Source organism: Callorhinus ursinus, unplaced genomic scaffold, assembly GCF_003265705.2.
Source record: "Callorhinus ursinus isolate GAN/ISIS: 27379988/994484 unplaced genomic scaffold, GSC_fseal_2.0 scaffold3, whole genome shotgun sequence".
Taxonomy (NCBI): domain Eukaryota; kingdom Metazoa; phylum Chordata; class Mammalia; order Carnivora; family Otariidae; genus Callorhinus; species Callorhinus ursinus.
The window spans coordinates 26,190,200-26,262,288 of record NW_027397065.1 but is presented as its reverse complement, the minus strand read 5'-3'; the positions used below and the strand labels follow the sequence as shown (position 1 = coordinate 26,262,288).

General features: G+C 41.6%; 1 protein-coding gene across 2 annotated transcripts; it reads left to right on the top strand.

Moving 5' to 3' along the window:
- Positions 1 to 21,225: 21,225 nt before the first annotated feature.
- On the top strand, positions 21,226 to 63,779 carry NREP (neuronal regeneration related protein). Of its 2 annotated transcripts, XM_073889097.1 has the most exons (5): positions 21,350 to 21,508; positions 21,705 to 21,746; positions 23,046 to 23,110; positions 43,309 to 43,386; positions 47,722 to 49,462. In XM_073889097.1, the coding sequence occupies exons 3-5, from the start codon at positions 23,108 to 23,110 to the stop codon at positions 47,845 to 47,847; spliced, it is 207 nt and encodes a 68-aa protein (XP_073745198.1). In that variant the 5' UTR covers positions 21,350 to 21,508; positions 21,705 to 21,746; positions 23,046 to 23,107; the 3' UTR covers positions 47,848 to 49,462. The 2 variants fall into 2 exon arrangements, with proteins under 2 accessions (XP_073745188.1, XP_073745198.1); XM_073889087.1 differs by lacking the exons at positions 21,350 to 21,508; positions 23,046 to 23,110; positions 47,722 to 49,462 and adding exons at positions 21,226 to 21,323; positions 63,197 to 63,779.
- The last annotated feature ends 8,310 nt before the right edge of the window (positions 63,780 to 72,089 follow it).

Below are 72,089 nucleotides of genomic sequence, written 5' to 3'. Positions count from 1 at the left end.
AACAATAACAATTATTATTTCTTATAGCTTCTTTGAGTCGGGATAGAGTGGAGATGGCTTGCCTCTGCCACACAATGTATGGGAATCATCAAAGGCTTGTTTGTCCACATTTTTAGGAGTTGAAGCTGAGGCTGTTGGTTAGAATATATACACATGGCCTTTCCATACTGCATGGGCTTCCTCACATACAGAGGTGTGGTTTCAAGGGCAGCCATCCTGAGAGAAAGCAAGAGCCAAGTTGAAGCCACATTGCCGCCTTTGACCTAGCTTCTGAAGTCCTGCAGCATGCCTTCCACCCATTTATTGGTTGAGGCACTTATGAGGCACCCCGAGGTTCAGGGAGAAGGGTCATAGACTCTGTCCTTGATGGAGATGCGTCAGTGTCACATTGTAAAAAAGAAAACAAAAAACAAAAACACAAGGGTTGGGGGATACACTGGTGTGGCCTTCTTGGCAAAGAAAAGGTTCCTACAGGAAGCGAGAGTGAGGAAGTGAAAAGCTTTCCGTCACTGATGTCCCTTAGCTCCTGCTTTTCCCGAGTGAGTTCCATGAATGACCTGTTTTATATGCTGTCTCCCTAGTCTCTACCACTCAGAAGACTTGAAATCCAGCCTCCTTCCATGATTTACACACACAAAGAAGTACACTCCCCACCAAACACACACTCACAAAGAAAAATACTCATTAAAGTCTTTTCTGTGTAGCTGACTTGACTGAGGTTTGCAGCAATGGATAGGATTTACACGGTGGCCAAACAAATCACTTAAAAATAGAATATTGGAAACCCCTAATTTGAAAAGCTCAAGGGACCCTTTCCTGTGTTCCCGGGCTTTCCTCTCTCCCTGTTTCCCGGTGTTCTTGTCTGCCTCTTCTCTCTGTTGGGAGTAAAAACTTCAGATACCTTCTATTTTCTTAAAGAAGTGATTCACCTGGGCTGCACTGAATCTCCATACCCCGCACTCAGCAGATGGACTCTGTTTGTCCGAACGAAGCCCCACTAATGTATTCTGCTCAACCACACAGGCCGCCTAAATCTCAGCCTCACCCTGTCTCCCTCCTCCACTTCTTGCTGCAAGGGGAAGGAGCAGGGAAGAGATGCAGTCTTCGGGCCGTATGAATTATCCCCTCTTTCCACCACTGTCTTCTCCGGGGAAAAGGCGGAAGTGGCTACATTCAGTTGTGGTTTTAAATACCATACACCCCCCTCCCCATTGCACTAGCGTGCACGGAACTGCAGCTGGCACCATCCACTGAAGTTTTCCATCTCTGGTTTCCAAAACATTCAGGGAAAGTTTCAGTCTCAGACGTAATAAATATGCCTAAGAACAGAGCTTCCAGGGCAAAAATCACCATCCAATCGAGAGAGCCTCCAAGTCTCCATTAAAATCTAAATAAACCAAGTAGGTAAACCCCGCTTTTGTCCTCTCTCCTGTAGCCCAATTCCAAAGCCCATCCTTAAATCCTATGAGTTTTCAGAACTAGATTGACTCAGGAGGGGCCTTTATGGAAACATCTAAGTATGATGGAGATGCTCTCTGTATAGTCCCTGAATAGGCAGATTCAGGGAGAATATTGCTTCCCAGACGGCAGCTATAATACAAATTGTAACTATTTTCGCCACGGTCCGGTCCTCACTGCTTCCCCAGTCCTCTCAGCAAGTCTGCGCCGGCTCACTGCTCTCCACTCCCGTGGCCCTACCGAGGGGGGGCGCCCCGGGATCCCACACACCTGACCGCAGCTGGATGGATTATGGTGGCCGCCAGCCAATCTGATGGTTTCTGTAGGACAATGGGACAGGGCTAAAAGACAGTAGCTAGAGTAGTCTGAGCAAAGCCGAACAAGCCTCTCAGCTGAGGCAGAAGCACAAAGTAGATGCTGAGAGATTCGACATGGACGCGATCTATTTGGCTTCCAGAACTGGAGAAAGGAATCTAGTTCCCCAAAGCCAACTGGTTCCTGCTTCCAGGCCCTTGAGAGGCCCTCTTGCCCCCAGGCTGGCTGAGAGATTCCTAGTGATGAAACAAGGGGACTCCGTTTCTTCAACCACTTTGCAACCAAGCTAACAGAGATGATTCTACACCGAATGGGAGAAAGAAAATGGAAAGATATTTCTTTTTTCATTAATTTACCTACCTACTATTTTCTGAGCATATATGCTGTAAGCAGTGAAGAATTTTAAATCAAGGAGTTTCTCTACAGTGTAATTGATGTTCCTCCCTGATATTCTAGGACCATTAAAAGGATAAAACATACCTTAATACTGAATGAGATATTGCCATTGTGAACTTATCCTAGATAATCAAAGAATTTTCTCAAGAAATAATATGCCATTGAAGTATCTGTGAAGGTATTTTGCATTTATTAACACTTGAATGGTGAGCTTTATTTGAGGGGGCTTCATCACAGGGCTTTGCAAAATGCTAAAGAATATGCTACTTATCAGGTTTTTTTCAAGAGATCTCTATCTGCTCCTTAGGATGAGTGTCACAGCAAAACAAACAAGCAAACAAATAAAAACATACTTGTAAGGCATTTCTAAGAAATGTGTGCCCATTTCGAGAAAAGGGGTCAAATGCACTAACAAATTAGGAAATGTAATGGATTGTGGAAAAAGCCTAAATCACGATGAAATAAGTAAGGAGTTGGACTCTGCATGCGTAATTCTTTACATAAGGCATTCATAGCACTGACTGATGATGAGCCATGTAATACACAAACAGGATATGGTTCAGAGGAAAGGAAATATGCTCCACACTCAACTATTAAGCAAGCTACTTAAACTCGTTGAGCCTGTTTCCTCATTTGTAGTATGAGGATAACAGCACCATTTACTGCAATAGGATGTTGTGAGGCTTTAACGGTATAGTGTACCTGCAGCACTTGGCCCGTGTATTGTCGTGCTCAGTAAATCTCCTCCGACTCGTTCCATAGTACTTATTGTTTTCTTCATTATTACAAACGTATCTGGAAATGCTGGTGCAATTTTCCTGGTATATGAAGAGCCTGATGTGCTGGCTGGAGACTAGAACACAACTTGCTTCTGCTCACCAAGACCGCTCTAATTTCGTGTGTGTGTGTGTGTGTGTGTGTGTGTGTGTGTGTGAGTGTGTGTGAGTGAGTGTGTGTGTGTGTGTGAGAGAGAGAGAAAGAGAGAGAGAAATGGGTCTCTACTAAATCCTCTGGTTTCTGCCATCAGGCTTCAGTTTCTTTGGCTTTCTTTGGCTTTACTTACTTTGACTCGCCAGCAAAACAAAGAAGCTATTTTGATATTTTGCTGTTTAACCTGTAAAATTACCAATCAGATTCCTGGACCTCCCCTACCTATCCTATTTATCTCAATCATCAGCTATTTCACATGAGCCATCACACAGGCAATCAGATGACAATTGGGCTAGATGGGAAAAAGTGACCCAACCTGCTGAAAGAATATCATCGGAACCTTGCCATACTTTAATTATGCTCCAGACAAATTTTTCTTTTTTTTTTTTTTTCTCCACACCTACAACTCTGGAGCTTTGGCAGTTTTAATCATATACTTTGCCATCAAAGTTTTTATTTTTTCTTTCTTAGAGAAACTCAAAGTAATATAAAGATTTATTTATTTATTTATTTGACAGCAAGCGAGAGAGAGCGAATGCAAGCATAAGCAGGGGGAGTGGCAGGCAGAGGGAAAGGGAGGAGCAGGCTCCCTGAGGAGCAAGGATCCCGGGACCCTGAGATCATGACCTGAGCCGAAGGCAGACACTTAACCAACTGAGCCACCCAAACACCCCATTTCTTAGTTAACATATAACCATATTGAAGCATCCCTGCCTTTATTCCTAAGTGCCCCAGCTCTCTCACGTTCTCCCTGTTCCATCGAGAAATTTATGTGTTTCCATGCACCTAGTCCACAATTCAAGTTGTACAATTGGTCATACAGTTAGAAGTGAGCTACCCAGTTCCCTCTCCAATCATTTTTTTTTGTGATAAATATATATTTTAAAAAACAACACAAAATGTAGCATACATAAACATTCTCGTCTAGGATTCCTTAAGAAAGTTAAGCTCTTGTACCTGCAGGTATCCATGGCATGTAATAAAGTAATGTTTCTCCTAGGCATCAGGAACAGTATTATGTACTCGGGAAAATTTAGGAAATAATTATAAGTAATTCTGTCTGTGCTGTGGTTCAGATGAGGAACTCTAGTTGAGAAATGCCTTCACTTACTACTCCAGCCTGGACGTTACACACAGGCATAGTATAGTCCCCTCTCCTCCTAGTCATCCTCATCTTTTTCCTTTTTCTTCCTCTGTTACTTTTTTATCAAGGTTAAACATAAATCAAAGTGTGTAGAGTGTATCAGTCTTAAGTGTACAGTGGGAAGAATTTTATATATGTATACAGTTGTAACCACTATGCAGATCAATGTATAGAGCATTTCCATCACTTTAGAACGCCCCCCATGTCACCAGAGACAACCCTAGTCTAACTTCTATCATTACACTTAGTTTTGCCTGTTTTGAAACTTCATATACATGAAACCATATCTGTATCTCCCTTCTTTCCTTCAACAAGTTGGAAAGATTTTCCATGTTGTTGTATTTCTGTTTATTTTTATTGCTGAGTATTACATTAATATATCACTGTTTATTTACTCGTTCTCCTGTTGATGGACATCTGGATTGTTTTTAATTTGGGGTTATTTTGATTAAAGCTGCCATGGACAGACTTAGGCATATCTTTTAGTGGATATAGGTATTCCTTTCTCTTGGGTATCTATTTGTGTGCGGACTGGGTCATGAGGTCATCTTTTGTTTAGCTTTGGGAAACACTGCCAAACAGTTTTCCCAAATGGTTATTCCAATTTTGCTCATTCTTTTTAACAGCTGCATAGTATTAAGTGGATTTTTCCATGATTTGTTTAACTAGCCCACTAATAATAGACATGTAGGTTGTTTCCAAACATTTGCTATCACAAAATATGTCCCAAATATTATCTTTTACAGAGATCACTTTGTACATATACAAGTTTATCTTTAGGAAAAAGTATAAGAAGTAAAATTGCTGGACTGAGAGATATGTGCATTTTTAACTTTAGTAGATATGAATAAATGGTCTCCAAAGCGTTTCAACTAGCATGTGCACCTCCTGGCAATATTTAACACTGTTTCACTTCATACTTGCAGCCACAGTAAATCAGCATATGTTTTGAACTTGTTTGTCCAATAGGTATAAATCATGTTTCCTTGTAGTTTTAATTTGAAAGTCTCTTATTACAAGCGATACTGAGTATCTTCCCAAAAATTTAAAAGCATTCATATTTCCTTTTCTGAAATTTCTCTTTTAACATTACCTAATCCATTATTCTTTTGCATTGTTGGTCCTTTATTGATTTAGGGGAGCTCTTTTGATAATAAAAAAGTTAGACCTTTGTCTGTGGTATGAGAATATTTTCCCTCAGATTGTTGCTTGTTTTCTATCTCTGTTAATAACTGAGAGAATAATTTGGGCTATTTCCTTGATACCAGGTTTCCAAAGCATATTTTACAAAGCCCTGGTCTTCTCTTTCTTTCACAACCCACATGATGTGTCTTGATCATTATTAATCAATAAAAATAATTTATACTGTAAATTTACTCTCCGGATTATTAAAAATAATCTTGCCCTAAGGCACGCTCCAGAGAATTAAAAGGAACCCTCCATATAAAAAAGTGACAGATACACAGAATGTAAGTATGGTTGCCATCTTAGTTTTTTCAAGAAAGCAAAAGGCAAGTTGCATTCTTAGTAATATTCTGGGTTAGAGTCGTTTGTTCAGCTTTGAAAAGTTTTGTATGTGCTAATCAGATGGCTCACACTACCCTAGGGCAGTCGACAAGTCACAGAGAGATGGGCAGGCACTTCACACTGCTCCTAACTTAGAGTATCCCATAAAATGCCTTCAAAATGAGGATTGGTATAGAGAGGGACCTAAGGTGTTATCACTCAGATGCTTAAAGCTATTGATCTCATTCTTCAGGAAGATTTCTCCTCATCTACTGACCTCTTATAAAAACCATCTTAACAATAGAGAACAAACTGAGGGTTGATGGAAGGAGGTGGGTGGGGAATGGGCTAGATGGGTGATGGACATTAAGGAGGGCACTTGTGATGAGCACTGGGTGTTGTATGTAACTGATGAACCCCTGAATTCTCCTGAAACCAATTTTGCACTGTATGTTAACTAAGTAGAATTTAAATAAAACTTTGGAGAAAAATTTTAAAAAAATCATAATGTTATAGCGTGACATTTACTCACTTTCTCCTTTATCAGATTCTTTGCAGCCGGGGACCATTTATCATTTGTATCAGTTTTCCAGTGGTGCCATAACAAATTATCATAAATTTAGCAGTCAAAATGACACCCATTTTTTTTTTTTTAATCTCAGAGTTCTGCAGGTCAGAAGTCCAGGTATCACAGCTTAGCTGAATCCTCTGTTTAGAGTCTTGCATGACAGAAATCAAGGTGTCAGCAGTGGGGCTTCCTTTCTGGAAGCTCTGGGGGTGAATCCATCTTCCAGCTGTTCAGGTGGTTGGCAGATTCACTTCTTTGAGATCATAGAGTTGAGGTCCTTGTTTCCTTGCTGGATGTTAGCCAGGAGCTTCTCTCAGTTCCTTGAGGCCACCTGCACTCCTGTCTTATTGCCCCTCCAGCTTCAAGCCCACCACAGTGCATTGACTTGTCACATTTTGAATCTCTCAGAATGCCCCCTTCTGTGGCTGCTCTTTTTGCTGCAGCTGGAAGAGATTCTCTGCTTTTACAGGCCCATGTGATTAGGTGGGCACAACTGAGAAATCCAGGATAATCTTCCTCTTTTAGGGTCTATAACTTTAATTACATTTGCCAAGTCCCTTTTACCATGTAAGGTCATATATTCAGAGATGGTGGGGATAGGACAGAGACATCTTTGGAAGACAATCTGTCTGTCGGTTTATTCTTCCCCCCCCGCTCTCATCCACAGCTCTAGCACAATACTGGACATGGAACATAAGGAAAACTAACTGAATAGTGGTTAGTTGAGTGATGTTTTTAGAGCTCTTCATCTTGAGGCTTCAGTCTAAATTCTGGGAATATATATTGAATCAAGAATTTTTCAGGTGCTTATAAACTCCCGGAAGAATAGAGTAGAAAAAAAACACAAGGGGCTTTTCATCACCTTTTCCCTACAACCTGGGGTGAAGGACCTGCCTGGTCCAGGAGTGTGGTTCTGTGTCTTTTGGTCTAAGCTCATCTTCAGGATTGCCCTAAGCACTTGGAAGTTGTGCCATGCAAGGCTCTGTGATGACAGAAGCCAAATTTGGACTAACCAGCGTTTTTAGAAAAACAGAAAAGAATATTAAGCACTCTGTAGAAAGCAACATATTTTTGAACAAAGAAATATCCCATTATGGTAGAGGAAGAATGTTAGATCATTTGAACCCTTATCTTTGGTTCTGGGTCTTCTTGGTACAGAAGGAAAGAGACATCTTGGCATGAGAACTTTGATCACAATCTACCCAGAGGCAAATTCTTACTGATCTTGGTTGGACAACTGAAAAAAAAACAGATTCTCACCCTTCCCCAACAAATGTCACTGAAGATCTTCTCAGTGTTAAATATTCTTATTGGAATAACTAGTCATTTCCTAATTTCTTGAGCAAAGAGCTTTTGACTGATATATCAGTTCCCACTTCTTGATTTGAATGAAATAAAAATAATGTATCGCTACTTGTTTTTTGCATCACTCAAGGACTAATGAATAACCTCCAAATACCATTTATTACATTTGTTTTAGAGAATTAGATATTTACTAGAGTCTGTATATATGTTTATAATTCTGTCTCCCCTACTAGGCTGCACCTTCCTTGAACAAAGGATTAATCTTTAATCCAAGAACGTAGTACAGTGCTGGGCATATGGTAGCTCTCTAAATTGTTTTTAAAATAAATAAAGGCTCAGAGAATCGAGTGAAAGTTATGTGCACTGTAATTTGCCTACCTTACTGTCTGTTGTAACCTGCAACTGAGGACATATAGATGATGTATGAACATAATAGTTAAAGTGTGATTATATATAATAAAATTCTGGAGTTATCAATACTCTGTTGACTTTAGTTGAATACGGATGAACATGGAACCTAAAATAGATCATTTGAATATCGTCATTCTGCTATTTAAGAGAAACTAAGCAGCAGTTACCATTAGTAACAAGGTAACATTACCTAATCTAGACTGTCATGCTATGAAATTCAGCATCATTTATGTTAAATCTCTAGATTAATAATATGTAGCAAGGAAAATTCATGAAACGAACCTTTCAGGAAAATAACATCTTTCAGGTGCTGAATCTAAGGGGATTCCAGTTATGTTCTTTAGGGGAAACGTACCGCCCCCTGGTCAAAGGCTGCGATTACAGTTCCCATAGAGAACCAGAGGCATCTGTGTTCCCATGTTTGGTGAGAAGCTGGAAGAGATGACTTGATTGCATAATACTGAGGCTTTTCACCTTTCCTTGATGTGGGGCCAGACTAAGTAGGCTCTCCCTCTATCCATCACCTCTGATTGTTTGTCAGGAGTGCAAAAGAGAGACCCTTGACCAAACAAAGTGTGCTCAAGATGATAATTTTCCAAGTCATCACAGTTTGAGGGCAACTAAAGAAATGCATTTAAGCAGGAGAGTCAATTTGTCAATTTTCACACAATAATTCCATTCCAAGCTTTAAAGTCATAGGATTTTTACAACATTAGAACCAGAAAGGATTTGGAGAATGTTCTAGTCCAACCTCCTTGTCTTATAGATCTTGGAATATCTTATAATTCTACTTCCTCTGAAACTTTTCCTGATGATGGCATTTTACGGTGGCATTCATAACTAAGCTATCGTAACAGCAGATAGACATTTTTATTTTTTTATTTATTTTTTATTTTTTTAAAGATTTTATTTGACAGAGAGAGACACAGCGAGAGAGGGAACACAAGCAGGGGGAGTGGGAGAGGGAGAAGCAGGCTTCCCGCTGAGCAGGGAGCCTGATGTGGGGCTCGATCCCAGGACCCAGAGATCATGACCTGAGCCAAAGGCAGACACTTAAGGACTGAGCCACCCAGGCGCCCTGCAGGTAGACATTTTTAAATCATTCTGTAATCACAGTTCTTTTGCTTCAGTTATTTAAATAAAACTGAAGTCATGCATCATGTTCTTAGGGACTTTAGTGTAATTTTTGGTTTACATTAGCAGGATAGGGAAATAAATTTTGATGGCACAATAAAACCCTGCCTTTAAATTTTCCATTGACAGATAGACATATATAAAGAACATATGTATTCAATTGTGTGTGTGTGTGTGTGTGTGTGTATAAAACATATATGTGTAAGAGTATGAAGCTTCTGGTCAGTCAGTCCTGCTTTCAAATCCCGTCTCTGTCATTTAGTAACTGTGTGTGAGCATGTGTGAGCCCAGGCAAATTATTTACTCAGTAATCCCATATCTGTTAAAATGTATTAAAATCTGTTCAAATGAGCTAAAGAATGTCTAACTCAAAGAATTTTGTGAAGTTTAAGGGAGATTATGCAGGTGAATGTGCTTAACAGAGTGCCCCTAAGAACACAGCTTTGTAGCTGCTCCTCATGACTTGCATCCACCCCTCATGTATCTTTACCTACCGCTTAAATGCAGTCTGCATCATTTCCCTATTTCTAAATGAAGTATTGGTGCTATTCTCCTAACAGCTATAGGAAAAGAAAAAAAAAAAAAAGGACATTAACATGGATGAGAGATTCAAGTTTGAAGACTTTTTGTTCTTCAGGTGAAACCAAAATTTTCTCTGTTGAAATTCCTTTCCTAGGACAAAAATGGTTCTGTGCATGAACTCTGGAAAATACTTTGAAAGAACTCATTCAAGTCAAGCTCTAGCACTTGTTTCTCTTGCTTGCCCAGGGAGGGGGATTGGGAATAATTCATTATCTTTTCTTCCTGACATCCAGTCGGGTTAGCATCAACTCTGTTTCAACTCAGACACCAAATCAAACTTGAGTTTTGGTGCGGTTAAGGATTAAAAAAATCATTTTAAAGCCTCAAATAAATTCTAAAGTTAAGAGCTGCCTTTATAAACTAAAGAGAGAAACCACAGTTTCCTTATAAAACTCTCCACAGATTCTGTGCATCTTAGAAATTGATTATTGATGATTTATTAAACATTTAGTAAAACTTCACTATCTTGAACAGACTAGCCACTTTAAACACTATTTTGAAGAAAAACATGTATTCTTTCATATTTATACATTAAAGAGATGTTTTACCCATTTAGTGCCAGGTGCTGTGTCAAACATCAGGGGTCTGAAAATCAAAAGTAATGGTCCCCAAAGTCTGGTGATATGACAAACACAATGAAAGGCTTAAAATACAATGGGACAGGGCGCCTGGGTGGCTCAGTCGGTTAAGCGACTGCCTTCGGCTCAGGTCATGATCCTGGAGTCCCAGGATCCAGTCCCACATCGGGCTTCCTGCTCGGCAGGGAGTCTGCTTCTCCCTCTGACCCTCCTCCCTCTCGTGCTCTCTGTCTCTCATTCTCTCTCTCAAATAAATAAATAAAATCTTTAAAAAAAAATACAATGGGACATGTGCTAAACTAGAATTCCTGTGTTTCTGATCTCATCCTCATTACTCTTTTCTGTTGCTCATTGCTCTCCAGCCATATTATCTCACTCACTCTTTTTATGCCTTCTTTTTTTATCTTTTTCTTTTTCTTTTTTTTGTTTAAGTTTTTATTTAAGTTCTAGTTAGTTAACATAGTGTGATATTGGTTTCAGGAGTAGAATTTATTGATTCATCACTTCATGTAACACCCAGTGCTCATCACAACAAGCACCCTCCTTAATACCCACCACCCATTTAGCCTATCCCCTTGCCCACCTCCCCTCCAACAAACTCCCCTCAGTTTGTTCTTTATAGTTAAGAGTCTCTTATGGTTTGCCTCTCCTTTTTTTTTTTATCCCTTCCCCTATGTTCATCTGTTTTGTTTCTTAATTTCCACATATGAGTGAAATCATATGGTATTTGTCTTTCTCTAACTGACATTACATTTAACATAATATACTCTAGCTCCAGCCACATTGTTGCAAATGGCAAGCTTTCATTCTTTTTGATGGCTGAATAATATTCCTGTGTGTGTGTGTGTGTGTGTGTGTGTACACACCACATCTTCTTTATCCGTTCATCAGTCGATGGACATTTTGGCTCTTTCCATAATTTGGCTTTTGTAGATAATGCTGCTATAAACATCGGGGTGAATGTGTCCCTTCAAATCAGTATTTTTGTATCCTTCGGGTAAATACCTCATAATGCAATTGTTGGATCATAGGGTAGTTCTATTTTTAACTTTTTGAGGAACCTCTGTACTGTTTTCCAGAGTGGCTGCACAAGTTTACATTCCCACCAACAGTGTAGGAGGGTTCTCCTTTCTCCACATTCTCACTAACATTTGTCATTTCCTGTATTGTTAATTTTAGCCATTCTGACAGGTGTGAGGTGATATCTCATTGTAATTTGATTTGCATTTCCCTGATGTGATGTTGAGCATCTTTTCATGTGTCTGTTAGCCGTCTCTATGTCTTCTTTGGAAAAATGTCTATTCATGTCTTACGCCCATTTCTTAACTGGATTATTTGGTTTTTGGGTGCTGAGTTTGACAAGCTCTTTATAGATTTTGGGTAGTAACCCTTTATCAGACATGTCATTTGTAAATATCTTCTATTCCTTTACTTCTCCTGTGCCTTTAATTTTGTTGATTGTTTCCTTTGCTGTACAGAAGTTTTTATCTTGATGAAGTCCCAATAGTTCACCTTTGCTTTTGTTTCTCTTGCATCCAGAGATGTGTCTTCTTATGCCTTCAACACCCCATAGATTCATGCCACAGTATCTTAGCACTTGCTTTCCTCCCCTCTGATAGAACACTTACCCCCCATATTTTTCAACTGCTGGCTCCATCTCATTTTGCAGGTCTTATCTCAAGTGTCAGCTCAAAGAGGCTTTCCCTGAATACCCTTTCCCCTACCCCCAAGCCATTCTTTGCCACATCATTTAAAACATTTTTTTTCTTTATCTTAAAATGCCTTGCTAATTTATTTGTATTGCGAATTGTGATTGTAGAATTAAGTTCCATCAGGACAGTGCCAGTGTCTGTCTTGTTCACTGTTCTATTTTCAGTGCTTAGCTTTTTCTTCTGTGCATAATAAGCAGATGCTCAACAAATACTTAGTAAAATGAATGGTGCCACAAGGAGTTACAGGTCATCAGGGAAGCTTCACAAAAGAGGTAACGTTTGACTTGAGGCTTTAAGGATGCTGTTTAAGATATAGGATTAACACCAACCAGAGATGATCAGAAGAGTGAGTTGAGGAGGGTTTCCACCTGATGTGAGTGAGCACATGGAAGTGTGACCATTTGTATAAACAGCGAACAGGAGATATTCCCAGACTTCCAAGAAAATGATAGCTTCACTTTGGGGTAACATGAGTTTATCATGCCTGTGGGACACACAGGCAGGTATGTGCCCGGGACACTAGTCAAAGGAGATACATCTGGGTTGAAGACAGAGATTTCTGCTACTTTTTACATTGCAAAGTCACCAGGAGAGTTGCCAGTGAACTACTCCTAAGCTTGGGTCCTTCAGGGACTACGTTAATAAATAAGTTCTTTTTTTTTTTTTTGTAATTTACAGCACATTTTGTGAAAATTACTGAAAATGTGCAGAAGCTAGACTCTAAAACATAAAGCTAGGCTTTTAAAAGCTTAAATCTTGTTTATCTCATTTATTTGTCTCATAAAATCTTCCTTTTCATATATGTTGCAAAAATACAGTTCCATCTCATCTCAGGTTAGCCTAACTCAAGTTGAAGCATCAAAATTCTTGACTGCTTTGATTCCTAAGGATGTGTTTATATATCGCCAGTTGAGGCTTTGTTCATGTGTATCCTTAAATCCCTAGGGTAGGGGAGATGTTAAAGTAAATTGCAATTTATGAAAAGTGGACAAAACGAATTCAGGACATGTAAGACTGCAAAACTTAGATTTGTTGGCAGAAGGAATGAAAAAGTTTCTGAACTTAGCAACCAGTGCAGAATTACCACCCAGAGGATTTATGACAGAAAGAAATGTTCTCCCCTTGTCATACTCTTCCAGGAAAAAGCACTTACCCACCCCTTTCCTGGGCCTTTGGTCCCTGTCTACCATCTGAACTGGAAGGGCACACAACTCCATGGGGGAGAAATCAGTGGACTGGTAATTTGAATTTGAGGTTGTGAGGAGGAAACGACAGAACTCCAGGGGGATGAAAGGAGGAAGAGAGGGAGAGGCAGAGGCTAAGAAGGCCCTAGTAGATGATGGGGGAGGAAGACCCAAGAAGAGAGGTTCCCAGATGTCTCTCTCCTGGGTGGATTCAGTATGTGGGAATTACAAGGGAAGATTTCTCTCTCTAGTGAGTAGATGGGGCCTTTTACCCTTTCACTCGTCAGAGCATAGTTGAGGGATTATAGCTGGATGCTTTAAGGCACTGACATTTTGGTGCAAAATGAAGCAAGTGCACGCAAATGAAAACCTGGCCATTTTTCTTAGAACTGTCCCGACTTCAGCTTCTTAAAGTGCACATTCTCAGAATTCTCAGGGAAGTCTCATGGACCTTCCTCATCAGAAAGTCAAATTCTCACTATTTTATCACGATGCCTTTAAGGATCAACAAAAATAAAACTTTACAGTATTTTGAAGAAACTATTAGGACACCTTTTCCAACTCCAGCAAGGTGTTTAATTTAGAACGAAAGGGTCACATACAAGGCCGAAGCCAAGGTGAATCTGAAGTTATGAAATTTGTGTGCTTTCAAAAGGAACTGTGGTGATAGGTATGTGTGTAAACGAGCATGTGTGGAGCGGGGGAAGAGAATCTGGGGTTTTTGCTGGTGTTATCTGACGGTATGTCATCATTACCAGTATTTGGTAGAGTAACTGGTACATGGTGTCATTCAAACCCATTTGTAAAAGAAATTGATCACCTCAGAGGATCACAGGCTGTTTTAGGGACAGTTTGGGTGCCGTTTTAAACAACTGTTCTACCTGAAGAACCATCTCATTTCCGTAAACTATCAGAATTGATGGTGTAGAAGGAAGATGAGTCTGTGAGAAAGTCAAAGAAGCTAGAGAGTACAGCCAAGAATTAGGTGGAGTCAACGAGGGAAGGACTAACCAGTGTCCACCGGATCTGGATATATTTCTAGGCTCAGTGCACAGCAGGGGGCTACGAGAACATGATGGTGAAGAGTGGATTCTGGAGTCATATTTCTGGGTTCAAGGCCCAGCTCTACTATTGACATTGTGCTTGGTGCCTGGAGGGCGTAACCTCTCTCTGCCTCAGTTTTTCATCTGTGAGGTGAAGATGTCACAGAATTGATGCAAGGACTCTATGAGCTAACTGCCTGCACTTGGGCCATGCTTGTTTCAAATGCTAGTTTCGGGGCAGCAGAGGTCTTTCGGCAAAAAGTAGTGCAGTGTAGCCATGATTTAGACAGTCTAATTGGTGTTACTAACTGAGCTGTGATCCTAAGTGGCTCCCTTTGTTTTTTCTACTTGTTTCCCCAATCATAAATGAATAAATGTGTGTGTGTGTAAAAAGTACAACAGACATGTGTGATGTTATTATTAGTTGAACTCAAACACATTCATTATTCTTTACATCTGTATTTTTATGAATTCCAGGGGAATCTGATATCTGAAGCTTCTGGCCAGGGCTTACCTTCTTGAGTATCTCCACAAGAAGAGGTACATTACCCCAACTTTTGAAAAGAAGAAACTCATTCTGAAGGCAAAAAGTCTTTGTCTTCCAATCCGCTGTTTCTTTCTTTGGTCAGCCCCTCCTTTCATCACTACTGAGTGGTCAGGTGGGGAAGGTGCTCCAAACTAGATCCCTGGGTATCTCAGGCTCTCTTGAATCCTAGAGTCCGAGGATGACAGATCCTACTGTAATGGGATGGAACTTTGCTCAGCTCTCAAGGTGCTTGAGTTAATTTCAAAATTAGAGTTAGTATGTATAGAGGGTTGTAAACACAGCACAGTATCGGGGGATATTTAAATCTAGGGACATTTTTTGTTACACCACCTCTTGAATGATAAGACAAGCACTAACTCCACATCATGTAATTGTGTATAGTTTGTGAGTTTCTTAGAGCATTAATTCTGCATTTCTCTAGTGTTATGGAGAATACTTGTTGATTAACCAATTTTAAAATTCAGAATTTCCCATGGAAAAAACATTCTTTGTTAAGGGTAATTAGCTAACACACACATACACACATACATGGGTGCACACACACTGGGGTTTTAAAATAATTTCCTTTTACTTTGTTTTGGAACAGCATTAACCACTAGTATTATTTTTAAAGTTTTGCATCACCATTCAGATAACTTCTAAGGCAAGCAGAAGGCTAATTTTTAAATGTGTTTCATATGGTCTCTTTTGCGTAGGATAATCTGGATAAATCTTCCTTTGAGGCATTCCTTCCATTTATCTCTTTGTCTCTGCAACAGCTAGCTTGTTCTTTGCCTCTAGGAGGGCTAACTTGACTTTTTCAGGGATTTCCAATTATTTCCAGATGTTGGACAAAACACAAGATTGAGGGCACCATGATTTTCAAAAGTTCCTCACCTCTTACATTTGTCCTTTATCTTTTAAATGCTATGTTCATTATGTTTTATAGAGTGACATAGGTTATAAGTCATCCTGAATTCACTTTTACATTCATATTTCACATTTTGCTAAATTTACACCTATTTTCCCTCCTTTCATAGCCAGTATCCCCCATGTCAGTGGCTTAGTTCTTGATGTTTTGTGTTCCTTCCTGAGACTTACTGAATTTTCTAATATGAAGGCATTTTCTGAACTTACTCTCAGTGTGGGCTTCTAAGTGGTGAAGTGGAGAATCCCCATCTGTGCTGCCTTCACCAGCTGTGTAAATACAGCTGGAAACTGGTAAGTAGACAGGGTCAAAATTCTAAATAGGTTTCCATATGTGTTTTGGAATGCTGTTCTGAGAACCCCACACCCTGAATTTCAGATGAGCCTCCACAACTGCAAACTTTCATATACATATTTAATGGGACTTTCTAGATTTGGACAAAGCCTTGTCCTTGGAGAACATATTACTTCTTTAGCTTCAAGATCTTTCTTGGACTTTCCATTTCACAGTATCCCAAAACACATAACAAACATATATCATAAATCTTCTGCCCTTCTGGATGTTTGGTGCAAGGAAGGTACATTAGCTTGCTTGGGCTGCCATAACAAAGTACTACAGACTGCGTGGCTTAAGCAACAGGAATTTATTTGGTCACAGTCCTACAGACCAAGGTGCCAGCACGGTTGGTTTCTTTTGAGAGAAAGAAACTGATGGATGGCTGTCTTCATGGGGGCTTCCCTGTGTGTGACTGTGTCCAAATCTCCCCTTCTTACAGGGACACAGGTCATTGGATTAAGACCCACCCTCATGACTTCATTATACCTTAATTATCTATTTAAAGAACCTATCTCCACATACAGTCACATTCTGAGGTACTGGGGGTTAGCACTACAACATATGAATTTTGGAGGGAACACGAGTCAGCCCATCTTGGGAAGGAAGCACGAGGAACAGGGAGATGGTGATAAGAAACTTACTCAAGGCTGCTGTTGGAACATTGACTATGTGGGTTCTACACTCAACAGGTATAAAACTGAACTCATTGTCACTCCCTTCTCCTCCCAAATCCACTCTTCTCATATTTTCTGTTCTGGGAAGGAGCATGATTATCTAAGTAGTCACAAAACCAGAAATCTGGGATCATCCTAGACTCTATTCTCCAGCTAATCTCTAGTACTCTATCAAGCCCCTAAGGAACCCTGCAATTGTACCTCCTTCCCTCTTCTCCTTTCCCATGGGCCATTCATGATTAGTCATCTGGATTACTATAATAGTCTCCTAATTGATTTCACTTCCTCAATTCTTCCCCTTCTCCCTACCCAAAACATCCTCTGAATTGCTTGAAGAATAATCTTTCTAGGGAAAAAAAATCTGCTCATGTCACTTTCAGATCAAATATCTTCAGTAGTTGTATATTGCTTTAAGCATAGAATTTAAATTTCTTCGCTCAAGCATGCGATGTAATTCTTTCCTCTCAGTATGATTGGTTGAACTTAGGTCACATGCTTATCTTTAGCCCATTATCAGCTCCAAACAATTTAATACACTGATGGGCTAAAACCATCAGGATCTATTCTCTGAGATCACCTTCCCTGGAACTTAGGGACTGTATGGGGGGAAGGATGAACACTAGGATAAATCAGGGTTTCATTAAGAAAGAGGAGGAGGAAAGAGACAGTGGGTATTAGGCAAGTAACCAAAAATGTCTACTACAATCTGTTACTTCATGGAATTTACAGTCTGATGGTAAAGACAGAAAAATAAAGCCAAGGTGTGATAAGGACAGTAGCAACCTCTGAGCACAAAGACTCCTTTCTAAATTGGGCCAGAGTTTCAAAGCAAGTTTCCTAAAAGAAGTGATACATAACCTAAACTTATGAAGAAGGAGCAAGAAACACATTGAAGAAAGGGTAAGGGGCATTCTGGCAGCAGGAACAGCAAGTGAAAAGGTCTAAGACTCATGCCACAGAGTCACTCACTGGGGGAACTGTGCAGCATTGAGACTGAGCAGAAAGGGACAGGAGATGAGGCTCAGAGAAGACACATTGTATAAGTTTCGTTGTATAAAGCTACCTATAATACCTATTGTTTGCACATGTGTAACGGCAACTAAAGACCAAAGGTAGGCTGCAGCTTCGCATAACACAGCACTCTGGTCCTCTGGTGTAAACCCCAGTTGAACAGTGTAGAAGGTTAAATAAGTTCTCCAGGGTCACATAGAGCTGGCTCTGACCACTTTTACATACAGCCTTTTGCCCAGAACTCAACTCATGGAACTTGTTACCCCAAGCCATGAATGACACAGACTGAAAATAAACACAATTGCAAGAATACATATTTGAGATGCATTTGAATATATGAAGACACATTTGAGAATGAAATACCTAAGGGAGGTTGAAGGGAAATCCTGTATCTAAAGTCTAGCCTCATTGTGACCACATCCTGGAATGGACTGTTCTTCGTAAGGGGCAGAACACAAGGGTTAGTTTCTGACCCAGGATTCTTGTGTTCTGGTATCCCCTGCCTGTCACCAGTCACCGAGCTAATTCCTTAGCTCATGATTTATCCCTGCCTCTACCACAAATGTCCCTTTTTCCCTTCTTCAGTTTGCTGGCTTTTCTTCATTCTTGACAAATTCAGCTTAAGCATTACCTCCTTTAGGAAACTTTCTTTGAACCCCAGGCTGATTTAGGAAGGAGGCTGTGTGCTCAACAGTGCACCCTGTGCAGAGCTCTGTCCATAATTGTACTTATCACCTCACCGTAGCTTTGGCTTTGGGGGTTTCTCCACCCCCTCACCCCAGACTGTAGGTTCCATGAAGATATGGACATTGCCCACTTCTTTTTCATCTCTCCTAAGAAAACCTTGCTTTTGTTCAGGTCTTTGTCCCTCCTGCACACAGTCCACATGACTCAGGTGAGGCCCCCTCTCCCATCTCAACAAATGGACCTGATAGTTTAAGACAATGGTTCTCAACTAGAGGCAAGGCTTCCCCTTCAAAGAACATGTGACAATGTCTGGACACATATTTGGTCGTCACAACCAGGGTTTGCTATTGCCACCCAGTTGGTAGACGCCAGAGATGCCACACTAAATATCCTATAAGGAACAGGACATCTCCCTTCCTCCACCTCACACCTTGGCCCCATCAAAAAATTATTCAACACCAGAAGTCAATAGCACTGAGGTCGAGACACCCTGTTTTAAGTCAGTGTTTGCGTGACTTTGCTTCCTGAATGGTCTAGAGATAAATATATGCCCTAAATAATCAATCAGACTGAATCAAAGGACTACTATTCTATGACTGGGAAAGAATTGGATGATAAAGCTAGAAAGTTGGATTGTGGTTGCAATGTGGTGAGATCTGAATGGAAGGCTAAAGTATGGTCTTTATCCTATAATGGAGCTGGGGGTACCGTGATTAGAAAGGTATTTCAGGAGAGTGGGTCAACCATACAGCCTGCAGGACAGATGGGAGGGGTCAGGGTGGGAGAGCCAGGAGCACCGTGAGACAGCTCCTGCTACATTTCCTGAGTGAGGCCGTGTGGTGTGAGTTCCTTTATGTCCCTAGTGATTAGCATAGTCGCCTCTACCCAGAAGGACTCAAGAATGTTTCTTCGATAGATTGTAACCGTTTTCTGGAACACAGTAAATAGACTATGATTCTGACCCAGTGTTCTTATTTACTAAAAAAAAAAAAAAAAACAAAAAACCTATGTCACCCGTATGTTTGTGGCTTCAGTAGAGAAAAATTAACATATAATAAATCCCAAATTTCCCTGTGTTTTTAAAGGACATCTTAGGGTAAGTTTTGCATAAATACTAAAGTCAGTGTGTGTGTGTGTGTGTGTGTGTGTGTGTGTGTATGTGTGTATGTTTTCTTATAGAAGTAACTTTTGAACATACCTTCCTGTGACAGATTTTTGGTTGATGTGGCAGTGTAGTGCCTTCTTGGATTACTTTTTGAGCTTGACTCTGAGGTCAAAGATCTCAATGTTAAGGTGCCCTTGACCAGCCGGCTGGGGCTTCACACCTACAGAAGCAGCTGCCAGGTTTCTCCCTCTCCCACCACCCAACTCCCCAGACCATCTCCCTGGCAGGTGAACACTGGCCCTGAAGGCATTTAGGAGGTTTGATGAGTTTTGTGTCTTCCCTTTGTTCCTAGTAATGACTCTAGGTTAAAGTTTTTTTTTGGGGGGGGGAGATGTGATGTTTTAGATTAATTCAGGGAAACCCTTAGCTGCCCTCTTAAACGTCACACCCACTGGCAGTTTAGTAAGGATTTGCTAATGCGGTGGCTTTTGTAGTGGGAAAGATCTATGGTCCTGGCAACAAATGTATAGATAATTTATTCTTCAGAATTAAGAGTGTAAAATAATGCTTTTTAAGGTGTGCTATTTCTGTACCCAAAAAAACCTTAAGTCTAAAAAATAAGACCATCCTTAAACATGTTTTTGTAAATTCTCCCTCCTCCACACCCCCTCATCTTTTCTGACTGTTGTGAAAACACCGCTTTCAGTGATTAGAAGTAAAACGTGCATATACAGTTAGAAGAGGTTATGATCTTTTATATCTTTCTTCTTGGCAAAGCAATTTAATTAGGAAAGAATCTTCCCTTCTAACATCTGACATTTACCATAAAATGATATTCTGTTTTGTTGGCAACAAAACCAAGTTGTAGCAAAATTTTGGGCTGTAACATTACTATGAAGATAGTCAGATTTTAAATAAGAACAATTTAAAAAAATCAGAAGAGCACTTTAAAAAAAAAGCAATCTCCGATTTTAAAAAGTAGGGCAAAGAGCAGGGGTAACAGGCTAAATCCTTCAAGGAACAGGGAGCAAGAGGGGAGTGTCTCGGGCTGATCACACCGGGTCGCAGCTCTCCCCTGTCCGTGCGCGTGTAGCTGTGTGCACGCGTGCGTGCTGCTCTGTGCACAAGCGTGTGCCCGAGTGTGCGCGCGCAGCCATGGGGCCTCCGGGCTGGGCCTTCGGGGCGCTCGCGACCCCGGGCTTCCTGCGGCCTGGGGCGGGCGCGCGGACCCCGCGGGGCTGCGGGCCAACGCGGGCCGTGCGCAAACGCGTGCAGCGCGGCTCTTTGTGTGGCGGTGTGCGGCTCCGCGCCGCCGGCAGGCACCATTTTCTGCTTCGCTCGGGACAGGCACATAAAAGGGAAGGCGGCTGCCGCCCGTCACCGTCCTCTTTCCCTCAGATGCCCTCTGCTGCAGGTTTATTATTACAGTACGGGCCGCGCCGCCTCTCCCCGCGGCCTGGCGGCCTGCCGGGCTGTGCAGCGCCCTGGCCGCCTTCACGCCTGGCGCGCCCCCAAACCGCCTCCTCCGCCTCCTTATTTGTCTGAAAAGCAACCGCACGTCGAGGCGGAGAAGCCCGCCGGGGGCGGGAGAGGCCGGGCCGGGGTGTGTGTGTGCGCGCCGTGCTCCGGGGCGGGGCCAGGGCGGCGCGCCGGTCTGCGGGGGCCCCTTTGTCTCCCAGGGGCCCGGCGGGCGCAGTGGGGGCGGCGCGGGGCAACCGGGGTGCGGGGTGCCGGGGCGCGCGCGCTGGCCGCTCGCCGATGGGGGCCCCCGAGCCGCCGATTCCTGCCGAGTAAGCAGTCTGGCTCCGCCGCGGCCGCACAGTGGCAGCAAGGCTGGGGCGCTGGCGCTGCGCCAGCCCCATCAGAATTAGCTCATTGTTCACTAGCACACTGGCAGCGGAGAGAAGGAGAGAGAGGAGAGGGAGAGACTGAGACTCTTAGAGAAAGAGACACATACTCTTGGAGAGAGCGCGAGGCAGGGAGACCTTCCCCTCCTTCTTTTTCCACGGCGGCACTTCTTGGAAGTGAAGCCGGTTTGGGTTTTGTTTCCCTTCCCCCTCCTCTCTCCTCTCCCTCCACCCCTTTCCCCTCCCCCCCCCCCTCCCCCCCCCCCCCCCCCCCCAGCTGTCTTTCTAGCATGATGCCCTTTTTCATCCACATTTGTGTTTCAGGTGTAGAGAGGAGAGAGTGAACAGGGAGCGGGGCTTTTGTCTGTAAGTATATGCTATTCCCATCCCCGGCCGGGAGCGCTGCTTTCTCTTTTGTGTCGATTTCTTGCCATTGCTCTTAGCTGGACCCTTCAACCCTGCAGAGTTCATGCTTCTTCCCTCTAAATTTGAAAGAGCTGAAGCGTGTATCTTGAAGAAATTCTGGTATTTTGGTCCTGCTGCATTAAGGCTGGAATTTAACTTGGGCTTTTTTTTTTTTTTTAATGCACAAGTTAAGAGGGAGAATTCTTTTGGGAAGGGGTGGGGTTTTTTGCTTGTTGGTGTGGTTAATTTTTGTTCTTCTTGCTCATAAAGCATTGTTAGGAACTGTTTTGTTTCTTTGCATTAGATGCACTTTGGTGCATGCACCCCCACCCCCTTTATTAAATGAATTTGTGTCCTTCCATCCGCACACTTCATTACTCTCTCCGCGCTGCCGCCGCCGCCAAGGGTCTTCTCAGGCATTCGATCTTGCAACACTTTTTCTGCATTTTCTTATAAAGCAGTTGAACTTTGGGGGAGGGAGGGCTTAAAAATAAATGACTTCTTTCTGCTCCGTGATGATAATAATCTGATTTGCATTTGTGTGTATCTATAATAACATTATAGGAAAACTCTAAGAGCTTATGATACCCTCTTGGAGAACTTTTAGTTTCTCCATTCATCTTAATTTTTGTCATAACTTATGTTAACAAAAGAACCGTGTTCTGACATAAAGGCTGAGAGGAAAATCACCGCAGCATATACATTAGTGTGTGTTTGGTATAGAGAGAAGGGCATAATGGTGTATATTCCTGACTTTTTTACCCCCAGTGTAGTTTTTTTTTTTTTTTTTTTTTTTTTTTAACACGGAAGGTTATGTAATGCAGTGCCATTTCCAAAAATATCCACTCTGAGGCATTACACTACACGGTGGAAGGCTGATTCCTATTCTGCTGTCTTGATTGCAAATATACTGCCAGTAGTATGTCTGGGAACAAAGAGCAGCCAGAAAACAATCTATTTTTATCGCTTGGTTCTACTTTTAAGTTGCTAAACCTTTTGAACTCCTTCAATTTAAAAGATGAACCAAACACTAAGAATAGCCCAGGACCCTGCAAAGCTGGGAACCAGGGATTCCTTTGTCCCCAGTTTAAGCCTACAGACCCTTGGAAAGCTCTTTCTGAGGCCCCAGTGGTTACAATAATTTGCATGTGACTTATCTTAACCACAGAAAATGGTTGTCTGTAACCTCTAAACAGGCATTTTTCATTTGCTGACCTGTGGTGAGGCGATTTGTCTACTGTATTTAAACATATTTTGCAGGTTGGTCTCCCTGGACTGAAGAGAGGGAGGGTGCAAGGCCAAGACTGTTAACGATTCTCAAAATGGTAAGAATGGGTCATCAGAGGAGATTCTCAGTAGGTTCTTGTCAGTCTTTATTTCATGTAAATATCAAACACCCGCCTTCCTCCTTCCTCCACCCCTTATTGTTCCTACCCCATTTGACCTTTAAAAGGGTCTCTCTTTCCGGCATGTGGGAGCTTTGCCATGTGGGAGCTTTGCCATGTGGGAGCTTTGCCGTGCAGCAATTTATATGAAGTGGATGTGGTGAATTAGAGCTTTTGATTTGCAATCCTTTTGAATAGAAAACTGAAATTCCTCTTTCAGAAGCGAAGACTTATTTAACTTGAACAACGGAAACCGTTCTGTTCCTTAAGAAGAGTGATGTGTCGTGACATGCACGGAAGAGGGGGCAGCAGTAGGTGTTAGACAACGCAGTGGGTCCTAGTTTAGAGGTAGCCAGAACTTACCCACGGAGTAGGAGTCTGTATCCCGCTAACCAAACAGCCGTAGTCTCTGCTCTCCTTCAGAGCAATCCATATGGAGAGCACGGACTTTGATATTAATATACTCTGTTTCTTGTATCTCAAATGGTATTAGCATTGATACTTTTTGCAAATATATGACTTCACTTCTGAGAGGCATCTGCTCAGTTTTAGAAGTCAAGCATGCTACCTCTAAAGGAAAGTGTGACTATTTCAGACAAGTATTATGATCCACAGAGAGGGCAGTTTCGTGTTTGATGACTGATGAAAGAGCAAAAGCGATGAAGTCCGCATTAGAAGCAGCTGATTAAGTATACTGACCTCCTGTGAAAAAATGTCCTCCTTGGAAATAAGGTTGGACTGCAAAAAATAATAGAAATGTCCTGCAGCTTTTCAGTTAAGTACAGCATGTCTCACTGCAGATGTTTATACTCTCTAAAACACCTCTTTGCCACTTAGAATGTGTGATTTCCAAATTTAGTTTTAGGCGTTTTTTTTTTTAAAACGAGGGTGGAATTTAATGAATCAAAATTGAATCTGATATACTTGATGTTTTCTTTGAGAACAACCCAAGTATAAGCTTCCCAAAGAGAAGAATGAATCAGAGCAATTAAATGAGTTCAGTTTGAATCCTATTAGCAAGTAAGCTCTTTATTTTTTGTGTATGCCTCACCTGTCAGTTCAACAGGTGGGTGTCAAAGCCTCAAGTAAAATAGCTCTTGCTCGGACTTAGAGCATAGTGGCCAAATTAAGGAACTTAAGGTGGAAGGGCAAAAGGGATGAACAGAAAATTAAACTGGTCAGTGGGTTTTGTGCACACGGTTCCTAACTTCATATTAAATTCCTAATCAGTCATTGTCATAGAGTGCTAGGATGGTAATAAAATGAACTGCCACAAAGTATTTTTGTTTATTTTTCTTTTCACTGAGACTCGCCCCATCAGCTTGTCTTGTAGCTCTTTATCTAGAATCTTACCCTCTGTGTCACCATAGGTAGACCATGAAAGTTCATGTATGTTGTAATATGTCAGGTGACCAGTTTGGTTAAACATAAATTTGACCGCTAGCCCTGCCAGAACTAGCCCTATAGGTCAGGCTTCAAGAGTAAATATCATCTTTCTGTATTAGTGAGTGGAATGAGCTTCGTGAAAGGCCAGCGTATGTGCCAAAGCCGAGAATGAAAGTTGGAACGATTTGAATGCAGAAGAGCAAACCTGAATTATTATTACATGTTGTTAATTTCTTACAGTTGTCCTTTATGTTTGGTGGCAGAATGAGAAATCACAGTTTGTTGCTCTTGGAAGGATTTTTACTCATGGAAAAATTCTCACAACTTTTTGGTGATCCTTTCATCAAGATGTCAGTCCCTTTTGGCACAAGCCCATTGCCTGAAATGAAACCACCGACAGTTATTGTCTGTGGGTGATTCCAAGTAACTTTCTAGCAATTCGCTTATTCCGGGAGGCCTGAGCTCTTAGAAGTCTTTGCGTATATTAATGTTAAAAAGAAGTTTCCATTTTATTCTTTAAAAAACTGTTATTAGTGGCACCTCCTTTTCTCCTTTTTGGCAAAATGAAGTTATTTTCCTTCCTTTGATTAAAACTGGAATTACTTTGCTGATCTCTGTAACTGGCTTACTTAAAGACTCAGCCAACATACAAGAGAAACTTTGGCTAGGGAAGCAGTAGATCTAACACCTGGCCACCTCTGGAAAATATATGAACATGCCTTTTCTGTTAAATGTGTATTTCCATTTACATAATTTTAAATACTAAAGAGGATCTAATTTCAGTGTATTTAGCTGGTTTTGTTAAGGGCTTATGCCAAATACAAATTTATAATCAGCTCACTCCACGGTAAGAAATTACTGGTAGACCTCAGAATTCAAAACAGAGCGATTCAGTATCTAGACATTTTACATACCCCCAAATGATTATGTTTCACAACAGTAATTTGAAGAAACTCAAGAATCCTAGAGTCCCTTTGCGTTATCAAAAAAAATACAACCACTTTGTTAACTCTCCCAGGCACTAATCACATTGTATTCTGTGTAGGGGACTCTCTGAGCACAATTCCAGGGGGCGGGGGATGGCACAATATTTATAGATTACAATGTATTGTGTTGTACAACTCAGTACTGTTAAAAGGTGTAATTTTGAGTATAGTTTGCTGTGTCTTAGTTGACCAGAGTGTTCTTTTCAGTCATTCATTCCCAAACTTTTTAGGTTATGTAGTAAATGTGCATTTTTCCAGTTGCCCATTTTTTATTTATTTTTGCAATTAACAAGGTATTTTGAGTCTGTAGAGATTGTCTATAGGTCTTTAATTTAGATTTGGCTTTTTGCTAAATTTGAATTTCTAAGATACATTTTATGTGAGTTTTCGGTGTTTAGGTGTTTTATTTTAAAGACACTTCAGATACGTCAATGAGAAGAAAATACTTCAGAATGAGCAGATGATCTTATTGAATAGTTTGAAAAAATGAACTATTTAATCCAATGTCAGGGTTAAGTCCTGATATTCAACATGACTACCCTCTGTGCAGTAAACCTGCCTTTGCGTATGTGTGTGCATGGACTCACAGTGGCATACACATGGATTTATTATGTTTTAACAGAGATCTAGGAATTGGAACAATTCAAGTTCTCTCAAAGGCTGATGCTGAGCTTTTCAAAAAGATGAGTTGACTCTATTGTACCGTTCATAGGGTTCTGCTTTTTGTACAGTCTGTGAAGTGGCATTCATGGGCTTACAAGGAGACTCTTTGAATAATCTCTCCATTAACATAAGGTTTTCTTGTTTAAAGAGAAAGACAAAGATTGGAGGGATGAGGTCCTATGGGTAGCTGTGCCATTGGGCTTTGGAATGTAAATTTACATTACAGGTTGCTCAGTTGATTAGGGAGATGCTGAAGAGTAGCTAGGAGGGTAATTTTATATGGTGCTATCCTACACAGGACCTTCCAGCACACTATGAGGGGGAGATTGGGGAGTGTTTGGGGAATTAGGACAGTAGGGATTGTCTATCCAGCTTTAACCCCAGTCCAGCTTCCTCTTGAGTTATATAGATAATTCAGACAGGAGAAGGCATTTGAGCAGAAATCTTGGAATAAACAGTTACTCAGAATGTCACTCTATTTTAACCTGATAGAATTCTTAAAAACTCGTATGTAAAGGAGATCATCATAAGTATATTAAAGAATCCACTTTATTTTAAATCTTAAAATGAATACTTCTAAAGTAGAAAGATATACTTCTGAAATGTGAATACTTCAAAAAAAATAAAATATGAATACTTCACAAAATTAGATGAGGAACCTCTAGGTGATGAGTGTTATACATTAAGCATTCATCCACTTTGGACTGACTGGCTTCCTTGGTCTGGCACATATTTTTTCGTAGTGGTATTCCTGGCTGAAAAGTCTTTTAAGGTCTTATCCTCACAGCCAAAGTGAAATGGAGCATTGACATAGTTATTGGAATAATTGTGCTTAAAACAAAAAACTTGATTTCCTGATTCATCTTGGTTATTCAAAATGTGGCTGGAGTGACAGAGGAGTGGGAAGGATTTGCCTGAATGATCTGTGTAGTTCCTTTGTTATACAGGAAAAGACTAGGGATAAGGAAATCTTATCAGCAAATCCAATTTGAATATATCAGAGGAAAATGTACTGAATGTACTTGGCTATGTCATCTTGGTTGATCAAGACATATTAAAACATTCCAATTTTAAACTCCTTTGCTTTGAATTGGAAATCTTAGCCCACATCTGTAGAAATTATGGTTGCTAAAAATACCATTTATTGGGTCTAAATTTATCCGAAATGGATATTTCTAGACATATTTTGCAGGTAGGGACAGCTTCAAGGATTTCTGTCTCAGTGGTTTAAAAAATAGCAGTGACGCTGAAATTGATCTGCTAGTGCATGACAAGTGTTAGCATCTCTAATGGTTTGGGATTTAAGCATTAACATGGCTCTCAACTAAATTCTAAATATCAATTCAGTTATTAGTAGCAATGAGATGGTATTAACCTGGGTGTAACATAGATTATATTCTCCTGAATTATTTGTTGGTTGGATCAGATTCATTTCTTCCGTTCACCAAAAAATTATAGGCTCCCAGAGGGTTAACTTCATATGCAGTGCTTAATAGAGTTTTAAATACATGTTAAAAGCTCAATAAATATTGGCTTGGACTTTTAAAAAATTCATCCTTAATGACGGGATCATGTTTAGTTTTGGTGATCTGGAAGTAATTTGTATCCTTACCTTCTTCTAGGAGCTAGGAAGTTGAAGTGAATGTAATTTTAGTTTTCATAGTAAATTATTTTCCATTATTTATTAACAAGAGACAGAAGTTGTGGTTAGGCCATAAAGCCACTTGCCAAAAGAGTGTGGCCTGCAATTGCTCACATTGACTGGCTTTTAGAACCACACTCTAATCAACCTGGTGATACACTAGGTTTGATCCAGCTGTCGTGCTCAAAGCTCACAGCAACGTTTCCTGTAGCCATAAGAATCCCCTCTGGGATCCAGGAGGAGCTCTGACCCCAGTACTGGATCTTTAAAGCCCTCACTTAACTTCTTGTATAATCTGATTCTGTGATACTATGAAGATGACCCTGAGAACACAAAGGTACCATGCCTGAATGTACTGAAGAGAATGAGAAGAGTTAATGGTAGGATTGTGCCTCTATTCCCATGCCAACTGAACAAGTATTTTTTGAGCATTTTATTTGTGCTTAGTTCTTTTGCATTACAGAAGTTGCACACTTGGCCTCTGCCCTCAGTCAACTTATATTTTAGTTGTGGAAGGAAGACTAACGTGTGTGACAAATTTAATGTCATGCGGTATAATCTAGTTCTAAATTGTAAGATGCAGAAGAATGCTATTATTGAACACTTGGGAATGGGGATGATAGGGTAAAATTTTTTTTAAGGAGGCAGAAATTAAGCTAGACCCCGAGATGGCAAATATGCATGCCACCACCACCTCCTGCTGCACCTGTGGCAGACATTGCTAATCAAGCTTGATACTCATTATTATTCAGCCTGAATATGATTTCAAAATCCTCAGTATAGAGTTTAATAGTAAGTGATTGGAGTTGGCATTAAATTTGAAACCTAGAAGTGGACTGTTTGTTCCTTAAGAGCAGGTACCATGCCTTCTTAAACTTTTTATCCCTAGGGCTTAACACTAGTCCTTAATAATTATTAAGTGAATGAAGAATTAAAAATATTTGGATAGATTTAGGTGAGAGAAAAGTGAATTCTAGATAAGGGGAATACATTAGAAAGGTATGCTTGCAAGAGTAAGTAAGCATAATGCATTTTTTTTTAAGATTTTATTTATTTATTTGAGAGAGAGAGAATGAGAGATAGAGAGCACGAGAGGGAAGAGGGTCAGAGGGAGAAGCAGACTCCCCGCTGAGCAGGGAGCCCGATGCGGGACTCGATCCCGGGACTCCAGGACCATAACCCGAGCCGAAGGCACTCAACCAACTGAGCCACCCAAGCGCCCAGCATAATGCATTTTTATACAGTAGGGACTGTCCTTCCTATTTAGGGCCCCTGTGCTGTCAAGAACAGACCTCACAAACTAGACCTAGAAGTCAGGACGTGATGTGCTAAGCCAGAGGAAGCCACCAAGTTGGCATCTTAGAGATGACCCAAGGCTAGCACTCAGGTTCCAACCTGTCAGGTTCTTCGTCTTCTGACTGCCCAACAGAAAACATCACAGACTTACATGTACTTCTGGTTAGGTGTGAGCTTATTGTGTTGCTGCCCCTTGTTGTCCTTGGGCGGGGGTGGAGTGGTGGAGAGGAGGAAGGGCCTTAGCTACACAGAATTGGGAAGGAAGAAGGGAGCAGGGGCCACTTTCTCTCGAGAAGGTGGCAGCCTGTCCCCTAGCAAATTCCAGCAGCTGTGTCATTGCCTGCATGGCCAGAGAGGGCGTTGCTGCCGTGCCAGTTGGCTGGAAGGAGGCACCACACTTCCTTCTGTGGGGCGAACTGGGTGTAGCCATGTGCTCATCAGCTGCAACCACAGGGACCCAGTTGGTTCTCTCTTTCCACTTCTTCCCAATTTGCCAGACACACTTACTCAAAATTCAAGCCAACACTGACATCATCATCATAAAATTGTTTATAATTTGAGGTCTGCAGGCTGTTACTAAGTTAGTCAATAGTTTAGTGACCATTTGAAGGGAATCTCATCACATGATACACAAAAGTTGGGGAAAGCCAAGACTGAGACGGATTTTTCTGGAATTTTTTCTGGATATAGCACAGACTCCTAGCTTAGAATACATCAGCTTCGAGCTTTTCTTTTTGTCTTTTTTTTTTTTTTTTTTAAGATTTTAAAACTTACTTGACAGCACAAGCAGGGGAAGCAGCAGGCAGAGGGAGAGGGAGAAGCAGGCTCCCCTGCTGAGCAGGGTACCCAATGTGGGACTTAATCCCAGGACCCTGGGATCATGATCTGAGCCAAAGGCAGATGCCCAACTGACTGAGCCACCCAGGGGCCCCAGCTTCGAGATTTTCAATGTGAAATGATTTCACTAGCTCTTTTAGTCCCATCAGATGAGGCTGGACTTACCCGATTCTCTTGGTAAAAGTAACATAGGTAAGCATGGTTCCTTGAATTTTTTATGCCTACCCTCACCTCATACTTTTAAGTAATTTATTCTATAATTTCTGTGTTTAGACCTTCATAAGTTTAATTTCTGTGGCTGGGCAGCCATGCCAAGAACTATGTAAATGCATCTTTTATTTCTAACAATGCTGGAATATATTTTCCTAGAGGGACCAGCTACTTGTTACTCTAAACATACCTCAGGAGTCCCTCTTGTGTCTTTGCTTACTCAGTCCTAGAAAGAATGCTCCTTCTGACAAAAATCAAGCCATTTTTCGAGTCTGAGTTTAGATGACAGCTCCTCTACAAAACTCAGCCCTGCACATCCAGCAGGAATAATCTCGTGCTCCTCTATACAAGCATCACACTTACAACATTCTACTCGTTGGCTGGCTTATTTCTGCCAATCTGTTTTTCTACCCTCCAAGACTGTAAACTCGAAACAAGAACACTGACCCCTAGTAAAAGAGCATCATCCCTCTTTTTGGTAGCAGCTGAGGCTGTGATGCCTTGGTTTTGTTTTTTTTCTTTTCCTCTACAGTCAGGATGGTGAATTCAGATACGGAAAAGTTTCATCACTGAAAGGGAACTCTAGAACAGCTAGTGAAGTTGATTGGCATTCTCTTTTCACAAAGTGGAAGGAAGCCCTAACCTTCATTGACATGTTCTAATGGGACCTTAGAACAGATCCCACGACATCTCTGAACCAGTCTGATCGCTGCTTCAGTACCTATCCAGGAACTGGCACATCCTTAGTGATCAGTAAATGTCTATGGAATAAATGAATGAGTCAGTAGTCGTGGATACATGGAGATCGGTTATTTCTGGGCAGAAACAGGTGACTCACCTTGAGATTTATAGCTAGTAACAGCCCAATACTTTGCAGAACTGTGACAGCTCAGGTTATAAAACTTATGGCCCAGGAAATGAGATGAGCATGGACAGATTCTGAATTGACTGCTGAAAAGCCCCCCTTCCCTGATCATTAAGGAAGACTCAGTGTCCGGGGAGGTAGGGGGATAGTGAAATGAAACGTAAGCCCACTATATAAACAGCTCCCTTCTCGTACACATCTTTCAACAGAAGAGGTCCTAAGAGCGTCCAAAAAGTTCACTTGGAATGGTCTGCTAAAGGAGAAATCTCATTCTGGGGTAGAGTCACACATGTCCTCCAAAACAGGCCATGTGGCGCCGTTCCGTGTGGGGTCAGGGATGCTGTTTTCCCAGCAGTTCCACGCTTGGTGCGTCAGCAGCCTAAGGCAGTCATGATGGCAGAGCATCACCAGCTCTGGTGTCCCAAGGTGATGAAATCTTCATAAATAAAATCATTGCCTGTTACTACCTGAGAGTGGTTTCCATTCTAAGCATAGTGCCCTAAAAAGTGTTAGGATTATCTAGCTGGAGATGTTCTTAAACCCTCAATTTTAGACCGTGCTCGTTCAACATTCATCCTTACTTTCATAGACTAAAATAAAATGTGGCTTGTGTCTGAAAAAGGAAAGAGAAGATCCAGAAGAGAATGTGGCCAGTGAAAGGCAGGTCTATTTGCCCCGTTGAAGCTGAAATTGGGAACCAGAGCCACTAATCGGAAAGAAAGGGAGAATAGCTGAGTAGTGGTTGCCAGTAATAATATGAGCCAATAATTGATTAGAACAAGAGGGAGATTCATAATGTGCACAGAAGTTTGGTGTAGTTGTCCGGCTCTAGCTCCTCTCCCTTCTCCACTCCAACCGGTACTCAGATCACCATCACACACCACTGTCCTTTGATTACTGGAGCAGGTAACAGCCTTCCTGTCTGAATTGTGTTTGATACAATTCCAGCAGGGAAAAGTACTGCAGTCTGGTGGCTGAACAGGGAGAAATCTACAAAAGTTGTGTTTAAAGTGGGTCTAGGCATTTTGAGGACGCTTTTGGACAAAGTCAGTGTCAGATATAGAGCCTGTCCTTGGACAGGAAAGAGGAGAAATTAGGAGAAGAGAGTGCATCTTTGGCAGCCAATATTCAGAACTGTCAAGGAAAAGCTAGAGTGAGTAGTTAGATGGATCAAACTTACTAAGATAGTAATAAACATGACCCAAGTAAGGGATTGTTATTAAGTACTTTTCCAAGAAGTACTGTTTCATGCCCTTCATTAAGTGATCGTAGTGAAAGTTACCCAGAAGGCTTCTTGGGACCACAATCTGGAAGTCTGTTCTTGTTTTGCCAGGCGGTTGCTGAATCTTAGTGTATCAGTGTGTTGTGTGGGTTTGGCAGCACATGGTTGAATACTTAGCCTAGTGCCTCCTGCACTGTGGGGACTCAGTGAGTAGTGGCTGAAAGGATGAAGAGTGTGCAGGGAATGGATCCACGCTTTGAAACATGTGCTGTCAGGGACTTCCAGTTGTTACATGGTTCAAAGAATTCAAGTTTGAAAAGATGACCTAATTATAAGCCCACTTCTTTCCTGGATAGACATCCCAGGATTTGGTGACTTCGTTCTAAAAAAAAACTTTTTTGAAAAAAATGTGTTTGTTACTTTGGCACTTTCAGCCCAAATTAATGGGATGTACTCTTGATAAGATGTTCATTCTATAGGATTGAAAGCTACCTACCAAATACTCAAGACCTCACAGAAAGTAGGTATGTAGTACATACTGTTTGATTAATTGGCTGGATAATTGAGATTATGTGCCCAACCAGTTCAGTTACTCCAGCATCAGAAATTCTGCCCACATCTTCTCTGAGTTCTTCTCCTGTGTATAACTGTGATCCTTAATTACCTGGGTTTGCCTGTTTCTGAAGCCTAGATGCTGTGGACTATAACTGAGTCTCCATTTCATGCTGCCCTGTAGAGACTTGGGTCTAATTATACATCATGAAATGCCCCTGGCCCTTGGATGTTTGGCTCACTTCTTGATAATAGAATCTTAAATTGTTCTGATCTTGTTATCAAGGTCTGGGAGCCAAGTCTCCACATCTTTTCATCTTTATTAAGCATATTTTTTCTTTTTTATGAGGACTGCTTTTTAAAGTTTAATTTTATTATATGAAGCTTAACTGTCTACACTGTCACAATCAATTCAATCAGAAATTCAATTAAACTTGTTCTTTGGCATCATAGAAACAATTCATCTGATTATTAATGTGGATTTTTACTAAATTGATCAGCTACTCTTACATTGCTTAGAGAAAGCCAGAGGAACGCCCTTTCACTGTGATTGAATACAGTACTCCACATGTAATCTGAGGATCAAATGCTACATACCTTGTTATTTATTGTTTAGTACCTTCATGATGGTAATAACTAATAATTGGCTTGTTAGCCCATCTCTGTTTTTCCATTTTTCTGTCTTAGAACTATCTGCATTTCTACATTAATTAAAAGTTTCCAAATGGAGTCAGGTTAAATTTGTTTTTCTTCCTGAATTACCATTCTTGGTAGTTTATACACTGTCTCTCTGGGCTAATATGTGTTTATTTTCTTCCTCAATTAGGATCACTTTATATTTTTATGTAGTAGAACTGACCCTTGAACAACACAGATTTGAACTGCACTGGTACACTTATATGCAGATTTTTTTTTTAAATACAGTACTGTCAGTGTATTTTTTTATGATTTTCTTAGTAATATTTCCTTTTCTCTAGCTTACTTTATGTGAGAATACAGTATATAATATATATGACATATGGAATATGTGTTAACTGACTCTGTTACTGGTAAGTCTTCTGGTCAACACTAGGCTATTAATAGGTAGGTTTAGGGGGAGTCATAAGTTATACACAGATTTTTGCCTGCGCAGGGCCTCAGGGCTCCTAACCTCGATGTTGTTAAAGGGTCAACTATATACAGTTTGTATATTTGAAGATCATTGACAAAGATAAACTTTTAATTTCCTTTAAGCAGTTTGTTTTTAAATGGGAATGTTGAAAAGTTACAGTGAACATGATTCCAAATACATTTGATGAAGGAAAGCTATTCTGATTTTGTGCATTGCTAGGCCATCTGAGAAGTTGTTTTAAGAGTTCATTTGGGGGTCATATTCAAACAATTTGGTTTCTCAGCAAATGCCCTTTGTAATTAGCTGCAGTGATTGCTAGATACTTGTTTTGTTCTAAATATTTCCTTCCAGGGAAAATGCAAAAAAAGACAAAGCTGTGATGACCAGTGTAGCTTGGGTTTAATCAGATCCAAAATCTTAACATAACCAAGCCAGAGTTGCTGCTCTAACAGCAGGCTTTCCACAGGGACTGCAGCGACACATGGCTACTGAGAGCAAACCCTCTCTGCCCTCAAACAGAGCTAACTGGCACATCCATCCTAATCTTACTCTGTTCCTTTTAGTTTTTTGCCAGTTTTCATACGTAAGCCTCTCAGTGGCCTCTGTGTGACCTGAGCGCTTACAGCTTGTGGGTACAGATCTGGCTATATTTGTCTTTTTTTTTTTTTTTAAGCCAAACTTCTTGTAAGATAATCAGCTAGCATCTGATTTAAACCAATTTTAATTACATCCTCTCACAATAGAAATGGCTTTCCCTCCAAATCTGGTGATCTGTTATGATGCTGTTTGTTGTTTAAGAGATAGCAGTCTTTAAACGACCAAGGCAGCGTGGGACACGGTGGAGCCGTGAAATGACTTTTACTCAGTGCTGGGGGGTTTGCAGCTGCCAGCAGGAGAGGGCACATGGATGGAGAGAGTGACCAATTTCTTTGGGAATGAGCACTTTGCGACAAAATGCACATTTTCTGGAAAGCTCAGTCTTGAACATGTCGGTCAGAGGAATGCTTTGATATGTCCACAAACTCCTCAAAAGCAACTGGCTATCTCGTCCTCCACCCAGACCAAGAAAAATCCAAAATCCTTATGTCTAGATTAAAAAACAAACAAACAAAAAAGCCCAAAATACTTTACTGCCCTTTGATTGACGGCTTTAACAAAAGAAACGGATATTTGAGGACTTTTTCTTCTATGTTGTTGGTGAAAATTTTCCTAAGATTTTAATGAGTAGCACATTCTTTAGGACAAGAGGAAAGAAAAAAAGGCATTCTTGGTAAGTAGAAATCAGACTTACATCTTACAGTTATTTGAAGGTGAAGCCTAGCATACCCAAAATTATTTAAACCAGCTAATAAAAGCAAGTCTGGATGTTTCCTAATAACCTTGGAATGTGCTTGGAAGAAGCAGGGCTAACTCCCGATGTCTGGTATTGGAAAGCAAGATGGCAGCATTACCCTCGTTAGTGGCACAGACTTTTGCTCAGAAATTCACAAGTGCAGTCTGTGGTACGGGGCACAATAGAGTTTTCTTCTTTCTCTGTCTCCTTCTCCCCCCCCTTCCTACTTCCCTGCTCTTCTTTCACCTTAAAAGTAGAAGAAACATTGCTAGATGTAGTGTTTCTAATTTCTTAATTACAAGTGAAAACCAATTTCTATAAGGGAATAAGGTGGTCCAGACTTAGAAACTCAATGTGTTAAGTAAATATTTACTCTGGTTCCACTCCAGGGAGGTAAAAGATTTTATTAACATATTTGTTGAGGTCATGGGGGCAAGGAAAAGCTTATGCTGTGCTTAAATGCCTGAGGGGTGCTGTGTGTGTGTGTGTGTGTGTGTGTGTGTGTGTGTGTGTGTGTGTCGCTAGTTAACAAAGGCCAGCATTTCTTTTTTCCTGCTGAAAAGAGCAAATATCTGGTTTTGTGGCCTTTACTTTCTTATTGTTCATTCACAAACTGCTTAATCTCAAACCAGAGCTTTAAAAAGCTGTTTTTCCCTTTGCTTGGAAAATCTCTTCTTAGATATCCCTTCTGAGATTTGTTTCCAAGCTTTGTTCTTGTACTTTTCCTTCTGGTTTACTTTGGTCTGTTATCAGCTGTTTGTACTTTGTTTTGTCTTCATCGCCGAAAAGAAAAATCATCCATTAGAAGTCAAGATTTGAAGTGTTCAACTTCATTCCTTGAGTCCAGTCCGCAATTTGGCTCTGATTACTGTACCAGGCTGACCTCCAGCCCAGGGGAGGGTGCCTTGGCAGAAATCTGAGAATTCCTCGATCAGTAACTCCCTTTTTTGGATTTATGGAGTCTTTAGGTGGATTGCTTTGTGCTGAGCCTGTTCCTGTTGGAAAGGAACAAGGCTGGGGTGGGGGGAGGAGTTTGTGCCACGCACGTGTTCGCAGCCAACCGTGTTCACCAGCTGCCGCTGCACCCTGCCTTGAACCAGACACCACCAAAGCCCTGACACATCACCCAACAGTCTCAGTGGTGAAAAAGCAAGGCTGGATAATGATGTTAACCTTTTGTGGCTTGCTCCTGACTTGATTCGTTGCTGCTCTTGAAAGACTTTGCTATTATTCTTAGAAATCAAATTTTTAAAGACTCAGCAGCCAAACAAGCAGCATATTATATTGTGGAACAGAATGACTGGGAAAGCTCTTTTGTGCTGACGATTGATTTCACATGTAAACACTTTCGTTTTGTTGCCAGCGAGATTTCCTTTTCCTTTCTCTGCCTCCTTGAAATCTAGAAATAAAATTCCACAGCTGTCAGGTTCCCACATATTCATCAGCGGCCTCTCAAGATGGCTTCACCATGAGCAGAGTGAATTTAAAGGATTCTATTAAAGTCGACACAGCTTGTTTCAGACACCTCAACTCACAAAGAATTACACATCTTTTGCCCGCCTGACAGGTAATGTTGGCAGTAACCTATTGTGCTGCGTGTTAATAAAAGGTGGACGTTTTCTGTGCCCACAGTGGACCTGTGCACCCAAAGCAAAGCGAATGCCAGTGGGCTTAAGCAGTTTGTGAGATCAACCATCATCTTCCCCCTTGAACCACGGTTGTCTCCTTACCCCCATTTCTGCAGGTTAAGAACTTGTCGGGCCATGGAAAAACTGAGAGTGTCAGCAGGTGTTGTAATAGAGCAGCACCCTGAAAGGGCATTTACAGCTGAGTGCGATGGTCAGGGGTTGGTAATCGGTTCTCTGTAATTACCCATTGTTACCGCAGCCGGTTCCTGTGTGCGTGCGTGCCTGCGTGCATATGTATTTAGGTGGCTGCATGTTTCATTTAGTTCCCAAACCAGAATGTTTGCCAACTTAGGCACCAACTGACACTTACTCTGCTTTCCAGAATGGGCAGAGGTTACTTCCATTATCTGAATGGCCCAGTGTTCTGTATTTTTATTTTATTTTATTTTTTGTCTTCTGGTTGCAGTGCATTTCCTCAGCGGTGTGCTCCGACTCCAAACAGCACTTGCAGGGTCAGGCAGATTGCTAAGACTGGGTCTCTAGAGAGAGAGCCCAGTGCATCATCTTTTGGCACCATCTAATCTTTGATGTAATGCTGTTCAGAGAAAATGATCCTTGTAACTCATTTATGGTTTCAGTTTACATTCTGCCCTCTCACATGGCCAGCAACACCTGGGAACAGAGTCGCTTTAGAGGGATATTCTTAATAGCACCACTTCAAAGGGTATTTGCAGAAATGAAGTCCATGTATATGCATATAAATTCTCCTTGTAATACAGTACCAGCTTTCATGACCTCCCAGCCAATTAGGCAGAATAGAACATGTACACATGCCGACACACACAGACACACACACACACTGTTTAATTTGGCAGAGAGATTATGAAAATATGTTCCTTTGCTGTTCGAAGAATTAATTACGCAGGTTGGACACCTGCTGCCCTGCTCTGTTTTCCTAATTGCAGGGGGTGGGTACCTGTCCTTGTTAAGTCATAAAAGGGCCATGTGTGTGTATTCCTTAAGCACACACAACTCCACCAAGGATAGAAAATAATCTTATAATTATGGTCGTTAACAACCAAGCCATGTAGCCTCTTCATGGCAGGTTTCTAAGAAGGTATGTTAGCCAATTAAGTAAGCAGTGTATACATATGTGATGAGTTTGGGCTCTGAAGACAGCCATGGCCCTGCCTTTGGGGATCATTCTCCTTTAACAGTCCCTTCAAAGAGCTCTTGATAAAGACAGTAAATGAACAGAGAAACATACAAATTCATTTCATTCAGTTCCCAAACCAGAGTGTTTGCCAACTTAGGCACCAAATGACACTCTGCTTTCCAGAGAAAAATACAGGTAGAAACGGGTAATAAACAGGTACAATTCAAATTTTACGTGCAGCATAAAAGTGACTGGAAATGTCAATTCGTTTGATTCTGTGTGTGGACCATACTATTGGAAAACATTCTGCAAGTTTTTAAATGAAGAGCTTAGGAGAGGGTTACAAAAAGAATTTAAGTGATAATCTAGTTTGCATGGTTTTAGGACCTTCCAGGAGTGGCCTCTGACTTCCCCCACATTTTATTTTTCTAATTTGGATACCAAGTAATAATTACTGGCAAGCTAATCATCTTATGGACTTAAGAAAAATGAAGTTATTTTTCATAGTGCATTATCCAGAGAGTAAAACAAGCCAAGAAAGAAACGAAGAAAGAGATTTTAAAAAGGGGAAAGCATGAGCATTTCATTCTCAACTTGGATGACAGGCCATTGAAACTTGAATACCCAACCATCACATACATGGAAAAGAAACAGAAAGAAATAGCATATTTTTACCATAAACCTTTATTCAAATATGTAGTAGGTTTAAATATATTTAGTAAAAGCAGAAAATTGGTTTTACCTAAGAGCTGCTCATGGATATCTAAATACATACCTATCATGATTGGTGTGCTTAAGCCAGTGTGGTTCGTTTTGTCAGTTCTGTTGTTTTTAAACTTAGCTGTCCGTGAGATAATGCAGCACTGGAAAAAAAATGCATTAACTAATACATTCAGTGACAAGCATCAACCCTTAGCCTTTCCCAGAATTCAAGCAAAACCTTTGCATCTTCTCCAATTTAAAACACGAACAGTTTCCTTCCCTCTGTATTTTCTCAAACACTCATGTTTTCTTCATTGTTGTGGATATAGCTTGTTTCTGTGATTTCTAACTTCTGGAAGAACAGGATTCCAGGGGGTTCTGAGGATTTTACTTGAGCAAGAGCAAAACAATTATTTTATATATGGAAGACAGTTTTTAAAATAATATGTATCTTCTTGCTAAAATAATACAATCTTCTATTGTGAAGATTAAGGCAAACTTTGGTTTGCTTGTGTAATAGAACAGTAGTTTTGAGGTAGTGCCATGTGTATTATCTGGAACGCTTACATTTCTGAGATGCACATCACCACCACCAAGAGAGAACTCAATGAAGTTTAAAGAAGAAACAGTTAATTTAGTTGGTCTTCATAGAAAACACAAACTTGAATCCAGAAAACAGAATGAATTGGAGTAAGTTTAAGCCATGTGTCCACCTTTGGAGCATCAGTTGACTAGTACCAAAATGAATGAACAAGTTTAGGGTCTGAGCAAGAACAGATAGACTTTAGGGAGATAAATCAACTTCTCCCTGTTTTCTGACCCATATATGATCAGTACTCAAAAACCCCAATCCTAGGGCCATTGGCAGCTCCTGATATTCCGAACTCAGGTAAAATACAGGGTAAGGCAGCCTATGGGCCTGCATTTGTGCTGCAGCTCAGATGGCCGCGGAGAGTTGCAGTGAGACCTCTTGGCCGTGGGATGCTTTCCCACATGGAGCTCATTACATTCCAACCCTCAGGCCACTGTCTTCCTTGGCTTGCAGCTGGTAGCCATCACATGCCCTCCCAGGTCAGGTCTGCTCACCGCCACCCCCATTTCCTCTCTTGACAGCACTGCTGGATGGTTTGCTGAATGTTGGCTTTGGGTTTTTTTAGTCTGTTGATACACGTTCCAAGAGCTACTCTCTTTGACATAACCCATATATTTCTTTTTTCTTTAATTGCACTTAAAGCACACTATTAACTTGCTAGGGCTGTCACCACAAAGTACCACTGATTAGGTGGCTTAAACAACAGAACTTTGTTTTCCCACAATTCGGGAGTCTGGAACTCTGAAGTCAAGGTGTCAGCGGGCTGGTTTCCTCTGAGGCTCTCTCCTTGGCTTGTCGATGGTCCTCTTCTCCCCCTGTCCTCACGTGGGCTTCCTCTGTGTGTGTCTGGGTCTTCCTTTCCTCCTTATAAAAACACCAGTCATACTGCGTTAGGGCCTCCCCTAAATACCTCATTTTAACTTAATTACCTCTTTAAAGACCCTATCTCCAAATATATACACATTGTAACTGGGGATTAAGATTCTGACACATGAATTTTGTATGTGGGGAATGTACAATTTAGCCCACAAAACACACTTTTATAAAATGATCTTTTGTGCTCCTAGAAGGCAGGGACAGTATTTCTCATAATCCCTAGAACCTAGCAGTGTCCAGCACACTGCAGGTGCCTCCCAAACTTGCAGCGAATGCATGCACGGACAAAGGTATTCTGAGGTATTTGAGAGCAAGGGTAATGGTTGTCATAGATCTTTTCTCTCAAGTCCTTCATTTTAGAGTTTCAAAACACCACAGGTAAAAGAAAGAACAAAGCTGTAATGGAGGTAGTATATATGTCCAATAATCTGCCAACTTTTCCCAAATCCAAAAAAAACAAAAGTTTAAACATCCCCTTTAGATGCTATATCCAGGGATATTTTGAGTTCTTAGAGACCAACCAAGCCAAGTTTTAAGAGTGTAACTGAGATGCCTCTATCCCTGCCATTTTTGGCTTCAAGTCCTGATTCTGAAGGAGACTGGAAGAATTTACCACAAGGCCAAAATGACATTTATTTTTCCTAAAGTAGACAATGATTACTTGATGATTCAAACACTAAATAATGCCTAATTCGAAGTGCCCTTGGTCAATTTGTAGATAAATTATTGTTTCAAAAGAAAAATTTGGGTTAGGGGAAGAGGTTTCTTTAGTTGTGGGTTTTGCTATCAGATACCCATGTTCCTGAGTTCTTCGGCAAAAAAAAAATCATTGACTGTTTTTCTTAAAAAAAAAAAAGTTCTTGGAAAAACAAATTGTAAGAATGATAAGTATAATGATTTCTGAGGCTAGCTATTTTCCCCTGCACATTGGACTTGGGAGGGTTTTGTAGTGATGCTTTGAACCTGGAAGTTAAATGCTAAAGCAGTGTCATTTTATTAAAATAGACTCTCACAGAAAAGCTCAAGAACACAGATATACGTTTACTTGATGTTACTTTTCATTGCATCCATGTGCTTAAGTTTTTACGTGTATTTTTATCATTTCTGTTTACAATAGAACTTTATTTCTTGCTAATAGGTATAATATTTAAAATTTGCACTTAAAGCCTACTCTTAAAGGTAGTAATGTAGAAATGTATTTATATTAGGTGAATTTTATATCTATTTATATTAAGTGAATCTATAGTTGATCCCAAATGGGATCTCCTTAAAATTAACCACAAAGTAGGATTTGGTATGCTGTGACTTCGTTTTAAGCCTTAAATAAAGCTTGTATATTTTAGATGGCAATTTTGTTTTCTTCACCCATTCCCAGTTAAAGGGAATGTCAGGGGTGACTTGTTTGTCCCAAACAAGGCAGATGGTGGAATTCTCCCAGAAGGATCTGGGCAGAGGAGGGGAAAGCTGAAGGAGGTTCAGGTTGGGGGAACCACTTGGCCCAGAAAGCAGACCCAGTCTGAAGTCAGACTTCCATTCTTGCAGGATGAGCTCTCAAATATGTAAGATAGAAATGTGTGTGGTGTCTGTGGACTAGTGTAATTTTGAGAGAGGTGGTAGGCAATTTGCATTCTGGGGTGATTTGAGGGCATCAGTATAGTGGGAAGTTGGGAATCTGGAAATCTGGTTTGAGTTCAAGTCCTATCCTATACTCACTGTGTGGCTTTGGACAAGTGGGTGACCTTTCTGAGTTTCTGTTTTTTATCTCTGAAATGATAAGACCTAAGTTTATTGTCAGGATATATTAGGGTTATGTATGCAAAACTGCTTTGTAACCTGGGATGTGTCATAATGTTACTGGAGTAAAGCAAAGATAGTTACTGTTAGACTCTCCCAAAGAATCCACACAGCCATCCACATTTCCTAGCTCAGGCCCGCTGCCCAAGTGGATTGACCAGGACAGTGAAGACATTGCAGTTAGCCCAGGGACTAGGCTACCACATCTATGGCTTCCAAAAACAAAAACAACATTAAGCCTGTTTGTTAACCTATTAATGAGATGGTGATTCTTCATATTATTTGTTGAATGTGAGGCTTATTTAGAGCATTTAGTGAATCAGATCTGGAGGGAATCTTATCTAATTTCCTCCCCTCCCTTCAAGCAGGGCTGTATCAGATGTGAATTAACTCTGGCAGATGGTTGTTAGATTCTGTTTCTAAATTTCTTAAAGGAGATTTCACAGTTTTCCTCTCTAAATTCCTTCAGTAATTTAACAATTCTTATGCCAAGTCCTTCCTTATAGCTGACCTAAATCCATGCTGTAATTTAATTCCTAACCCCCTACTCCTGTCTTTCCTGGAGATGGAGAACAGCTGGTCAGCAAACTTCTTATGCTAATAACCCTTTGTATATTTAAAGAAGAATTATTCAATTCCACTCAGGCTCTCTACCTTGTTCCACATGCCCCCACCTCCAGATTCATCAGCTGGTATTCTCTGAATCATTCATGGCAATGCTGCCTGTCTCCCTGCCTCTCTCTGACACTTTGCTACTTTCAGGCACTGGGCAGAGTGTTGCCAGTGGCCCCATGGACCTGGGGAGAATGCAGGCTGCTTGTTCCTGTCCTCCTTATGCTTTCTGCATAATGTTGAGCCATTTAATCCATTATTGGGATAACCCCCTAACAGAGTTTTATGGGCGTGTGGCACATTTATCTCATAAACATGGAGTTTTAAGTATACTTACTATAGGTTGCTTTGAAAGTCAGGCCTCCCCAGTGCCTTAGTTTGCTCAGCCAGTCATGTCAGGAGGCTGCCACTTAGCGTGCTGACGAGAACACTGATTGACATCTTTGCTCTACTGGACTTAGTCTTAGAAGACACTGGTAGCCAGAACTCTCCTGGGTGCAGTGTACATTTGGATGCACTCTAACAGTCTGAAAGAGGTTCAGGGCTTTTCCAGTGCTCTAAATTGTAATCAGGAAAGAAGTGACATTGAGGATGGAACTCATGAAGTTGATCCCATGTGGTTTCAGAGTGGATGCTGTTTTTAATCTGAAAGTGTGTTCTTTTATGTCTCTGTAGGTTTATTACCCAGAGCTCTCTGTCTGGGTCAGTCAAGAACCATTTCCAAATAAGGAAATGGAGGGAAGCCTTCCTAAGGTAAGATCCTTAGCTACCATTTTGTTAAAAATGTTTTTCAATTTAGAGGCAACTAAAAAAAGAATCAGTTATTTCTTTTTTATTTTAATATCCATTTAGTCTACAGCAAGAACCTATTAACATGATACTGTTATGACCTTGGAAATAAGATACACTAGAAATATATATATATATATCCTAAAGTGCTATGACTCTTAAAGTTCACATTATCTTCCTTTCTTGACAAGTCCAAAGCAGATTTTCATTGAGAATCTATCAAATGTACATTTTACAGGTTTCTACTTTGTTCCATTCTTGGGTAGATAAACTCAAGAATGATGATTAAAGTAAATGATGACACTTTTGTCTGGTAATAGTGCCTGAGTGTCTGATCAAATTACCCAAGAAACAGAACATAAACTATTATTTTTATTTCTTCTAATTTTTAGGCCTAAAAGTATTTTCTACAAACATGCTTTCTTTGTTCTGACATCTTAGGTGTGATAATTCTCTGCATTAAAAAAATTTGTCAAATTTACATTTTGGATTTTAGCACCATTTCCAACAACACCAACACTTACCAGTTTTTAAGGTAGATACCTTTGGACTTGCCTGTTAAGGTAAATACCAATTTGACCTTCAGGAGAGAGGACTGTACTTTTTACCAGTGACCTGTTGATTTTGCAATTAAGAAAGAAAAATAAAGTGCACTGAAAATAAAATATCCATTCAGAAGTTTCATAAGTGTAATTGACACATGGTGAGGCTTTCCCAGCTCTTATTGACATTTTAATGTTTGAGAAACTCTTACTTACACTAAATGGTTTCAGCAGTTCCCTATCTTTTACTGACAGGCAGCATTTATCAACTGGCAGTTTGCACTAAGAGAAAACAATTCTAAATCACTTTTAATCTTCCAGAGAATTTCTGAAGGTCCAGGTTGAAACCAGTGTTAGGAAAGTAGGTGAACAAAAGGATTCTGGCCCTGCCATGCACTGTCTTGTAGAGGTGGGGTGGAAGTGAGCTAGTGTACTGGAGCTTTACTTAAAACACACGCACACCCCCATCACCCCAATACCAATCCACACCACCCCACCACGCCCCACCACCCTACTTCACCTCTAACCACCCCACCACCCCACCCCACCCCAATCCTCCTCCACCCCACCACTACCCTACCATACCGGCACCCAACCGCCGCCCTAGGACACACACCCTGCCCCATCACTACCCACCCCCCCCCAACCACCTCACCTCACCACCACACCTTCACACCATCACTCCAGCAGCACCCCCACCAGCAGCAATAGCATAACTCTAGACATCCTTTACTGGGAAGTTCAGGGCATAATTCATCTGAGCAGCTGAGGGTAAGACATGATAATGGAAGAGGTAAGGGAGAGTATAGTGTTTTCATTATTTCTGCCCCATTCAGCCATCCAGAAGTCCTCTCTTTGATACTGGTGACATCAACCAGAGTGGCAAGACTAGGCAAGTTCTTCAGTGAGGTCAACAGTGCCTCCCTTTTTCTTGGAAGCCCAACCTAGGACCTAGGCCTTGCCTCCACTGAGGCATGCTCCACAGGGATGGCACAATGGATCCTGAGATTCAGGTCTTCTGTTAATTTCTTTCCTCTCTGCATATGTGAATTATTCTCTAAGCATAATATATTTGTCCTTCCCAGCAGTTTCCTTATGGAAAAGCGTATCTTTGCATAGTCAAGAAAAATAATCTTGACTTACATTGTCTGAGGCACATTACTGAGAAGCTAGGGGATTCATACACGAACAGTTCTCAGCAGAGAGGGCCATCCAACCTGAGGTAGATTAATTATAGAAGCATCCAGGAGAACCAGTCTGTGGGAACCACTGGACACATCTGTTCCTGCTCCTCCAGCCTTCTAGAATGCTCAAGATCCTCAGTCCTCTGGGAGCCATTAGGTGCGGGATGATGGAGGAAGATAGGATTATTTTTACCTGAATTCTTACAAGGCCCAACTTCTGGAGAAATAAGACTACATTGTGTCCTCTCTTCAGAAACCTCCTCCCCTTGCTATAGAAGCCTACAATTCTTTCAGTGAGGGGCAGACTTTATTCTTTTTTCAAAAAATGAGGGATAGGAAGTAAAGACTGAAATCGGATGTGCAGAACTTTTTTTGGCTTGTCGGGTTGTGGCCCCTCGGGGCGCTTTAGTAGCACGCCAGTCCGCATGGCTTACCACCATTGCTTTGCCATTGTCCAGTTACTCGGGAATCTCGCATACAGAAAATAAAGGGCAGGATGGACAGGGACTATTTTTGTCTCTGTTTTCATCTCTGTAGCTTTAAAATCTGAGTATTCAAGCCACAGTAGGCACTCAGAACATGAATAATAAATGAAGACATGAACGTTCTGGGAGGGGGGTGGTCTCAAAACAGAAAAAGTAGTAAAATGGTAAATTCAAATCTGAAATAATCTCCTTCACATTTTTTTTCCTGGAAGTACCGCTCCCCAAATTACCCAAAATCCCACCCAATCTTCATTTGTTTTTGTTGTGTATTTTCCATGGAGACTTATACAGAAACTGACTATATATTCACTTCTGAACAGAGTAAGTATGAACTGAAGTGAGCAGCTTTAAGGGCAGAGTATAGTTCTAGTTGAATGAAATCATACTTAGGAAGCTTTGATTTTCCTTCCTGGCCTGTGATAATTAGCAGCCACTGAGTTCTTCATTTGTCCCAAACCTCAGTTTGTCATATCTTGAACCGGGGTGACTGGCTGAGAGGAGAGGGAGGACAGACAGTTTAAAAGCACCAGGATTACAGTGCATTTCTTTTTTTAAATCTTGGGATTATATGCCAAAATTTCAAGATCAAAATTATTTGCACAACTGAAAAACACTGCCCAATATGATGGGCAGATGCTAGAAATTTATTTAGATCCTTAAGTATGTGTGAGTACATTTTAATTCAGTTTTCTGATTTGGTTCTATTCCTATTTAGTGATACCAAAACAACTTCTAAATCACAATCTAAGACTGGAACATGAAAGTACACACAGAGTGGACTTTCTGTACATCCTGAAAATGTATGCTCTCAAAGTCTGAGATTTTTAAACACAAAATTTAGGCATACCAGGTATTTTTTTTAAAATATGTACAGCAAGTAAGACTTATTAAAGCTGAATTATCTGTTACATTTAGTTCATCCTGGGGCTGCTGCAAACATTGTTTCAAGTTGTTTGAAAGTTGAATTCTTAAAAAGAAATTCAAATGCAGTAATTTACAGATCTCAAAGCAAGATTATTATTTTAACCTAAGTATTCAACCAGTCAAAACAGCTTATTGTAAATGTCCTATTGAAACATGTGATCTGAGCAAAAAGGAAAAAAAAAAATCTTTTAAAACCGTATTGGATAATGTGTCTGAGAAAACTCCAGCAATTAATGGTTTGGCTGAAAGACAGACTATTGTCAAATCCCTGTTTTCATATCTGGTTGGGATATACAGGGTGTTTGTGGTAAAGTTAAAAGTTAAGACTTATCATCCCTTGAGCAGATGGGCTACTTGTCCCTTCCTCTCGCTCTCTGGTTATGATGGAGAGCTTCTCCCCATGGGTGCCTGATGGAGCACCAGTCACACTGCGGTTGTATTATTCTAGACGGAAACACAAACACCTCACTCACCTCAGGCGTGTGAGGACAGACTTAGAATAGCCCCAGGCCAAACGAGGTGGGCCTCACTGTCTCCTGGCCTGAGTGTCACACTGCCCTCCTCTTCCTTGCAAGCACTCCCACCTTTGGTGCCCACTTGTGGTTCTGATTATCAGGCCCACATGGACTGGGCCGGTTGTTCAGAGAATAAACCATACATAAGTGACCTTTTCGTACAAGCTGTGACCTCCTTTTTTTTTTTTTAATATTTTTACTATATATTGGAAAACTGGCAATTACCCACCTCCACCACAGCCCCTGAATGCTTTAAAGAAAATGTATTAACACTCTTACGAGCACCTCTTACCCAGCCTCATGTTGGGCCCTGTCTCCTACTAGAAACTGTCCTCAGAAACCTGACTCTGGGGAATGCTGCCTCCCACATGGCTGGGCACAGCCATTAGAGAAGCACTTGATTCTCCTGAAGTCAAGGCAGCGAGTGTTTAATTACTTCATGCCCCCACAGACCTAATATTTACATTCGGGTGAACTGTGTTTAATATGTAAACTCTGTTTGCAAAACATCTGGAGTTCAAGGATAAAAGGTGGGAGGGAGAAGCAAAAGATTTCAAATGGTTTCAGAAGCATAACTAAGTGTCTTGTGTGTGTGTGTGTGTGTGTGTGTGTGTGTGTGTGTGTGTGTCTCCGTCCACCTGCTTTTCAGGGAAGACTTCCTGTCCCAAAGGAAGTGAACCGCAAGAAGGAAGAGCAGATTGAGGCCGCCTCCCTGACTCCACCTGGCAGCAGTGAACTCCACTCCCCAGGCATCGGTTACCTCCACCCTTTTTAATCATCACACCTCCATTTGTATTACATATGGTGTATGGGTATTGATGAGGTCATGGTATCATATATGGGATTTTTTTCTGTGTAAATCATCAAGTATAAGAAGAAACTATGGGACTCTGAGCCTTGCTTTAGAGAATTTACAGTGGACAAATAGGTATCATCAAACCAGTTTTTAATCATTCTGACTCAAGTGAAACCGCTCAGAATTTCACACTGTGAATCCACGTTTACAACCCTTACAGGTGGGCCTTCAGGCCTGGTTCTCGACAACGATGTCTTCCACAACTCAAACTCCCTCTGCTCTCACACAACCGGTTCACTCCTGCCTTTTCACTCACACAGCTCCCGACTGCTTCTCGCAGAGGCTGAGAGTCCCCATTTTTTTTTCATTTAGATGTAACAAGCCTAGTAGTTTATGTTCATCGATTGTCTGTATATCTATATTTTATCCATGTACTCTTTTGATGTATAGAAGTAGTTTGAAACTCATTGTTTCCTTGTGGTAAGTGACCGAGATGCTGCCACAGGACCTGAGACACTGATGAATGGTGCTATTTTGGACTTTCAACATGCTCCTTGGCGAGGTAGCTCTGATGGAGTTCTATTTTATTTCCATGTTCTAAGAAGGTGTTGGTACTCTGTTTCCCTGAATGTTGTTCTCTAGACTGGATTGACTTGTTTTCCTCGTGTCTTCAGTGTGGCTTTCTTCTTCAGCGTTGTAGGCTGAGTGAATGCTACCAGAGTGAGAGACTCACGTCTCGCCGGCTGGCGCTCACGGACGTGCAGTCCCTGGAGCGGGAGCAATCACAAAACTGTAATTTACTTACCAAATCTCTTCTTTCCGGTAGCCTCGCCTGCCTAGCTTAGAGAAAGAAAAGCAATAATTTGACAGGCGTTTTTAGGTGTCTCTTTTGGTTCTTTTTGTTTGAAAGGATATTTGGGGGAAAAAAGGGCAAACGTTTCAAATAAAGGCCCTATGGAAAAAACAAAATCCAGAAACACTGGCATCTGAGTTGGAATCTGAAACTTACACCTTTCCCAAAAATTAAGTAGGAAAAAATGTCTTTATAAAATTAAAAAAATAAAAGGCAGAGCACTCTTTTTTGGCAGTTTTGATAAGCAAGGGGTAGATTTTACATTTTTGTCCTTGCTCCCAATGAAATGGATAAACAAAAATAAAACCAGACAATACCATCTACTCACGGATTGTTGTTGTGTTAGCCAGTCTGAAAGCCCACCTTAATTTTTATATAACTGTCTTTTAGCTCTTCCTTTGACGGGGCAGGCTGTGTTCTGCTCTGTTCCGCTTCTGACTGTTAACACCGATGATGCATGCACTGCACTTCTTCGTTCTCTTCTCGCTGCCCCATCGGCCTGAGTTTCTTGTGCATTCTCCTGCTCCCTCCTTTGTTAGAGTAGGTGTATCAGCTGTGTAAATAGAGCAAGAAAACAGTATTCTGCATCTGTGGCATTTATGTAGAGTTGCAGTTGTGCACTGCTGAAAATGCAGGCTTTTGTAACAATGTGATCTTTACTGATGCACTCACAACAAGTACCCAGTGTATTTTAGCTATTTTAGTAGTATTTGTTCAATAAATATGCAAGCTGTAAGGTAACTGGCTTGGCTCGTCATTGGAGAGGCTACTTTTGAATGCTTTCACTGATTCATGGTAATTTGTGTGTTCTCAGAGCCCCCAGCGTAGACTGAAGGGCATCTATCAGCTCTGCCTTTCACGTGTGTTCCCTTCTGAAGGTTCTACGTGATTAGGGGCTAGGCTGTGGCATTCTTTCGCCAGAAGATACCAGACTCACTTCCTCACGGAATATTTGCGCTTATACACAGACAAAAGTCTTCCACTTGGAGGAAGATAAACATTTGAGACAGGATTTTAAGTCATTAATTCATATGTACCCAGCTACCTGGGATCTAGCACATGATGAGATGGCATCACCAGAACCTTCTGGAGGTCTCCTGTGACCCCGCAACCCAGAGATTCAGGGGGGGTTCATCCTCTCCCTGTGCGTGAGAAATGCAGCTGCTCCCTCCTCCTCCACGATGATGTGAAACTTCACCCGGCTTAGCACAAGTTGCTGAAGTGGCTGGCTGGGCCCAGATACTTCAGTTTCACGTGAACAGAGGGTAAGGCACAGGCCTCTGAGATAAAGGCCAGAGAGGAGGGACAGGAGCAAAAGAGGGCACGGCTCCAAACTGGGCACTCAGCTTCTGGAAAGGGGGGGTCAGATGCTCTCGGAGAAAGCTTGAGTCTTGACACACGTGTGTCAGGAGAGACATTTATGCTGGGGAGTTACTTTCGAAATTCATGCACATCTCAGATTTTGGCTAAGTTTCCTATTTACCCTCAACTTTTTTGTTAAGAGAAAGGAGCCTTAGAGCAGAGCTAAATCCCAACTGCCTACCACATACTCAGAATTTGTTCAATCTGAAAGAAAATTCTTAAAATGGAGTTACCACTACCTTTTTTGGTAATCCCATCCAGAGGTTAATATTTCCGAATGTTAAGAGAAGTCCTCCTTAAACTTGATTACCTTTTACCTCACAAACGATTGCCATTTTCCTCACCCAACAGCCTCCCACCCCCTGTATGTTTTCACAGCTGGGAGGGGATGCATCTTGTCTTCCTGCCATTGCTAAATGGGAAACCAAGAGGTGATGAGGCCAGGCCATGGAGGTGGTATGGTCTAGGTTGCTTTATGCCCATCTGTGTTAGTTATCTGTTGCCACAGAACACATTACAGCCACACCACGCATCCTGAAACAATACACTTCTTATCTCACAGATTCTATTCTATTCCATTCTATTCAGGAGCAAGTTAGCTGGTGCTTCCGGCTCAGATCTCATGAGCTTGCTGTCAAGAAGTCAGCAAGCTGCAATCATCTGAAGGCCTGACCAGGGCTGAAGAATCTGCTATTGGCGGGAGAACTCCGTTCCTCCGCTCATGGGCCTCACCACAAGGCTACTTAAGTGCCTCATGACCTCTGGCTTCCCTCAGAGCAAGTAATTTGAGAGCTGGGAGCGAGCCACAATGCCTGTGACCTATTCTCAGAAGTCACTATCATCCATCATATTCTATTCATTAGAAGCAAGTCACTAAATATAGCCCACACTCATGGGGAGGGAATTAATAAGCTCTACCTCCTAAAGGGAAGAATATTGAAGAATTTATGGCCACATTTTAAAACCAGCACACCATCTGAAGTTAAAGCACTCAGGGTAATTGTAAGCCAGGGGCTGAAAGTGAGAAGGGCTGAAATAGAATCATAGCTTACTTCTTTCACTGAAGAGGTTTTTACAGTCTTTGGAGTTCCAGAGTGAAGGTCCGGCTTTCCAGATTGAAGGTGTGTACGGAGAGCATCCAGGAACTGTAATATTGGGGTTCCACACCCTCCATTTATTAAGACAAGTGCTGTCAGCCCCGGAAGGAAAATTTAAGAGAATGTATCAGGAACTGTAAAAACAGGAAAGCTAGAATAAATATTGTCTAAAGTTCTATTCAACTCAGTGGACTTCGGTTCGCTGATGACAACTCCCTCAGCTTCCATGAAGCTTGAAATAGTCACTGCATTTTAAACTTGCGGGACCCAGCTATGACTTGCTAAGCCATGGACTTAAGGGGTTAATAACTGCTGAGGCAGAGGTAAGAACTTGGGAGTGCTCGCTGGAGTCCAGGTGGGAGACACAAACTCTGATTAGGAGCCGCTTTGTTCTCTTTGGAGGCAAAAAATAACACCCTGTGGCCTTTGGGCAGAGATTGCTGACCAGCAACCATGGCTCAGATAGGCCTTGTAGACTTGTTTTGCCTGCTAGGTGTTTTATAAAAATCTTGATTTAATTGCCAACATTTACAAATGGGTAGATTTCATGTGAAAATGCGGGTTTTTGTCTTCCCTGGAAAACTGGAAGACACGGCAATAGAGGGTTTGGAGCTGAGTGGGGCCTGCACCTTTGGTGAGGAAGCACCCCTACCTCTCCACGATCCAGTACTCATAACCTCTGATTGTCTTGTACCCTGCCTGCCTCCGTTGGCTTGTGGGTTTGCAGCACTCATCCTCCGGGTTCAGGCAATGGTAACGTGCTTATTCACTCACAAAGGGCCAGGGGACCTTCTGAGATCTTTTGTTCAGCAGCTGGAGTGCATGCAGGTCTGTGAACACCAGACTGGGAACAGACTTCTCATCACTGCTCCCCAAACAGGGGCTGCTGCAGTCCCATCTGCATCCCCAGACCCTCTTTTAAACTCTTCAGTGGCCCTCCCTCAGGGACTGAGACCCCTATGGTAAAAAATCTTGCACTGGGTCAGGTTAGGGTAGGTAGGGGTCTGATAAACTCCTGATTTCCAAACTAGGGTATGTGTGCCTCAGGACACGTGAAGTCTTTCCAAGGAGTACATGCTCATGGGTAGTTTTAAGTGAACTAATTTCCAGATTCCCTATACATATCCTACTCTTTCCCCAAATGGATCTACTGAGAATGAATCTGTATTCATATTAGTCCCTGCCCACATTATAACAACAAAGATATATGCCCTTAATATGATCCCAAACTCCCAGATGTGGCAAACAAAAGGAAAATTTCCTTTAATGGAAGCTTTATGGCCCTTTGAAGGTTCCTTTAATCAGAAATCCACAGAACTTTTGGCTTTCCCTTCTTAAACACATGTTCAAAGTGCTATGTTAGAAAACACAGAAATAAAGTGTTTGGACTCATATATGGCTTTTTAGAATTCAGATACACATGGTAAAGTAGAATGATAGGAATGACAATTTTTATTGAATACCTTTTCCTCTTCTACCTCCTTACTCTTGTCAAAGAACGCCTTGCTCTTGAGGGGGAGGGTCCTGAGAGAATGAAGCCCAGAGAGAATCAGAGACAATGACTACCAAAAATGGCCTCTTCGTGCACTTGTACACAATTATTTTACACAATTCTCCATACTCATCCCTAGAATATAGCTTAACTGGGAAGAAATGCAACCTAGAGCAGCTACAGCAACACAGGTTTGCAACGGTGATTATTATAAATGAAATTAGAATGCCTTCAAGGAATACCAATTTTTACAAGATAAGATGGAGAAAACCCAAGGATAAACTTCCCTGTGCATTTTCAGATTTGGTGTGCATTAGCTAATACAGTTGTCAAAACCTGTTGTATCAAACCAGAGCATGAAATAATTGTTTCAGTTATAGTCAATTCTCTTTATTCTTATTTAATGCTTAATATCTTTTTCATAATAATAAAAAAATTATGTGCTGCCAGACTGATTAGCAGCCTAGGACCTTTCCATATTATTAGTAGTATTTCTGATTTTTACACTAGTTCTTATTCTCCAAAGCCAGTCAGCAGTATTTAATAAACCATTTTTACCAGAGATATACCATGCCTTTTGTCATTCTTATTTTATATGAAAAAGAGTCTACTGATTATCTTGTTTTTATAACTTAAACATGGAATTAATTATATTACATCCATATCATTTTAATTTTTTATTGTTTTAGTGATCAGTTTCACAAGATATGCTTTTAATCTTCATTGATTTTTATAATCTTCAAAACACCTAAGTGAACTGAAAAATGAAGCCAAAGTTTTTTCTGACAAAGTGTATCCTGATTTGGCTACTTGGTTTGGCAATGAAGACTGGCTCTGCCAATGAGGTTTGTGATAGACATTTTCTACAAAGGAGCTGAATCTGCAGCTCCAAAGTAATAGTAACGCATTTAAAGCAAAAATAAGGTCAAAGTATTTTATCACAAGGCACTGTTTTGGCAAAACTGTAATGAAATTAATGTATCTGTTTCTCCTATGATTTCTGAAGAACAGAATTTTAAAAGGTGAGTCTATGTGAAAGTGTCACAGCATAAAAACAATGATAAATCTTAGCAGAGCTCTTTTGGTATACTTCCCATAAATTGAGAAAGGGAATTATGCTAATGACAAGAACAAAGCTCTTTACAAGTCACGTGCTTTCCGATTCACCGCTTGTAAGAAAAATGAAGAAGAACCTAATCAAGTTGTCAGGTGACAAAAGATTAAAAATATTTTTTGATACTAGCTCATTATATGAATTCTGGCATATACATAGAAGAAGTTCAAATAATTGAATTACATTGCTATAATAAAACACTCTCAATTCCTGCAGCTTACATCTATAAAAACCAAAAAATAGAAACAGAATTGAAGCTGACCATCTCATTCTAGCAATAATACTCCTCTACAGATACATGAACTGAAAAAAGTTCATCTCACTAAGAGATGCACTTAGGATATAATTTCATTTTTTGCATTTAATAATTAGTATAATATTGTGTTGTTTTAATCAGTGTACTGCTAATAATAATTCAGTCACACAGATTTTTTTAATGCTTAGTTTTATGGTCACAGAAAATAAAAGTTAAAAATTTTAATTTACATTTTTATTAAAGATAAATGTAATAGGGTAATTAATAAAGTCTTTTTAAACAAAAACTATATCAGGGTAAGATTTGGGGGAGGGGAATGGAATGAAAATTTGAGTTGAAGGAGGAAAAAAATTTCATATTTCTGTAAGTTAAATAAGTGTTTTTTTAAAAAAGTGGGTAATGGATAGAGGACCTGGGTGGCTCAGTCGGTTAAGCGACTGCCTTCAGCTCAGGTCATGATCCCAGGGTCCTGGGATTGAGCCCCACATTGGGCTCCCTGCTCAGCAGGGAGTCTGCTTCTCCCTCTCCCTCTGCCCCCTGCCCCCGACTCATGCTCTCTCTCTCAAATCTCTTTTTAAAAGAAAATGGAATGATGGATTATCAACTGCCATAGTGTTTAGATTTAATTTACAAAAGAAATTCAACTTTCGTTTTAAAATGTTAACATTTATATGTTCCAAATTACATTCTTTGAAAGTATTTAAACTTATGATGAAAAACTTTATTAACTTAAAAATTGCATGATGATACATACTTTAAGATTCTTTTAGAGAGTATAAGAACCAAAAAGTCTGGAAACCTCTGAGCTAGACAACCACCTATATACACTTTGTTTTCAGGAACTCACTCTTGGCCAGAAATACTTGCCAACCAGCCACAGTGCTGAAGTTTTCCCATTCTTCTGATGGAAGCCTTTAAAGTTGCTGGCCATGAACTTATGGCACTGCAGGGCATAAGACCCTGAGAAAACATAGCACCAATAAATCTGGATGGGGAAATGAAGGAAAGATTCGGACTGCCTGTCAGTAGATGGTCTACTAAGGCACCAACTAATCACAAGGCGGGGTGGCAGGCGGGGGGGGGGGGCAGATCTTAGACATCAACCCTCCTGAGCTGCAAATTTGATGAGTCTGTAGAAGACTCGCAATTCTTCTTAGAGCCTTTACTTCATTCCCTTACAAGGTCAAATCTCTTAGCGCTAAAATCCTTTTCCTCCAGATTCTTCAAAAACATGTCATTATGTCCCTACCCAACATCTCCAAAAAGCCTGGGTTAATGGTCACAGGAGAAGGGGGCTGGGCACTGAGAGAAGTGGGATTGTACAGCAGGCTCCCCACTCCACAGCCCTTGAGACCCCAGCACCCTGGGGAGAAGCCCATAGAGCCGCAGGCGGCTCAGGAATGAGGGCAGGAAAAGGGGGTCACCTTTTCTTTTATTGCATGTGTCCATTAGGCTTACCCCTGAGCATAGCTACTGGAAGCAATACAGAATTAATCTCTTCCCTCACACAATACACAGTGCCATTAATGCACAGCTTAGCTATTTCACTGAGAGACCCATGTGGCTAAGTGAAAGCCTCATAGAATAGAGAATTGTAAGAATGCATTAATTTGCTGATTCTTCCAAGTTGGGCAGCTTTAATTATTAGTTGGAACCTTTCTGAGCCCAACGCCTTCTCTTACTTTCCACCCAGCCCTTGGTCCTAGCTGAGTTCCCAGAGCTGCACAGACTGAGCGGGCTCCTTCTTCCACACAGCAGGATTTTGCATCCGGCTCCCCTTGCCTTTTTCTCCTCCAGGCCACACTACCTCAGTTCCTTTAGCCAGTGTCCCTGTGACCCCTTTTCTGGAACTCTCGCCACCCCTACAGCCCTCTTGCAAGGACCCTTGTTCGCAGCTGACCCAGCTTCTTTTTAGAAATGACAGGCTTGATGGCAGAGGTTTCCACAAAAAACACACACCAAGTGAGGCCCTGGCCATCAGGGTGCCCTGTGATACAGCTAAGCTGAGACCGTGGAGTCCTGGTTACTGTCTAATAGCAGCTCTGCTCCCCCTGACATGTGGGGCAGCCCCAGTCCTGAGCCAAGTGTCCATTATGCTCCTCCCTGAGGTGCTGCCCTCATGGCCCCGAGAAGGAGACAGACAGTTGCTTCTTTTTCAAAGGCCCTAGACCACCTCCTGTTCTTTCCCTGAGCAGCCTGTGCCAAAGGGGCTGGCTATCTGGGAGAAGGGAGCGAGCAGCAGTGCTCCTCAGGCCTCTGCAGGGATGAGCGCCCTGCTGGCTCACGCCTTCAAATCTCAAACCTAGTTTCTGAAAAGCAGATGTTCCCTGCAGAGCTGAGGGACACTGCTTTCTAGGGGAAAGGGGTAACTGGAACTTTCTGATTTGTCACTAACAGCTAGGATCTCCGTTGTCAGATGTGATAACGGGGGAGTATTTGATGTGAGTTCTTGAGGGGGATTAGCTCGGAGGGGACACTGAAAAAGTGTGGTCGCAGCCCCTGGGAAGGCTGTGAAAGACAGCCCTTGCTCACTGCCTGCGTAGGGAACTCAAGGGGCAGTCACTTGTGTCTCCAAGTGTGAGGGCAGAATCAGCAGATCAGCGGAAGGGTAATTCACTGCCCAGAAGAAACTACCTTGTCTAAGATGGCAGAGTCTTTGCCTTAAATCTTTACGTTTCCTACACACTCATACATTGCTGGTGGGAATGTAAAGTGGGGCAGCAGCTTTGGCAAACAGTTTGGCAGTTTCTTAAAAAAATTAAACAGAGATTTAGCATATGACTCAGCAATTCCACTCCTAGGTATACAACCAAAGAATTGAAAACAGGTGTACATAAAAACTCGTATACGAACATACACAGCGGCATTATTCATATTAGCCAAAAGTGAGGACAACTTAAATGTTTGTCAGCTGATAAAGAGCTAAACAAAATGTGGTTTATCTACACAATGCCATATTACGCCGCCATAAAAAGGAATGAAGCACTGATACGGGCCACACTGAGGCTGCACCTTGAAAACACTGAGTAAAGAGAAGCCAGTCACAAAAGGCCACATATTGTAGGATTTCATTTGTATTAAATGTCCAGAATAGGTAAGTCTATAGAAATAGAAAGTAGATTAGAAGCTGTCAGGGGCTGGGGAAGGAGAGGATGGAGACTGACTGCTAACAGATATGGGCTTTCTTTTTGGGATGATTAACATGTTCCAGAATTATAAAAACTATGAGGGTTACACAATCTTCTGCTGAATTTTATACCTTAAAAGGATGAGTTTCATATGTTAATTATATCTTAGTTTTTAAAAATTCAACAATAAACAATCCAATTAGAAAATGGCACAAGGCATAAAGGGACATTTCAACGTAGAAAATATACAGATGGCAGCTGAGTACACAGATACCCAACATCATTAGCCACTAGGGAAATGTACATGAAAACCACAGTGAGGTATCACTAGATACCTATCAGATTAAGTAAAATAAAACAGAGAGAGATAACTGCTGATGAAGATGAGGAAAAGCTGGATCACTCATACTTTGTTGGTGAGAATGTGAAAAGATACATACGGCCCCTCCAGAAAACAGTTTGGAGTTTCTTAAGAAACTAAACATGCAACTGACATATGACCCAACAATTACATTCCCAGGTATTGATCCCAGAGAAGCAAAAAGTTATGTTCATGGAAAAGCCTATGTGTGAATGTTTATAGCAGCTTGATTCATGACAGCCCCAAACTACAAACAACCCAGATGTCTTTCAATGGGTTGTCTAAACGGACTGTGTACACCATATCATGGAATACTACTCAGCAATAAAAAGACACGAATTGATGTGTGCAACAAACTGGAAGAATTTCCAGAGAATTATGCTCAGTGAAAACACGCCAATTCCAAAAGCTTACATATGATTTCATTTATAGAACTTTTTTGAAATGACAAACATATACAAATAGAGAACAGATTAGTGGTCGCTGGGGGCTACAGAGGGGGTTTGGGTGGGAGGGAGGGTATAAAAGTTCAACATAAAGGATCCTTGGAGTGATGGAGATGTTTTGCATCTTGACCGTATCTATGCCAATATCTTGACTGTGTTATTGTGATACAGCCTTACAAGATATCACTGGGAAAACTGGGGAAAGCATAAATGGGATCCCGCTGTATTATTTCTTATGATGGCATGTGAATCTACAATTCTCTCAAAATGGGAATTTTAATTTTAAAAAGAGGAAGAGAAAAACATCCCGTGTCTGGAAATATTCCATTATAGCAAACCTCACCTATTACCTACACTGGACCTTTGTGTTGTTTCTTATTTTTCACACTCTAAATAATGCCGTGGTGGACGTTTATGCTCCAAAAGCTCTTTATGTATCTGTCGTGTTTCCTTTTATATTTTGCCAAAGTGCTTTTCCAAGAGTTTGCACCAAATTACACTTTTATCAATAGGATAGTACGTCTGCCCTAGGACCCCCATCAGCTTTGCAGTGCATACCTGGTTTCCAATCTCTGCTAATTTCGCAGGTGAAAAATAGTACCTCATTGCCTCTACTTTCTCTTTGGTATTAGTGAGGGTGAACATTTTTAATGTTTATAAATCATTTATATCATTTTATGATTAGTCTAATCATCAAGACCAAGGGATTCCTCTGACCCTTCATGCATGAAGCAATGGGCACTGGAAACATGAGCCGGTTAAAAATTGATTGTAATTTTTTAAAAGTTACAGCAAAAGCGACAGACAGGTGTTAGGGGAATCCTGAGCTGAAATGCAACCAAGAAGTGGGGAGGATGAGCAGACATAGGCAGAGCGAGGTCAGAAGTAGGACCCAGACAAGATATGATTTAAGTCCAGGTGAAGTCAGCAAATAATTTGTAAAGATAGCAATAGTACTAGTGGGGGGAGGGCGTCAAGAGTAAAGAGCTGCGTAGAGCCTTTCCTTGGAAAAAAAGGAGGAGGGAGGATGGTAAATATACAAAAATTATGTAAGAATCAAATGGCATAAAAGTACAAATGACAGAAAGCTAGAGAGATAGCCAGGGCACAGATTTAATCCCAGAAACAAGGTCCTACTGTTTCAGTAGAGACTTATTTTTTAAAACAAATATGGGGCTAGGGTTGTTTGAAGATGTGTACAACTGTGGGTGTAATCAAGGAATGGGAAAGGTCAGGCTGGTGAATGTGTACGTACCTGAAGAAATGTGGGAAAATTATTTACACTGCTTAGAAGGGGGCTAGAGATGCAGCGGAAGAGCTCCTGACGGGTCTTCAGGAAAAGGGCACAGAGTTAGAAAGACAGAGAGGTGGCACTTCAGACTCTACAAACCATTGGTGGTGACTTTGTGGGGAGGTAACTAATCTCATCCACTTCTAAATATCGCCTACCAAAAACATCTACCATTATCCACAAAGCAAACAAGATACTAAGAAAAACCTCAGATTCGGTGAATGATCAAACTGGTGTAGGACGGTTAGCAATTCAGTAACAAAAAGGAATTTTTTCTCCCTCCTCACCCTGGGAATTCTGGAAGATCTCCTTGAGCTTCTGGTCAAGCTGCAGAAGTACTGAAGAGGGTCAGGTGTAGAGAGCAGTGGAACCCTGACACCCTAATACCACTGACACCCTAATACCACTGAGAGACATTTTGACGTGAGTACCGTCACAATGTGGAAAAGAAAGTCAATGTAAAGCAGTTGATTTCAGTTAAGTTTAAAGGAGGTGTCACCGCCTTCTCGGCTTTTAGTTTCCTCTGAAAAAATGCCTTGTGTTTTGGTCTCTAACCAAATGCCCATTACTGACCTCTCTCATTTCCAGAATTCACATAGCATCTGCTGCTGTGTTTTTCAGAAATAGGTTTCTTTCACTCTCTCCAACTATAAAAGCAAACCATAACTGTAGAATCAAGTTCAAATATTCAAAGAAGGTGAAAATGTTCCAAAATCACAGACCCAAGAGATAATATCTTTATCTTCCAGATCTTTCTGTTGTATATATATTATTATACATATGATTTTGTTTGCAAAAGCCAAATTGTGTTAGATGTACTGTATACAACCTGCTTTTTTTAAAAAACATCATGAACATTTTTCATGCTAGTTTATGCATCTCTCTCTTGTTTTGAATATCTGCTTACTATTCTGTTTTTTTACTATACCATAACTCAATAACTAGTACCATACTGACAGACTTTCACATTGTTTCCAATTATCCATTACAATAGATACTTTTACAATGAACATAATGTGTAAATTATCTTTGTGTCCATGTGTGGGCATCACAGTGGGAGAGAAAGGTTGGACTGTTCCTAGAAATGAAATCATAAGGAAAAAGGCTACACACAATTAAAATTTTCAAATCTGTTGCCAAACTATTCCCTAGAAAAACTGCATCAATTTATACAACTACCAAGAGAAAATATGGGGGCTCAGGCATATTTTATTAGGTTTGCTATGTGTAGACACATTGTACTAAACCACTGTATATGCTAACATGCTGTAACATAGGCATACCACACCATGTGAAGCTGGAAGCCTCGCCCCACCTAGTTTCCAGGGCCTCACGTATAGCCCAACTGTTCTGGAACACAAGTCAGTCAGCTGCAAAGAAGGCAAATCTCTCTATGGCCTGCCTTTCAAGCCAGCAAGGCACTTCTCAGTAGTAGAGCTTTACTGGCTGAGCTTGGGGCTCTGACTAAGAATATAAAGACAAGACACAGTCTTCACTCTCAAAGAATTTATCCTGTTGTAGGCTCAAGACAATCTCTGAGGAACCCTGAATTACAAATACTCGAACACAATGTTATGAGGTAAAAGAAATAAAAAATATCAAATGTCTATCAGGGGAATCCGCAGAACCTGTGAATATGTCACTTTACATGGTAAAAGGAACTCTGCAGATGTGATTAAGTAAAGGATACTGGGGTGGGGAGGGTTCTTGGAATATCCAGGTGGGCCTAATGTACTCACAAGGGTATTGATAATAGGGAAACAGGAAGTTCAGGCAGAGAATGCAATGTGATGACAGAAACAGAGAGATATTTCAAGATGCTATCCTGTTGGCTTTGAAAATGGAAAGGGGGCCACAAGCCAAGGAATGCCAGTGACTTCTAGAAGTTGGAAAAGGCAAAGGAATGGATTCTCCTCTAGGGCCTCCGGAAAAGATACAAACCTGTTACTTTGTGCAAGCCATTTCAGATTTCTGACTTCCAGAATTATAAAAAAAATAAATTTGTGTTGCCACTAAGTTTGTGGTAATTTGTTACAGCAGCATTGGAATACAGAAGATGAGAGAAAGTTTAAGGGAGGGAATATTTCAGCTGAACTTTGATACACAGGTAGGATTCTAGCAGGTCCAAGCAGGACAACAGGGTGGGCAAAGGCACGGAGGTGGGGTGGGGAGTACGAGGTGTGCTGTGGAGTCATGAGAAAGCCTGGGGGCCTCGGGGAAGGAGAAGCCTGGCTGACACGCCTACAGAAGACAATATCAGACCTCATATCCTCAGGGTTCAGGGGGTGCTTAGATGACTTTGGAGAGGACGTGGAAGGGATCCCTCTTGAACAAAACCTGGGATAAAGAGTTTGGGTCTAGAGGTTCAGCTAGAATTAGGTGAAGAACAGTGTAGGAGGGGCACTTTGTCCAAGGGGAATGGGACAGCAGGGGGCAAGCATACAGCAATGACAAGGACAAACGGGGAGGAGCAGCTGGGGAGAAAGGAAGCAGGGAGGCTCAGGGCAGGCTAAGGGGTGCCTCTAATACCGAGGCAAGGGGTTTGAACCTCTGTTAGGAAACACTAAAATTCTGAAGGAATGTGAGGAGACCATGATATGACACAGTTTTTGTATCCCTTTGTTCTCTGTAGAACGAGTGTGCAAAACCACCACTGCTGGCTGGTGGCTGTGAGGAAGCGGATGATTCCTGGGGTGTGGAGAGGAGATTACACTCAAGATTTTTGTCTGCACAGCTCATGTGCTCGGACTTGTTATTTTGTTTGGCCTCCAGCGAACGGACTTGGATAGTTCTGAGGTTGGGGTGGTTCTTTGAGATGGGTAGGATGGTGAGGAAGACCTTGAGAGCCACAGGGTATGATGTCATAAATGCTGAGCTGGAAGTCAGGGGACCCAAGTTATAGACAAAACTTCCCAGCAGTGAACTACATGAACTGGGGCAGATGATCATACCTGTCTCTGGGACTCAGTTTCCTCACCCATGTGGTAAGTGTCTGCGCTGGGCTAGGCGTGGCAGTGGTGAGGGATGCAGTTCAACCTTGCCAATGGCTCCCCCAAGTACTTCCACTTTGATACTATGCCCAGAAATCCAGGATTTTAACATTCAATATTGTACAGCCCAAGTCCTTCCTTGGCCACATGCACTAAGTCTTGGTTTCTTTTTTGCAAACAGCAGATCACTGAGCAAATCTCCCTTCCTATTTTGTCTAATAGCACAAGCTGGGATCTAGAGCCAGAACTGACTGATAACCATTGCTGAGTTGCCACTTGGGCGGGTAGTATTCTTAAAAACACTGCTCTTGGCCGAAGACATAAAGAAAGCAGAATGGGAGAACATAGAAAGAAGGGAACCCAATAAAGGATGCTCTGATCATCAATGCAAAGGCACAGCAAAGTGATAAGCAAATAGCCTAAAATAAGCAAAGAGCCAAATTTCTAACATAAAAACAACTGGGTTTCAACAGCATTATGGAGGGTTTCCCTGGAAATTCATATTTATGACCAGGTTTCAAGGGATTGACCACAGGAGTCATTGATTAAGCAAGAATTTTTAGATCAGCCATAGGCTGAGTGCCTTCTGGCTTGGCCACAACTAATAACTGTGAATCAAGATTTCAAGGGTAACCCAGGGTCACTGCTCAGAGTTCAGTTTGTGTATTTTCTTGCAAAATGTTGGAATACCAGGCCTTTTCCTGAGACTGGGTATCAGTCAGGAGATATGGTAAGATGCAGAGTTAATTCAAGTTCAGACACTGGCAGGGGGGTGACTTTGACCCAGGAAACCTTTCTGACAGCGAAATACAGAGGAAACACTGCCTTTCTGCCCTGGAAAACTTTGACGGTTTGGTTGCATTGAGGCTTTCCTGGAAGATTTAACTGAACAATTTCTTGTGCTCCTGTCTAACTTTATGGTTTGATTAATCAAATAGGTCTCCTTTGATGCCATCTTCAGTCAAGGCAACTAGAGGAGAACCTGGGCAATGCCACGTAGTTCGACAGTGTGAGGACAAGAGCTAAAAGAGAGAACTCAACGGGGACGCGCTCATCTTTACACTCTGCAGCTGCTGTTGTCATTGCTGACTCCGTGAACTGGAGACATGAGCCTGTGCCAACTGAACTTATTACGACATGGCCATGAATTGCTAATTGCTAAAAGGCAGACTGCTTCTGACCTGAAAATCCAGAGCTCGCTTACCACAACCATTAGGAATAATTGCACAGGCATACTTGATGTTTATACCAGTAATATTTGTTCTAGAAAGTAAAATTCAGAAAACTCTGAGGGGACTTTGAAGTAAACTGTGAGGCAAGTAGCAAATCAACATCCTGGATACCTTGTATAATTTTCTCTGCTACCATTAACAAGAAGAATGAAGCAGGGGAAACCTGCCAGAGAAATGTTCGGGGAGCGCTGGAGCGCTCTGCCTCGAGTGTGTGCGAATGAAGTCCTGGACGGCCCAGGGGGAGCTGGAAGTCGAGCGCAGAAAGCAAATTTGCACAGCACAGCTTGTGTCTTAGCCGAGGCCTCACTGCTGGGCCCAGGATGGGGCGGGGTGGGGGGGCCTCCGTTTGTTTCCTGAGTTTAACCCTGCAGTCCTGTCCATCACACCATTTCACTCATCCCTGGATGGAGAACTACCGAAAACTCTAGAAAGTTAGCATTTAGGACACAGCCTACGGTTTCCAGAAAGACAATCAGTTAATGATGCCACGCTTTGCAGACAAGAGAGAAGATCAGAATGAAGAGAAGGAAGACTCACCCTGACACCAATGTCACCTGCATCTCCCTGTTTCATTTTTAAGGGCCTGGATGATATTGAAGTTTGACATAACCTCTGACTTGTGTCCCTCCCAAATTCACACGTGGAGGCCTTAGCGCCCTGGCACTCCAGCAGAATATGACTGTGTTTGGAGATGAGGTCTTCAGGAGGAATCATGAAGCCATGAGGGCGGGCCCACATTCAACAGGACCGGAGTACTTACAAGAAGAGCAGGAGACACCAGACGCCGATGCACAGAAAAAAAGTCCACATGAGAACACAGGGGGAAGGCAGACATTTGCAAGCCAAGGAGAGAGGCCTCACGAGAAACCAGTCCTGCCCACACCTTGATCCCAGAATTCCAGCCCCCAGAACTGTGAGAAAATAAGTTTCTGTTCTTTAAGCCAACCAGTCTGTAGTGTTTTGTTATGGCAGCCCGAGCAAACTAATATACCCCCAGTGTTGGCAAACTCTCCAGTTTTTTGGGTAATCCTTCCTTTCAATTCAGAAAACAATGACCGTAAACAAACACACACACAAATAGTCTGGAATCCCATTCCAAGTGTTGGAGGTCTGGTGGTACCAGATTCTTATCTACTCTACTACCCTTACTAAATGTTTGAGAATTCACTTAGGAATGTTTTCATGTTCCATTAAACGACCTGGTGATCCCTGTACCCCTTAGCCAGCTTTCTTGCTCTGAATGACATTCTTCGCTAACTAGCCATCCATCTTTTACCACCCTATAACTTGCCTCCTCCCTAAGTAGGAACATAGGATTCTCCCACATGGACACGGTAATTCCTCTGAGTACCAGCTGAGACTATGTAGTAACGTTTAACAAAAGTTTATCAAAGTATAGGCTGTTAGGCAATAATCTTGCAAAAAATACCAAGATTAAAAACTAGTTTCTAGATAGGAGTCTACTAGAATATTCTCCTAGGGGCTCCCACCAGGCTCTTCCATAGGCTATCTTGGTCCTGAGCTGCCTGTAGCCTGCCAGGAAAGAACCATCTTTTCTCCATGCATAAGAGCACTGACCTTGCTCTCCTTTAGCTAGAACTGAGGCTTCCAACATCATCTCATTCCTAAGGAAAGGGAACTGCCTTGAAGATAGGATCAAGGCATGATTTATAATCTGCCCTGGATGGTTGACAGAGGGAAATCTCCACCTTTCAGAGGATATCCCTGCATCCACCGACAGGGTATGGGCTCACCTGCAATAAGGCAGTCCCACAGTCCTGTGTTTCATTTTCAAAATCTGGCACACTGTTGTGTAACTGAAGAGAGCAAGTTACACAGGAAATAGTTCACTAAATCAATTAACTAAAAATTAATTTAAAAAAAATCACAAAATGTCTTTGGTATGCACGAGACTCCATTCCCTGATTTGGTAGACAGCAAAAGAATTGTGCCTCTGGTTACTGCTTTCTCAAAGATTTTCTTCATGGTGGTTGAGAGCTGTGAACTAATAAGAAAAAAACCTTTCCTCACAAAAGAAGAACATTTAGGGATAAGGAGAGATGTCCCTCAGGAGTACATGCTTTTCTCATACTCCTCTTTCCGAACTATCGTCTTTCCCAACCCCTACTATGGTGATGACAACCGGAAGGGATTTCCTGAGCCCGACTGGCAACAGCACTGCCCTGTAAAAACACCAACAGTAACAGTAGGGACAGCGCCTATCTGGGTCCCAAACTGTGAGAGGCGCTGTTTCTCCTGAGGATCTTCATCACAACCTGCTCTCAGGTTGGTAATACTACCCCCATTTTCTAGATGAAGAAACTCAGTTTAGAAAGGAAAGCATTTTGCCCATTAATGTCACCTCTCAAAAGCTTTTTTTTAACCTTTACTCTCTTTCCTTTTTTCATCTTAAGCTGATTTTAGGGATATCCTTTTGTCTAAGAGAACATGCTGCTAATGATACTTCATTTAATTGGATATTGGCATTCCTCTTAGCCAAGATTGTAAGTAAGGACAGTTTGTTTTTCCCAGGAAAACCTAATATCCTGAATTGGTTTTGGAAGCATAAAATGGTTTTAAGGTCAACTTCTTTTAGGTTGGAAATTTAATTCAATTGGACCAAGATTCAGTAGGAGGCTAGAAAGGCCATTCCGTACGCTGTGCCATGGGGATACCAAGTTGAACAAGCGAATGTCCTTGCTTTGAGGATTTTGCATTAGTACTGTTAACTAAAGCTTCCTCTGTAGGGACAGGTTACATGGTATGTGCTCTCTGTAGAATGTTTCAGGTCTGATGCTTTGAGCATCCTTTGGGGTGCTAAGCTTATCCTCTGCACTCTGAGAACAGGAATCAAATTCAACCACATGATCCATTTTAAATGTCATCTGGAAACAATTAAGGACCAGCAGCTCCTCCAAATGGCTCATAAGTGGTACTCCTGGCAGTTGGCGGCCAAATGTTTGCGGAGAAGAAAAACCCATTCTTTTCTAACCACAAATGAAAATACCGTAATCACTAGCCTGACTCTTCCTTAAATGGTCTTTCGGGAAAGAGCCAAGGTGGCGGGCTGTGCAGGTACACAGGTAATTAGGAAGCACATACTCTGTGGCCGTATCTGGTCTAAGTCATACCCAATTTACTGGCAAAACATCAAGAAAAGGAATTAGCAGAGTGGGCAATGATAAATAATGGGCTGCCAAAGGTTGAAGCTACTAAGATTCTTGGGTTGGAAAATGATGTCAAGAGAATTAGCTAGCATTGCACAATAGCATCTTATTTCAAAGAAAAAAAAATTGTCTCATATACCATTCAGAAACACTAACAAACACTAGCGGATACTTCCAGTGAGTGACAGCTATCTGGTGGACCCAACAGAATTGTTATTATTATTTACGTGTACTGGTTTGTTAATGCTCATAATCTTATGAGGCCTGGTTTCGAGGTGAGGGAACAAAGACACAACAGTGCTGGGCTGGCATCAGTGTGGAATGCAATGGGGTCATCCCAACCAAGGCTGTATTATAGCTTTCATAGTCTTTAGGGGCTTTTGCATTTGTGGCCCCCTTCTCACTTAAAAACCCAAACTAAAACCATATTTTACAATTGCATTGGTAGAGAGATAAATACAATCCAGGCTGGATTCATTATTTGATATTCATGTTTATTATATTCTTTTTTACTTATGATTTTAAAAGGAAGTAAAATTAAGACTTTTTTTAGGCTCCTAAAAGTATGGTGGGCTTAATTATGGGCTTTATTGACCCTGGAACCAACTGAAACTCCTCTTTACCAGACTCTCTTGCAGCCTCGGGTAGCCTTGTGACATCAGCTCAGTTTCTTGGAATTTTCGGAAAGGAATGCTGCATGCCTCTGCCTTATTCTTTCTGTCTAGAAGGAAGGATGTGAGACCCACAGTTGCAGCACACATTTTGCAACCATGGAACCATAATGTCTTCTCAGTAACGACAGTAGAGCAGAAACTAGAAAGGGCCTTGCTCCTAATGGTATTTTGAGTTGCAGCATCAGCCAGAAGCCTTGTTCGATGAGGAAAAACAAGTTACATCCTACTTGCTTAAGTGGGGATTTGGTTTTCTGTTCTGAGCAGCTCCCTTCTCTCCAAACCCCTGCATCTCGGCAGGGCCTCAGCACTGTTCCCAGGGGAGGCACAGTGGTGGGACTGGACACCAATCTGCTCAGAACCTCAGGAAGCAGCCTGAGGACCCGGAGCCAGGCTCCACTAGCCAGGAGCACAGCGGGTGAGTGTAAGACTTTCTAGGTTCTCAGAGAATGAATGCCCTCTCCAGATGGGACGACGGAGTCACAAGATGGTAGGAAACCATGCTTGTCATCATGAGCCCACAGAAGTGGGCACTCCATCACGAAACAGAGGACCTTGAGCCCTGGGCTCCAGCTGCCCACACTTGGCTGACTCGGCTACACCTGCAGCTGCCGAGAGGTCCAAATAGGGAGAGCGTGACAGCAGAGAAAACTGAGCCCATCTTCTCTGAGGTTTTTGGCCCCTGGAGGGGCCCCCTCAGCGAGGGGTGGGGAAGGCCACACCCTGATGTTCCAGGTCCCATGCAGATGAAGAACGGAGCTCCCCTGTGGGAGCGAGTCCGTGCACCTGCACTTCTGGAACCCGTGGATCTGGCACGGTGCTGAATTCCCTACCCATAGGAGCAAGTGGAAAAAAATCAACCGTGTGAAATAGAGCCTGTATCAGAGAAGTTTCTTGGTGGAATTCATAAGGCAGAAGGTGAGAAAGTTGAATGTGTAAAGAACAGCAGTTCCTAAAAGTCTGAGAAAGTCAGATTATTTTAGATAAAGGGCTTTTTGGGGAATCCTACTCTACTGAGGGATGGTGGTCTGGGTAATGTCTTACACATACTCATTTGATTTTCATTTTTGTTACTTGTTTATTTATTCAACAAACACTAATCGCTAGTGTGTGTAAAACACGGTGAGGGAAACAAAGACTCCGTCCCTCCTTTCAGGGGTTAATGAGCTGGTAGTGCAGCTCAGACAAAAGCAAAGACAAAATAAACGAACAGAACAAAGATATCATGGAGGCATAGGAGCTACCTTGAGCGTTTAGAGTAGTGGTTTCTCAACTTGTTTACATGTTAGAGTCACCTGGGGATCATTAAAAATCCCAAAGCACAGGCCATAAGTCAGATCCATCATGATCTCTGGGATGGGACACAAGCACCAGCAGGTACTGAAGCTCCCCCAGGTGATTTCAGTGTGCGGACAAGTTGAGGAACCATGGACAGAAAGGAGGAAAGGGGAGCCCTCTTCCTCCAAAATAAAACAAAAACTAGGGGTATTCTGAGCTGAGCCTTACAATCAAAATGCTCAAAGTGGGGTCCCTGGGAGCGTGTTAGAAATGCAGACCCTCAGCATCCACCCCAGACCTACTGAATTAGACCCTGCATTTAACAAGATGCTCCGATGATTACAGACACAACAACATTTGGGAAGCCCTGCGGAGTAGTGCTTCTAGGCGTGATCCCCGTCAGCATCTCCTGGGAATGTGTTAGAAATGCAAATTTTTCATCCCCACTCCAGACCTACTGAATCAGAAACTCCAGGAGTGCGGCCCTGCTGGCTGTGGTTTAACAAACCAGAACCTGGCTGATTCAGATGCACACAGATGTTGGAGAACTACTGGCTCAAAACACGAGCATGCTTTCCACAGAGGAGGCAGAATTGTATGTCAAGAGCACGGACTCAGGAAAACTCAGACAGCTGTTAGGGAACCCGAGTGACAAGAGTAGGGCATGTGCAGGCAAGAAACAGGAGCCAAGATTGGACGGGTACTCTGGACAGCACTCTTGCAAAATGTTCCCCTCGAAGATGATTTGTCTATTATCATTTCAGACATTTGAGTCACTCCTAAAGAATATAGATTTACCGCAACTAGAAATACTCAAGAGAAATTTACTGAGGACTCTAGACATTCTAAAGAAAACTTTTTCAGGGGCACCTGAGTGGCTCAGTTGGCTCAGCGTCTGCCTTCGGCTCAGGTCATGATCTCAGAGTCCCGGGATGGAGCCCCGAGTCAAGCTCCCTGCTCAGTAGGTAGCCTGCTTCTCCCTCTCTCTGCCACTCCCTCTGCTTGTGTTCTCTCTCTCTTTCTCTCTCTTGCTGTCAAATAAATAAATAAAATCTTAAAAAAAAAAACTTTTTCAGCATTACTGGAATTGATGGTCTCTCTAGGTACCTGTTAGGAAAAGGAGAGAACTCATCTGTATATGAAGACTCAGGTATGTGTAATCAAAAGTCAGCTTAAATAGATGAAACTGTTCTTAGTCAATATAAATTCTACTCTACCACTTCCTGATGAAAGGATGGATTCTAATTCTATGGCTAACTGTTCTGAAAGGAATTATTTCAGAAGGGCTTTGGTCTATGTATATTATGCAAATATAAATATGAATATGCATGTGTTTATTTGCACATGTGTGTTAACAGTTCATGAAACATGAAAATGTTAGTTTCCTGTGGGTGGTAGAATTTGAGATAATGGGTAATTCTTGCTCTTATTTGAGCACACCTTAATTTTCTACAGTAAGTATATGTAACTTATATAATAATTTTTTTTCAAGAAGGAAAAGATGTTAAAAAACAGATAAAGTTCTGCACCACATGATGAAAATAAAACCTACAGAGGCCCTGAGCAAGGAGTTACCAGCACAAGAGGGGACCTCCATGCCACCCCACCCTGCCCCAGGGCTGCCACTTTCATCAAAGTCGATCCCCTTTTTATTTATTTTACATATTGAGATCCTTTCTAAGCTTAAAAAAATAGGCTTGATAAAAATAATGTTTGAAAACCTCTGCCTTGGATCGACAGCTCACTGAACTATCCTGAAACGTCAGTTTTCTTGACTGCAGTAAGGGCAGGACAACATGAGCTACTGGGGAATGAAGCCATGCTGGGTTTTTAAGAGGTAAGACCCATTTGCTTTCCTTGTCAGATCTAGAGGCGCTGATGGGGACATCCACTGTACTTTTTAGAATTTTCCAGAGAAATAGAATAGGATGTATACACACACACACACACACATATACTCTCCCTCTCTCTCTCCCTATATAGGGAGAAAGAGAGAAAGGGATTATGAGGAATTGGCTCATTGGCTCATGTGATTACAGGGGCTCATGAGTCCTAAGATCTGCAGTAGGCAAGCTGGAGACTCAGGAGAGCTGATAGTATAGCTCCAGTGCAAAGACCAACAGGCTTAAGAGAGACCCAGGAAGAGTAGATGCTTCACTTCAAGTCCAAAGGCAGCAAGGGTGGGGGGGGAGGAAGGGTTTTCTAGCTCGAAGACCATCAGGCAGGATGAATTCCCTCTTATTTGGAGAAGTGTCAGTGGTTTGGTTCTGGGTTCAATTCAGGCCTTCATCTGATTGGATGAGGTCCACCCACATTAGGGAAGGCAATCTGCTTTAACAGTCTATTGATTTAAATATTAAACTCATCCAAAGACAGCCTACCCTCACAGAGACACCACAGATAATGTTTGACCAAATATCTGGGAACCTGCAGCCTGGTCAAGGTGACTCATGAAACTCACCATCATATCCACTTAGAGAAATGTGACCTGGATGGCGGCCAAACCACCTCTAGAGGACCTGAGCTTTTCCTGGATTACATTTTGCTCCCAACAAACTTGCCTTCTAGGTTGTTCACCTGAGCCCATCCTGATTGCTCCATTAACAGAGTCTGAGGGGCCCAAGACCAACCTAAAGACACTTTCCTGGAGAATCATCACCCTCTACTGTCATCCGGGGCTCCATATGACGGCATCATAAAGGTGCCCAGGAAGGCAGGGCATTTATTTCTATCCGGCAGCATCCTCCCTGTGGTCCTCCTCTGTGACCAGCCCACTGTTTTGAGAAGCATGGTGCCGTGGAGTGCAGATGAAAGGTGAGTGAGTCTGCAATCAGGAGACTTGCACTCCGGTTCTGCTCCTTATGAGCTTTGTTTTCTTAGACAAGTAACCTTTCTGTCTTTTTCTCCATCTGTGAAATGGGAATACCCATAAGATTTTGTGAATCTTAAATTAGCACAAATCATCAAATGCTACACAAGTGGCAATCCCTATGATTAATTTCTGGTAGCAAGAACTGAAAGCATTTAAAGAATCATCACTTATCACTATGTTTTACGTTGATGACTGCCTGACACTGTAAACTCCTGGAGGGCACACAGTGGTGTAGCTGCCAGGCAGTTACCTTCCACAATTCTGTGCTTAGTACCAACATAGTGGATGATAAAGGAATGGTTTTCTAATCTTCTCCAACTGGCTTCAAGTTTCCTCATTTATTGCATACTAAACAGGTCTCCAGAAATAGGATTGCCAGATAAAATTCAGGGCTCCCAGTTAAATTTGAATTTCAGATAAACAATGAATACTTTTTTTAGTATAAGTGCCCCATGAAAATCATTTGCTGTTTATCTCAAATTCAAATTTAACTAGGCGTTCTGTATTTTTATTTGTTAAACCTGGCATCCCTAACCAGAAAGGGAGTTGGCAAAATTTTATGTTAAAATTAAACATTAACATTTTCTTAGGGGATGAATATTTAAAATATA

Excerpts from the sequence above, each read along its gene's own strand:
- NREP (XM_073889087.1), top strand. The coding sequence starts at position 21,292 with ATGGGGGCCCCCGAGCCGCCGATTCCTGCCGA. Across the intron at positions 21,324-21,704 it reads GAGCCGCCGATTCCTGCCGA|GTGTAGAGAGGAGAGAGTGA; the intron begins GTAAGCAGTCTG and ends TTTGTGTTTCAG. Across the intron at positions 21,747-43,308 it reads AGGGAGCGGGGCTTTTGTCT|GTTTATTACCCAGAGCTCTC; the intron begins GTAAGTATATGC and ends ATGTCTCTGTAG.